General features: G+C 42.0%; 3 protein-coding genes and 1 pseudogene across 3 annotated transcripts in view; 1 reads left to right on the top strand and 3 right to left on the bottom strand.

Moving 5' to 3' along the window:
* Positions 1 to 999, bottom strand: part of LOC127786257 (endo-1,4-beta-xylanase 4-like) — a 3518-nt gene extending 2519 nt beyond the window's left edge. The window contains exons 1-3 of the mRNA XM_052313594.1: positions 911 to 999; positions 683 to 729; positions 1 to 140 (exon numbers count right to left, since the gene is read on the bottom strand). The exon at positions 1 to 140 is cut by the window's left edge and continues 101 nt beyond it. Of these exons, the coding sequence (XP_052169554.1) occupies positions 1 to 140; positions 683 to 729; positions 911 to 959 (236 nt within the window). The 5' untranslated portion in view covers positions 960 to 999. The remainder of the gene's footprint in view (positions 141 to 682; positions 730 to 910) is intronic.
* An 11906-nt stretch (positions 1000 to 12905) lies between these two features.
* On the bottom strand, positions 12906 to 16415 carry LOC127753373 (endo-1,4-beta-xylanase 5-like). Its single transcript, XM_052278851.1, has 4 exons — positions 16347 to 16415; positions 15017 to 15239; positions 13343 to 14403; positions 12906 to 13256 (listed from the first exon to the last, which is right to left on the bottom strand). The coding sequence occupies exons 1-4, from the start codon at positions 16386 to 16388 to the stop codon at positions 12906 to 12908; spliced, it is 1677 nt and encodes a 558-aa protein (XP_052134811.1). The 5' UTR covers positions 16389 to 16415.
* Positions 16416 to 29920: 13505 nt separating this feature from the next.
* LOC127786033 (uncharacterized) lies at positions 29921 to 58575 on the top strand (annotated as a pseudogene).
* Positions 58576 to 63758: 5183 nt separating this feature from the next.
* On the bottom strand, positions 63759 to 66339 carry LOC127752862 (probably inactive receptor-like protein kinase At2g46850). The gene is made up of 3 exons (XM_052278300.1): positions 65330 to 66339; positions 65161 to 65244; positions 63759 to 65068 (listed from the first exon to the last, which is right to left on the bottom strand). The coding sequence occupies exons 1-3, from the start codon at positions 66168 to 66170 to the stop codon at positions 63996 to 63998; spliced, it is 1998 nt and encodes a 665-aa protein (XP_052134260.1). The 5' UTR covers positions 66171 to 66339; the 3' UTR covers positions 63759 to 63995.
* Between the last annotated feature and the right edge of the window lie 5750 nt (positions 66340 to 72089).

The following is a 72089-nucleotide window of genomic DNA, read 5'->3' as shown; positions in this document are numbered from 1 at the left end:
GCGAACTTGTTGCCGGACGGCGAGCTGCTCAGGCCGGCCTTGATGTCGCGGTGCGTGGACCAGCCCATGAGGCCGCTGTTGAACTCGCCGTTCTGGATGATGCCGCCGTTGTACAGCGGCTTCATCGGATCGCGAAGGCACTGCAGATATGTGGCATGCATGCAAGCTCGTTTGAACATTACAGGAATATTTCAATTTTTTTAACGGTACACATAAATGCCGTAAATTTTGCTTTTTGTTGACCTATTCACTGATTAGAGATGTTTCAGTTTACAAAATAGTCGAGTGATTTGGATTTTGATTGAACCAAATTAACTCAGGGTGTTAATTTCCTGGCAATAATAAAATAATTTTGCGTTTTTTAACAGCCCAGCTCTAATCAATTTTTGGCAAACCAAACAATTTTGGCATCCCAGTCAATCTTGGCATAAAACGATCCAGAGCCTTACATTTTAAAACTAGAATACAACTGATTTTAATAAACAAATTATCAAGTTTTATAGATAGCAGAAGACGAGAATACCAACTATCGATTTGCAATTTAAAATCTGTGAGACGAGACGGAGATAAAAACGTTTAACAAAGTCAGAGATTTGCACATTTTGCCAATAATCTCACATATGGCATCTGTTTGAGAAAAGAGCGATATATACAAAGAGAACAATTAAACAAAATCACTTGCCTCAATACTTGCTGTATGATCATATTCTAAAGATTGCACCACCCATCCTACATCAAGAATACATACATTAATCTTCAACGACATTTCAAGATGAAATTATGAGATCAAAACAAATGCAAAAACGAACAAGAAAACCATGCGCATTTTTTTGAGGAAAAGACCATGCACATTTTGAAAACATTCAATCAGGAATCGACTAAAACCAACATAATTTACAAACCAGCTGACCTTGGCAGAGTGAAATACATATCAAGGAGAGCACCAGTACTTTCTCCATGAAAACCTTCTATGTGTCGTCTGTCACTCTCACTGCTAACGAAGACGATTCAGCTAATTATGCAGAGAAGCGAATATATATAGGCTTGCAGGATTGACTTAGCTAGCACTAATTACGATTTACGAAAAATGGTGCGTTGTTTTCGATATTTTTTGAATTGAATCGGTACACAATCAGCGAGAGTAACGGTACACTGAGAAACAGTTGCTGGATGAGTGGACGCATGCAGGTGAGTGATGTTATTTACAGACATGTACTGGGCAATTAGTTCACAGAGAAATAGAATGGTAAGATCCGTAGATTTCTCTGTTGCTGCGTTCAGTGAACAAGGGTTTAGTTGCAAAATAAATATTGAAGATTTAATTTTGAGTTAAATTTGGATGTCTATTATTCATATTTGCAGAAAGTTAGGTGGTCCGAGAATAACATTAGTATAGTGAAGGGATAACATCGTTGGGGTAGCCGTGGCGTTGGGTACACAGTATCTAGTTTAAATCCTAGTGTACACACGCACATGGAGGATTTGCTTTCAGTAAGAATTTTGTGAGGTTTGTCAGTATACCATAAGTCACGGCTCTTAAGAGTGTGTTAAAACGAGATATATTCTTGGCAAGTTTGGTCTTATGTTTAGGGGTGGATCTATATTGACAGGCTAACAATTAACAATTAACATTGGTGTCACTCGATCCCGATGACTTATAGTAAAGACCACTCTAAAAGTGCTGCGATAATTTTTTGGGTGGAAATATATTAAATATAACGTTATAGTGTAAATATAGTGGAATTATATTTTAAACTAAATTTTATAACTTATATGCAACTTGCATGTAATTATTATGAAATCCGGGTAATTTTGCTCCCTTGGTAGGCATGGTCATGAGTTTAATCACCCGCCCCCATGCGTGATTTTATTTACGCTCGGTGTGCATCTGATGACACAGAAATAGATAGAATCCAAACAAAAAAAAACTTTTAGCAATTCCATTTTGTAAAATCACAAAACTACTTAAACATTGAAGGTAATACTGAATTGGGGCTTTCTTTGCGTGATGGAAAGCTAAGAAGATAACCTATCCAATGGTTTTGGTCCCACGTCCAAATTCTTTCCAAGTCAATGTATGTAGTATATACATACATACATATATAATATGTATGTATATATATATATATGTATATATATATATGTACATATATATATATACATATATATATACACATATATATATACATATATATATATAGGATATCCATATGGGACTCCATGGTACCCGGGCTCCAAGGTATAAAATACACAAAATCTCTCAAATTTTTTAAAAAATTTAAATTGTGAGTATATACCTAGGTATATGAATTTGATTCATACCAATACCTAACAACAAAATAACTCAAACTCAACTTTATTCACAATTCATTATTACATACCTAACAAATTATATGTTTGGATGTTATATACCTAGAATCAAAATCTAACAAAAAAAAAAGTTCAAACTCAGTTCAAACTTGTTAGTAAAGAAGTTAATGTTCATACCTAAACATTTAAAAAAAATTCATACTCATTCAAATTGGGTATATACTCAATTTGAATCTTGGAGCCCATACTCCATCTAGCACGAGTTAATTTACCTATATATATATATATATATATATATATATATGAATATATTTTTAATGCATGAAAAATATATACATATACAAAGTTTATATAGGACGTACAATCTTTGTATACGATGAATATAAACTTTATATACATACGTATTAAAAAAATAAAAAACTAGAAAATACACAACGTATACAAAATTTGCATATGCGTATACAAACTTTACATACGTGTATACAAACTTTATATACGTATAAATACAAACTTGGTATACATACGAATACAAACTTTGTATTCCTACACCTTAAAAAGAGAAACCGGAAAAAAAAAGGAAAAACCAACCAAACAGAAACCAAAAAAGGGAAAAAACAAGAAAAGGGAAAACTTGCTCTCTCTCTCTCTCTCTCCTCCTCGCGCGGCGCATCCGCCGTCCCCTCTCCGCGCGCGACATGTGCCCAGTCGCGTGGGGAGGGGCGCGCGCGACTGATCGCTAACTAGCCTTCTCGCAAGTTGACGTCCAGAATCTGTCCCGGCGTTGCGTCACCGTATTTGGGCCTTTGGGCCGTGTATCGTGTTGGAACCAATTAGGGTTGCGTCAATGGTTGGTTGCACAACCCTAAACATGCCCGTCACCCTTAGGGTTTGGGTTTTGCTTAGATTATTCTGTCAAGAACAGTTTCGCCGCTAGATCGGTTTGTAAGAACCCAACTTGTGAGCTTAATCATTCATCTGCAATTTTGGTTGTATTCTACCTTATTCTTGTTTGTGTTCTTCGATTCGCAAACAGAGATTAGCCTTCTCGGCGAGGTCATCCGCGTTTCGACACGGGTGATAACTAGAGGAGATGTGGTGCTGCGATTGCGGGGCTCAAGAGCGTGTTCGTTCAAGAAGTCGAATCGATTTGTGTCATGAATCCGCCCAAATCATTGATTATCATAACCTTTCGAAAGATCGGGAACCCTAGTCCACATCAAACACTATGTTTAAGCATAATCAACATGTTATGACACCAATAAATACATTCTAACACCAATGTGTAATTTTTCTGGATCCACCGCTAACTGTCTGGGGTGTGCTACTTCCATATAAAATGCCAAAGGGAAAAAGATTATCATGGTCATGATCATGGGTAAAGTGGTATTCGACGATATGCCATGATCAACAATTATTCAATTTGACGATAAACGGTGCTTTGATATATTATTATGCCATAGTGTTTTATTTTTCTTTAAGCTATTCTTCTGTGGGTTAATAATCTTCATATATGGCTTTGTTTGGATGGACTACGGCCAGCCGGAATTGAGGCGCAACCCATGTATATCATTCCACCCAAGGTCATTTTCTCTACGAAGACTGTTGGGACATTTGGATGGAGCTAGGTTGGCAAAAGTCCCAGCACAATCCGCCCTAGCTCACATAGGGAAGAAGTCTCTCCACGGTGATATGAAACTCTTTTCTTGTGTCACACTTAGGGCATCCACAATATGGCAACATATCCTATGCACACAGGCCCTCACGTGTACACACGTGCACACCAACTAAAACATGTCACCAAAAAATCTAGAAAAAGTCATACACATACTTTCAATTGTATTACACCTAGGGTTAAAATCTTAACGTCAAATTCATTATATTTTAGCCGTAACAAAAAAAACAAAAAATCTGACAGTTTTAAGCTTGCAATTTTGTCAGAATTTTATCTTTTTTGTTATTCTCTATGTAGAATGAATTTGAAGATGCGACTTTGCACGTAGATGTAATACTATTGAAAGTACATGTATGAATTTTCCTAGAACTTTTTGTGATAATTTTTAGTTGGTGTACACGGTGTGTACACGCGAGGGCCTGTGTGCATAGGATACGCTCCCCCACAATATAGTCGAAAACTAGTCCATAAGCAATAAAATATTTCATTCAGCCACCTAACCACATTGCGGAACAGTCCATAGCAAGAAAATTGCAAAAGCCACCCATAAGCATATGGGCTGCCCATATAGAATAAAATATGTTATTTGTCTCTATTTCCTCTCTCCTTTTAATACTAGTTGCTAGCTATATACATTGTCAAGATAGCAATAGTTATAGTCCATATATGTGAGTCCCATCTATATGGACTACTTTTGCTATATACATTGTTGTTGCCCTTACAGCATTACACTCAACCTTTTTCCCCTTCATAGACAAGGTGAATTCCACCGCGTCATGTGAGAGACGATGTGCCACCTCCTATACGTGCATAGGAAAGAGAGGGAGAAATTTGGGTGTTGTCTCCTGAGTTGGACGTGAGTACTGTTGTATGTTTGGATTTCGATTTGGATTTTGAAAATTTGCTTAATGGCTGATCTGGATTTGTGAGAGGGGAACCGTGGCCTAAGGATTGTGTTTCCTAGATTATTAAGTTTTTCTTTTCCAACATTTCTGATTTCTCACTGTATTTTTTTCAGATGGTTAAGAACTTTATCTTAATCTTCTGGGTGTTTACTGAATTCTATATGTTCTGAATTTGGAATAACAACAATCCCATCATTCCACCCACTATCCAAACAATGAAAGGGAAGGGGATTGGCAGAGATGGATTTGGCGAGAGGATGGGGAAACCCACCCATGTGAGCATAACCTCTACACCAAATATTCTTCATCTCAAATATTCTGTTGTGACGGACTCTAGAATAAAAACTACTCTCTTTCTCTCCGTTTGAGATTATAAGTGTTTTGACTTAAACTGCTCCAAGTTTAGTCATATCTGTAGAAAAAAAGTAGTAATAATATCAACCCAACACGAATATATTATGGAGATGTATTCAATTATAGATTTAATGAAACTAATTTGGTGTTATAAATAATACTATATTTATGTAAAAACTAGGAAGGAAGCCCGCGCAGATGCACGGGCAATTTATTTATTGCTTACAAAAAGAATACTAAAAGAAACCATATCCACCATATTCACTATAAGAAATAGACCATTGATTTTGATATGGAGTAAATGATCAAAATGGTTATCATATCCAACCAAAACTCACTTTATCCCAATTATATATAAATTCAACATTCACCACAACTTATTAACATTGTTTTGAAGTATGAATATTTTCTTAATCGATGGAATTGCAGCTGTATCAAAAAAAACTCAATACATAATTAATACCATAAGAAATTAATCTCCACATCATACCAAGTGCCCATGTCTCACAGATCCAAATCTATATATAAATATTTAAAAATATCGCTTCTACCAATTAATAGGATAAAACAATTATACTTATATATGAATGCTCCTCTCACGATTGGGTGAAGCCGACTATAGCCGCTAAGGATTTTTCTCTAATGCCTTGATTCATGAGTCCCACATTGATATAGTCGTGCTCCTCAACGGTAACATAATTTTATTGGTAAGTAGCAGGCCAGTTAAGCATTATTGTCAACGGTAACATCTTACTTGGACCACCTTAACCGAATAATGCATACTCCTATATAATTACTACAATGTAGCCAGTTGAGATCCATACTTAGCATCCTTTATGGAATGAGCGAAAGAAGATGGAGGTGATAAAAAATAGTTTTTTTTTGTCTTGAGTTGATTTATTATGTAGAGTAGACATAATTTGTTTAAGGTGTTAATCAATAGTACTAAATTTTAGTTGTATAGATATATATTTTTTAAAAAAAATAGCAGGGTTGATCATTCAACTATCTAATAGCTTCAGTGATGAGGACCACGTAAAAAATATTTGCTCACGCAGTGATCCTTTGCTAACTTACAAGTTAATATAAGTTTTGATTTTTTTTTCTTGTATTATACATCTAATTCACCTATGCATGTACGCGGGGGTTAATATGCGTTGGAATTTGAGCTAATTTTTAAAATTGTTTGGATGAGGATGACATAAAAATAGATATAATGTAGTTATATGTACCTTTTTTTTTCTAGCGAATAGTAGTCTCTCGTACATACATTCCTTTTTATGAATGAATATTTTTCTAACATAGGGATATGGTGCACGTATGTGTATTCATTGTGTGCATCTGCACATATCTATATGAGCTCATATGATTGACTTTTACATTCTTAGTAAAAAAATACTTTTAAGAAAATTGACGAGATGAGAGTGAAGCAATGGATGGCGTGAGGCAGCGCTGTGGCATGGCTTTTTTTACCACCTCGCTAGGATTGGTTGCTATGTTTATATATCCTCAATTTGTGAAAATCTTAGAGCTGTAAAGAAAAAGCAAACTACCAGATGGGACGAATCACATACAGACTCTTCCTTTTTTTTCTTTTTATCTCTTGTGTACGTAATTATATAGGAGTTGTGTATATATGTAGAGACAGATTTTCATAGATTATCTCTAATTTATTAGAGTATTACGTAATATCTTAGGAGCATTTGTAGAAGTGTAGTAATGGTATTACTTATAATTGTAATCTACTTGTTTGCATCGTCTACTTACTCTATAGTTTGTTAATGGTTGCGCACTTTGTATCGCTATTTATTTTCAGTGTTGGATGACACACATGCTCATTGAATATCAGCTAATTTTTAAGTGCATTGTGCATGGATACCTCGTAAATAATATTATTTAGCGATCAGTGGATAGTGGCTTATGAATAGAACTTATATACATGGGGATCACTGAGGACATAGGCTTGATATTTTAGGCTATGATTGACCAAGTATACAAATTTATTGTATATTATATATTAATGTTTTAGTACCTAAATAATACATTTAAGGATATGTTCTAAAGTACTTATTGGATTGGCTACTCCGTTATTTATATCGAGCATGTTTCCCAAACTATTAAATGGTATATTACGCGGTGCGTGTATTGCAAGTACTTTTTTATGTATAATTTTTTTAAAAAATAAAATAAATTTATTTTCATTATTTATATTTAATACTCAATTGATCAAATGAAGTCCATAGTGGGAGATAAAGGACAACGGCACGGTGTCAAAATAATATATTTGATATTTAATATCTAATAATATATAAATAAATAAAACACATAATACATCATAGGATAATTGATTCGGTTTTTATCTCATGTGCGTGAAAAAAGAGAAAAAAGAAAAGACGTACGTTCATGCTTGTATGTGGGCCTTTTAAGAATAAATCTAATTGGCTATTTTATTATGGATCCAATGGTTAAAAGTAATAGCTCCACCAGATTAAATGAAAACTGACGATTAGATTTTTTTTAAAATTTCTCTAAATTTATTAGAGCGCCACATGGCGGCATAGGAGTATTCAGAGAGTACCATACGGCGTAGTATATAATACATTGATTTAGAAGATAGAACATTGATTGGATATTTATTATAGATCATAATTTAACTAAATATATTTATATTAGTTAAGTAATATATTTTATGTTTATAATGTACAAAATCATATTTTAAACACCATCGATTTTTATGGTTATATGTTTTATTTATGTCTTTTTATGTAGATGTGTATGGTTTTTTTTTTCTTCTGGCCAACATTATGTAAGCATTATTGTTTTCAATCGTGTATGTACATACGTACGGAAGAACAATAGTAGTAGCGTTTGTATAGTATAAAGTCATACGTATGGGATATATAATATGAGGAAGTTATTACTTTTTAATAATAGTTCTAATCTAATGGTGTAAAATAACGGACCCACCAATTTAAGTTAAAATCAATGGTGAGATTAGATAGTGCCATGTGGCGGCATAGGAGCGGCTTAGGAGCGTTTGTAGGAGTGCCACGTGGCGATTTAAGAGCGTTTGTGGGAAAGTTAATGGACTTTTAATATATAACTAGGAAGGTAGCCCGCGCATTCGCGTGGGCATGCGTCGTACGCTAAGCTAGAGACACTATAAGAGCAAAATATTAACCAAAGAACATCTGCCACGATTTCTCCATAAATTATTTTTGTCGGCATTAATTGCTTTTATAATTCTCTAACCTATGAGCTTTATCTTATATCATATTTTAGTAATATCTACAAGTGATTATTTATAATCTTCTTCATCATTTGAAAAGAAGGTAGAATTTTTTTTCTTTAGAAAACATGTCAACAAAAGATAAAGTAAGGTGTTTTTCTCTTTTTTTAATTGCATATATATTATCATGGTTTAATAGAGGAGAATTGGGTAGGACATGAAGATCCACTAAATGTATGGGTTTATATAACCTAATATAGCTAATGTATTTTCAGAGGTGATCTATCTAAAAACATTTCATTTAGAGTAGGTCAAAGCCTCCACACAGCTTAACATGAATACTATAATGACAAAATATAATTGTGTAGTATTAGTTTTGAAATGTTATAGTATTCATATTACTATAGCATGAATACACGCTTGTAGTAATGATAAGAAATGATGGTTCCACAGGTTTAAAAGGTATAGGAGTATTCCAAAATTGAAGCTTAAAAATTATGTTTGTTTTAATACTCAATATTATTGCAAAGTGAGTGTAGCTCAACTAGTTAGGTTCCTTGTAGTGGAACATGCCACCGGGTTCAAGTCATAGACTTTGACATGGGTGCTCGTATTTACGACTATTATTCTTTCAGTGGTAGGTGACGTATCCATCGACAGCGAGACGTCCATGGTGATTTCTTAAATCTCAAAATATGTTGTCTAATCTTTTGGACATACTCAAATGGGGTAAGCTATGTGTTTGTGAGTTCATAGGCGTGAGTGTGCGTCCGTTAAGTTGTGAGCGCCTACGTTTGTTGTGTGTTTCTAAAAAAAATTCATAGGGGTAGGCTATGTATTTATGCATTCATAGGAGTGAGTATGCATGTTTTGTGAGTGCCTGTGTTTGTAATATGTTCCTAAAAAATATCCAACATTGATTATTTTTCTTTTAGTTTGAGAGCTAAACAATATGAAGGGGACGGGCTGTGTTGTGCAAATGTGAGGGCGAGGAGGAGGTGGAAGAGATTTTATTTTTGTAATTTTTCTAAATGATTTAAGTGATAACCGATGATGGGGTGTTTCATTTTTTTAAAGAACTTCTAACATACTTTCTTTGTTTTAAAGGACGTGGCACATGGCGATTTAAGATTATGTTTAAGAAATAGATTTAATAGTTAAAAATAATGGAATAATGGATACATCAATTCAGTTGAATTTTTTTAGAATCTTAGGATATGATAGCTAGTGACTTATGAGCGCTCGGGAGGGAGTTTAATTGATTTTTGTTATATACAATGATTTACTATAACATACTATATATTTTCAATTAATTTTTGGTTGATAGGATATTATTTTTTTAATATAGATATTATGGGTCCTATTGAGTTATATATTTTTATAAATACATTTAATTTTAGATCTATTAGAAAATACTTTGGGTGTTGTATTTTCTAATTAAACCACTTAGATTGTTTTAAATTGTTCTACTGGAAGTACATGTTATTAATCAGATCAGATGGTTTAAAAATCTACTTGATATTTTCTTCAAAATGTATGAATCGGTGAGAATATATATGACACAAAGTAATGAATTTCTTTAATAATATACTTAACTTGGATCTTCAGTTTTAAATTTTATAGTAAATATTATAATGGTGTGCACAAAAAAAAGTGGATATATGATTTAGATAATATAGTTGTTTAAAATTAGTTTTCATAAAACATTTTTCCATCTAACTAAAAGAGAAAAATATGAGAGAAAGAAAATAGGTGGGGAGGCACGTACGTACTGAATGTGAGGGGTGGATATGCAGTGCTTGTTTTCTTATCCTCTATTTGATAAACAAATCTAATGGTAGAAAATAAAATATTTTTTCCATCTAACAAATTTAGGAAAATAGGAGAAAAATAGGAGAGAAGGAAAATTGCTGGGACTGGGGAGGTACATACTGTCGGGGTAAGTACGGGAGAGGTTTGAGATATGCGGGCCTTTTTTTTGTTTTTATCCTTATCTATTTGGATAAATAAATATAATGATAGAAAACAATGGGTCCACTGTATATTAGTGAAAATCGATGGATGGATGTTTTATTTATTCTCAGATTTTTTGTGAGTTTTAAATTTATTAAAATGCCACGTTGTGGCGTTGGAGTGTTAAAAGGAGCGCCACGTGGCGCTTTGAGAGCATTTATAGCACATGTGTGGGCACCTTACTTATTTAGTGTCGATTAAATTTTTATTATAAATCCTTATGTGGAAATGACTTTTTAAAGGAAAAAGTCTGAATTACACCCTTAAACTACAACGACGGTACAAATTGTCCCGCTTATATATAAACTCATCTATCACCATCATTCCTAAACATATGAGTTAATATATTTTTTGTTTTGTTTTTTCTTTTATTATACATTTGATTCACCTATGCATGTTCATGGTATTATAAGATAGAATAATCTATATTGTCAAAATTATTTGTGCTAATTATTAACATTATATAGATGAGAATGACATAACTAAAAAAAGATATAACATGGTTCCATAAGACACTTTCGATTGAATGTGTATATGTTTTTTCTGGCAAATACTAAGCACGTACTTTTTCCTCTTTTTTGGAGACAAATATTTTTTTCTCTTAGGGTAGGTGTGCGTATGTGTATTTATATGATAGATGTGCATACGTTTATATATGCGCTCGTGAATGCCTTTTATATCATTAGTAAAAAAATACTTTCAAGAACATTGCTGAGATGGAGTGAAGTGGTGCTGCAGCGGCGTGGATTCTTTGACAACCTCGTCAGGAGTGGTCGCTACTCATATGCACAATTTGAGGAAAATCTATCTCATAGCTGCAAAGAAAGAAAGAAAGAGAAAACTACTCGATGCAGCTGATCGTATACATACTCTTCTTGTTTATTTCCCTTTATGACATCTCTTGTGGAGATTACTTGAATAGATATATATAATGGTTGAAATAATATATCCACGGGTTATGTATAAATAAATAGCTTGATTTTACCTTTTTAATTTTTTTTTCTTAGATAAGCACGGGTTATGTAATATATAATACTTAATTAATCGCTAATGATACACTTTGTTTCGCGTGTCCTAGATATGCTCTTCCAATGTAGACCAAATGATTACTAAAAGATAAAAGGACATCCATATGCTGTAAAAAAATATATGATTGTTAATTTTTTTAAAAAATATATATGAATAAAGAAACATATAATATATGAAAAATACATTCATGGTGATTGGATATATCAGTATTACACAGTATGGAGTGAGTAAATTTTTAGAGAGCTACTCACAATTTAAATTGTTTTTATTTTGAAAATATAAGTCCAATTTAACTATGCTCTTCAGTGATATACAATGATATAATCCACAATTTTAATTTATTATTATTATTATTTGTGGATGATTTGATGAGATGCGCTATTTAGAATAAAACTTAAAATAACATATAATTTTACAACTTAAAACATATGGTTAACATGGATTTTTTTGAGTTTTTTCTCTAATATCTACTATTATAAAAGTTGAAGATGTTTTTGCTGGTACTTCGGTATGTCATCCGTGTACAAGTCGGTTTTTTAGGTTTGTTCGCTTTTCGAAATACGTATTTGAGTTGGGTTTTAAGTTTCGTTCGCTTTCGGAAATACAGAAGGAGTCGTATAAGAAATATTTTTTTAAAAAAAACTCGCATGCTAACTTCACTCCTAATTGTAGCTCATGATTTTCACCTTAACTAAACCATATAACAATAATAAAATCAAAATAGCCTTCACCCGTTGTAACACACGAGCATTTTTTCTAGTCTAAGTATACATGCGAGAAGGAAAAAGGAAAAAAAGACATATAGGGGATATGTACGTACACGGACGTACGGACGTACAGGTCCATGGGGACACGTACGGCCGGGTAACGTGGGTTTTTTTAGATAGATTTATTTGGTATTTTCTTTAAATAAAGATCTAATGGTTAAAAATAATGGGTCCACCAGATTAATTGAAAACTGATGGTTAGATGTTTTTCTTTTTAATTAGAATTTCTATGATTTATTAAAACGTCACGTGGCGATCTAGGAGTATTTGTAGGAACGCCACGTAGCGGCTTAGAAGCGTTTGTAGGAAGTTTAATGGACTTTTAGTATATAATAGATAGATTAGAATTTCTATGATTTATTAAAACGCACGTGGCAATCTAGGAGTATTTGTAGGAACGCCACGTAGCGGCTTAGAAGCGTTTGTAGGAAGTTTAATGGACTTTTAGTATATAATAGATAGATTTAATCTTAAAGTAGTTTAATTTTGACGACTTATAATCTGATATGGAAGAGTACAGATACTTAGTCCCTGATGATGTATTCTACTTGTGATTCGAGGAGCACTAATTCGCCTCGTGAACAATCATACGGGCTAGATCCACTTATACTACAACACTCCTGTTCCTACACCCTGATGTCTATGGCGTTCTCCGACGAGGATGACGATGCGTCCACGGTCAGCGTACGCACGGCGGACGACACGAGCGACGGGTGGGTCACCGTGACGTTGTACTCGCCGTGCGCGAGGTCGAGCTCGACGACACCGTCGGCGTCCGTCGTGGCGGCGGCCACGGGGTGCGTCCTCCACTCGGCGATGAGCTTGTCGACGACGTCGCCGACGGCGAGGTTCTTGAACTCGTCGTCCGTCAGGCACATCACGTAGCACCCCGTGGCGTGCCACGCCGCCCACATCACCATGCCATCCACGTTCGGGTGCCCGTACCCTTCTCTCAACACCTCCTCCAAATGCTGCGCCTGCACGTAGAACAATAGATTACGATTTTCTCATTTTCATAATGAAATCTTGATGATGAAAAAGATGAAATTATACAATTTGTTACCTGGTTTGTTCCATTGGCGACGTCGATCTCGGTGAGCCAGATGGGGAGCTTGAGCTGCGCGAGCGTGTCCAGCGTGGCGCGCATGAAGGGGATGTTTGGGGTGGCACCGAAGTGGCTCTCGAGCCCGACGGCGAGCTTCAGGCCGCCGTTGCCGGGGAAGGACCGTATCTGGTTCATCTTGGCGACGTACTTGCTGGCCATCGCCGACATGTCCACCGGCTGCTCCACGGTGTTGAACTCGTTCATGAACAGCGGCGTCTCGCCGTCGATCTTCCCCACCTGGTGGTAGATCGCCGGCGACGCGTCCGGGCCGAGCTTGCCCTCGTAGAAGCTCCAGTGGAGGTTCTCGTTCACCACGTCCCAGCCGATCACCTTGCCGCCGCCGTACCGCGACACGACAGACCTGAGCCGCTTGTCCATGGCGGCCCTCAGCTCGTCCGGCCCCAGCGACCTGACCCACGCCATCTGCGTGCTCTGGTCGTCCCAGAACACGTTGTGGCCGCGCACCCTGACGCCGTGCCGCTCCGCGAGCGCCAGCATAGCGTCCGGGACGCGGTAGTCCTCGTGCCCCTGCCTCCCCTCCGTGGCGTACCACTTCATCTCGTTCTCGAACGTCGCCACCGTGAACCGCGACGTGAACCACTGCTCGTACGCCGGGTTGTCCAGGATCTCCCGGGTCATCGCGTTGCCGAAGGGGAAGCCGGGGCGGAGGAGCTCGGCGGTCACCGTGGCGTTCGGCACCGGCGCGCCGTCGGTGCCGCGGGCGACGACGACACCGAGGGTGCTCCGCCGCGCCCTGCCGGCGGATTGTTGCTGGCGGTGCGCGTCCCACTCGTCGAAGGTGAACGGCTGCAGCGAGACGCTGTCCACCCAGATGGCCACCGCTGCGTCAGCCTCGAAGTAGAGCTGGCCTTGCCCGGAGGAGTAGGACGTCATGCCGCCCTTGATCATGCTCCAGCAGCCGGACTTGGCGACGGTGGCGCCGGCGGCGACGAACTGGCCGTCGGGGGTCCTGACCACCGCCATCACGTTGGCCGTGCCGGCGGACACCTGCAACCACGCTGCACGGCCACACACACAACACACCAACAATAATGGTATCAAAACAGCAAACGCGTCACACACAAAGAAAATTATGTACACATGGAAAAACACGTGGTGTGGTGATGACCAGGATTTAAATTACAATGCCTACGAATATAAATATTATGCATATGTAGATGGATTTTGAGCCGGATTCTAGTAATCGCGCGTATGCCGTGTAATATAAAAAGAATGGAAATAACTATATTTATGGCGCCATATTTTTCACCAAAAAATAGTCGGCACGTATTTACATTATAAGTCCCTAAATTACATATTAACTTTAGTGTATTTACGATGTAAGTTCTAAAATTACATATGTAAGTCATAAAATTACATATGTCATTTTAGTCATTTACAATGTAAGTCTCAAAATTACATATGTAAGTAGATATAATAGAAGAGATGCTAGTGCAAATTCAATGGGAAACTAATGTATAACAGGAGTAACAGGTTCGTAATACAGAGAGATAGAATAAATAGAGACTTAGCAAATCAAACGTTGGTTAAATCAATCTACATGATATCACTAATTTTGTGTCACCATAAATATAGCATGTCTGAAAAGAATTATGTACACATCTTTTTGACCTGAGAGAGAGTAGTGGGTATTGGGCTGCATCTGGACCGTCTGGTACACGGTGCGCGACGGCTGGCCGTCGGTCCGCGCCTCGGCGAACTTGTTGCCGGACGACGAGCGATTCACGGTGGCCTGGACGCCCAAGGGCACGGTCCAGTCCGTCAGGCCTACGTTGAACTCGCTGTTTTTTATGACGCCGCCGCTGTACAGAGGTATCATCGGGTTGCTCAGGCACTGCACAACACAATTAAAATTCCACAATAAAACATTGGCTTGGTTTAGTGGCGGAGCCAGTAAATCTTCTAAGCTAATAATAAAAGCTTAGATATTTCCACAAATTAGAAAGTATTTTTTTAATTAAGATTAATAATGGAGATAAGCTAGGCATGGGGCCAGGCCATAATTGCCCACGCTTGTTTCCATCCCTGGCTTGGTTAATCCGTCTAATTTTGGAATATGCTTGGTTATATCATCTCTGTTTAAAAATTTGATGATTTCTGTACGCTTATCAAGATGCATCTATTCATATGATGTCTAATACATTTTGTAAAACATATAAATATTGTTATATTTTAGAATAGAGAGAGTATTTAGAGCTGAACAGTTTGAATAACTATGGTGTAAAATCGGTAAAGTTTATAATCAAAGTTAATTAGATAGATCTGATTGTGCAGATCAACTATAGTCAAATCTGACATTTGAAATTGCACCTGGAATAATAGCCCCAAATTAAATATTGAACAATTAATGTGATTTTATTTTATTTTTCTGAAATGGCATTCAATGCAGCAATGGAGGGAAAAGAAACAGTTCAAGGATCTCGGAGCCAAAGATATTAAACGAGAATGCATTTTTGTATTAAGCAAACTGCTCCACAAAGTTCGGAAACGTAAATCCATATCTGATTGAGCAGTGTGCCTTTAGACATCGATATCGATATCTCTACCTAGTGCCTAGTATGCTACTCCTGGATCAGTTTTGACCAATTCACCATCGTACCATTATTTCGTGATTTTGGAGAGACTGAAATGAAAGATAAAATTGATCATTTTTATCCATTTGATTTGTTCAAAATACACGAAAAGGAAAAAAAACATGAAGAACTAACTAACTTAGTCGTTTAGTATATGCATGTCTTGCAACAGAGCTCAAATTAGAATTATTTGCGTTACATGGTTCGTACTAAATGTTGAAATAAAATTTCTTATGTTTTTTAGATCCAGAAGCTACTAAGTTTAATCTTTCACTGAAGAATTTATAGAATGGAAAAAAATGTTATACTAGGGTGATCTGCCATCCAATGCTTATTACTATTTGGAGAAATAAACCATAAACACTTGCCTCGATGCTTGCCGTATGGTCATAAGGAACCGATTGGACCATCTGACCTACAAAAATCGAGGAAAATGATACGTATGTGCATAAATATCCATAATCTGTTCGTAGTACCATTACAAAAAAAAAAAACAAACTGAAATATGCCAAATGGTGTAACTGAAAAAATGAACAGACCAAAAGGTAAATCTGAAGATAACCCTACAAGCAGTGTATCTCTCCATATAAAAAAATAATTTCGTCTGCCCTTTTCATATGTGAAAGTTTCCTCCTTCCACATACTGACATCTCCCAGAAAAAAAAAAATCCGAGGATAAAAAAACTAAACCAGGTGGAACGGTTGGCCCGTACTCTCTCTACATCATGTTGCGAAAAAAACTGACCTCTGAAGAAGGAAAAGAGTAGCAAAATGATCCCGAATTTCTTCATGAAAACATTCATCGTGTGTCCTGTTACCACCGTCGATTGATTGAGGTCTGTTTTGCCAAAGGAGAAAAATGAATTTATAGGCAACGAGATAGTAGTAGTAATTAATACTCGTCGAAGATACAGCCGTAGAATAATTAATATACTTATCCGTTTGATTTGAAACGGTAATTTAGCAGTACACCGATTGTCTGGATTAAGTTAAATCTTGCTATTTATGGGCATTTTTATGACATCCTAGCATATAAGTTAGGAAATAGCTAGCATCCAGCTAGTTGTATATACTTACTCCATCTATATCAAAAAGACTTCATTTCTATCCAAATTCATTTCTGTCCAGATTTGTAGCCAGAAACAAATCTTGTTGATAGAGATAGTACATATCTATCTATCTATTATATTATTAAAACGGCTTTGAAAAGAGAAACACGTTCGCTGTGAGGCCCAGAAATTCTCACATTAATCGGAGAAAAAGATAAAACTTTACACCATTAGATCGTAGTTGCTAAATTTTAAGGGCTGAGATTTAATAGCATAGAAGTTTTAATATGGTAATCAGATACAGATACGTGTATTATAGAAACTAGGAAGGAAGCCCGCGCAGATGCGCGGGCAATTTATTTATTGCCTACAAAAAGAATACTAATGAAACCATATCCACCATATTCACTATAAGAAATAGACCATTGATTTCGATATGGAGTAAATGATGGAATTGCAGCTGTATTGAAAAAAACCCAATACATAATTAATACCATAAGAAATTAATCTCCACATCATACCCAAGTGCCCATACCTCACAGATCCAAATCTATATATAAATATTTAAAAATATCGCTTCTACCAATTAATAGGATAAAACAATTATACTTATATATGAATGCTCCTCTGATGATCAGGTGAAGCCGACTATAGCCGCTAAGAATTTTTCTCTAATGCCTTGATTCATGGGTCCCACATTGATATAGTCGTGCTCCTCAACGGTAACATAATTTTATTGGTAAGTAGCAGGCCAGTTAAGCATTATTGTCAACGGTAACATCTTACTTGGACCACCTTAACCGAATAATGCATACTCCTATATAATTACTACAATGTAGCCAGTTGAGATCCATACTTAGCATCCTTTATGGAATGAGTGAAAGAAGATCGAGGTGATAAAAAAAAGTTTTTTTTTGTCTTGAGTTGATTTATTATATAGAGTAGACATAATTTGTTTAAGGTGTTAATCAATAGTACTAAATTTTAGTTGTATAGATATATTTTTTTTAAAAAAAATAGCAGGGTTGATCATTCAACTATGTAATAGCTTCAGTGATGAGGACCACGTAAAAAATATTTCCTCACGTAGTGATCCTTTGCTAACTTACAAGTTAATATAAGTTTTGATTTTTTTTTCTTGTATTATACATCTAATTCACCTATGCATGTAGGCGGGGTTAATATGCGTTGGAATTTGAGCTAATTTTTTAAAATTGTTTGGATGAGGATGACATAAAAATTTTATATAATGTAGTTATATGTATGTTTTTTTTCTAGCGAATAGTAGTCTCTCGTACATACATTCCTTTTTATGAACGAATATTTTTCTAACATAGGGATATGGTGCACGCATGTGTATTCGTTGTGTGCATCTGCACATATCTATATGAGCTCATATGATTGACTTTTACATTCTTAGTAAAAAAAATACTTTCAAGAAAAGTGATGGGATGAGAGTGAAGCAATGGGTGGCGTGAGGCAGCGCTGTGGCATGGATTTTTTTACCACCTCGCTAGGAGTGGTTGCTATGTTTATATATCCTCAATTTGGAAAAATCTTAGAGCTGTAAAGAAAAAGAAAACTACCAGATGGGACGAATCACATATAGACTCTTCCTTTTTATTTCTTTTTATCTCTTGTGTACGTAATTATATAGGAGTTGTGTATGTATGTAGTAATTATATAGGAGTTGTGTATGTATGTAGAGACAGATTTTCATAGATTCTCTCTAATTTATTAGAGTATTACGTGATATCTTAGGATCGTTTGTAGAAGTGTAGTAATGGTATTACTTATAGTTGTAATCTACTTGTAGTCAACTATTGTTTGTATCGTCTACTTACTCTATAGTTTGTTGATAGTTGCGCACTTTGTATCGCTATTTATTTTCAGTGTTGGATGACACACATGCTCATTGGATATTAGCTAATTTTTAAGTGTATTGTGCATGGATACCTTATAAATAATATTATTTAGCGATCAGTGGATAGTGGCTTATGAATAGAACTTATATACATGGGGATCACTGAAGACATAGGTTTGATATTTTTAGGCTATGATTGACCAAGTATACAAATTTATTGTATATTATATATTAATGTTTTAGTACCTAAATAATACATTTAAGGCTATGTTCTAAAGTTCTTATTGAATTGGCTACTCCCTTATTTATATCGAGCATGTTTCCCAAACTATTATTAAATGGTATATTACGCGGTGCACACCGCGTATTGCAAGTACTTTTTTTATATATTTTTCTTAAAAAAATAAAATATACTTATTTTCATTATTTATATTTAATACTCAATTGATCAAATGAAGTCCATAGTGGGAGATAAAGGACAACGGCACGGTGTCAAAATAATATATTTGATATTTAATATATAATAATATATAAATAAATAAAACACATAATACATTATAGAATAATTAATTCGGTTTTTATCTCATGTGCATGAAAAAGAGAAAAAAGAAAAGAGGAATGTGGGGCCCGGTACATGAAGTACGTACGTTCATGCATGTATGTGGGCCTTTTAAGGATAAATCTAATTGGCTATTTTATTATGGATCCAATGATTAAAAGTAATAGCTCCACCAGATTAAATAAAAACTGATGGTTAGATTTTTTTAATTTCTCTAAATTTATTAGAGCGCCACATGGCGATATAGGAGTATTTATAGAGTACCATATGGTGTAGTATATAATACATTGATTTAGATGATGGAATATTGATTGGATATTTATTATAGATCATAATTTAACTAAATATATTTATATTAGTGAAGTAATATATTTTATGTTTATAATGTAGAAAATTATATTTTAAACACCATCGATTTTTATGGGTCTATGTTTTATTTATGTCTTTTTATGTAGATGCGTATGGTTTTTTTTTCTTCTGGCCAACATTATGTAAGCATTATTGTTTTCAATCGTGTCTGTACATACGTACGGAAGAACAGTAGTAGTATCGTTTGTATAGTATAAAGTCATACGTATGGGATATGTAATATGAGGAAGTTATTACTTTTTAATAATAGTTCTAATCTAATGGTGTAAAATAATGGACCCACCAATTTAAGTTAAAATCAACAGTGAAATTAGATAGTGCCATGTGGCGGCTAAGGAGAGTTTGTAGGAGTGCCACGTGGTGATTTAAGAACATTTGTAGGAAATTTAATAGACTTTTAGTATATAATAGTTAGATAGATAGATTGGCAGCAGCAGTTAGACTTTTCTTACCAAACTAGCACTAGGAAACAAAAATTGTAATAGGAATCTAGGGAAAAAACTATGTCCGTGTATGATTTTGTGTCCGATTGCTATGGTGGCTAGCTACCAAAAAAAAAAATACTACAAAGCAATCACAGCACGTACAGTTTCCCATCTGCCGTCTCCAACAAAATAACGAAGAAATAGGAGCCAGAGAAAGAGAAGGTATGACCAGTACACGAGAAAAATAGATGTATTTGATGGCTGGTCCATTTATTCAATTACCTCGGCTAATTCTTTGGACTCTACTCCTGATATGAGGGATAGAAATTCCCACATTAACCCAAAAACTAATTTTTCAAGTAAAAATACAATTTAAAAGTAACTAAAATTCGGAATTAAAAATAAGCAATATTGAAAGGAGAGTCTATATAAGAATCCAATATAAGATTAATTAAAATTGAAAATATAAATAAAATAAAATCCGAACTTTATTTTTAAAAAAGAAGATTTCAAGTACTAAAATAGCTAAAATTCGAAATTAAAAATAAGCAATGTTGACAGAAGAGTCCAAATAAGAACACAACATGAGAGTAATTGAAATTCAAAATAAAAAACATGAAAATACAAAAACAAAAATGAGAGTGGAATACATTATATAAATAACTAAAATTTGCAATAAAAAGAACTATTGAAAGAAGAGACCATATATAGAGAGAGATTAATTAAAATTTGAAATAACAAATAAAATAAATTCTGAAAATAGAAAAATAGTTATAAGAGTTTATATAGGAATATAATTTATCTCCAAATAAGAACCCAACATGAGAGTAATTGAAATTCAAAATAAAAAAACACGAAAATACAAAAATAAAAATGAGAGTGGAATACATTATATAAATAACTAAAATTCATAATAAAAAAGAATTATTGAAAGAAGAGACCATATAGAGAGATTAATTAAAATTCGGTATAACAAATAAAATAAATTCTGAAAATAGAAAAATAATTATAAGAGTTGAACTAGGAATATAATTTATAAATAAAAAATATTGGAATGAAAAATATGGAATTTTCAAAAAAAAAGGTCCTTTTAGAACACTACGATGACAAATACAATAAAGAGGGGAGAAACAATGAGCATGTAAAGGAATAGAGTGGTGGTGGTTGATGGGACGTCTAAAAACTATAAACAAAACCCGAAATAGAATCAAATGACAATTAAGAGGAGGGACGACGGGCATACCATTAAGCAACACGGTTACGACAGTTGGCGAGACTTATAAAAAGTAAAACCACAATGATAATCATGTTCTATTTTAAAAATCTCTATGGGCGGGCCATAGAGGAGTATAGTGGCAAAGCCGCTAATGTTTTGGTGGGACTTCTAGAAAGTAAAAAAGAACACAAACAAAAATAATGTTTAATTTTTTAAATCCCAATGATAAAAAAGAGAGGATGCGGTGGATGGGCCGTAGTGGAGTACATTGATGACGTTTAACGGGAGTTCTAGAAATTATAAAAATAAAACCCAACAAGAAAATCAAATCTGAAAACTACAAGTTCTAATTTTTGAAGTTCTAAAGAGGATGAATAGAAGTAGTGATAGATCGAGCAATCAAATAAAGGTGTGGCAGAGGAGCAAGGGTAGCGACTGACGTGACTTTTAAAAACTTTAAATTAGAAACATGGGAAAGATAAATTTTAAATACAATCATATGTAAAAATAATAATTTTATACGGGTACTAGCCGCGCAATTGCGCGGGCTACCCAATTATAAGAGTTAAAGTAGGAATATATTTTATAAATAAAAAAATATCGAAATGAAAAATATACGAGTTCTAAAGAGGATGAATAGAAATAGTGATAGATCGAGCAATCAAATAAAGGGGTAAAGGGGTGACAGAGGAGTAAGGGTAGCTATTGAAGTGACTTTTAAAAACTTTAAAATTAGAAACACTGGAATGGTAAATTTTAAATAAAATCATATGTAAAAAACAAATAATTTTATACGGGTGCTAGCTATGCAATTGCACAGGCCACCCAATTATAAGAGTTAAAGTAGGAATATATTTTCTAAATAAAAAAAATATCGGAATGAAAAATATGGAATTTTCAAACAAAAAATTCATCTAGAAAACAGATGACAAATGATAATAAAGATGGGAGAAGCAACAGGGCCTGTAAAAGAGTAGAGTGGTAACGGTTGATGGGATATCTCAAAACTATTGATAAAGCCCAAAATAGAATCCCATTGATGATTGAAAGTAGGAACAACGGAAAGGTCGTTAAGCAACACGGTCATGGCATTTGGTGGGACATCCAAAAAATAAAAAATAAAGAGGGAAGGCAGCGGCGAGTCGTAGAAGAGCACAGTGGCAAAGCCAATGATGATTGGCGGGACTTCTAGAAAGTAAAAAAATGAACACAAACGATAATTATGTTCGATTTAAATCTCAATGAAAATAAAGAGATGAGGCAGCGGACGGGTCGTAAAGGAGTATAGTGGCAGTGTTTGATGGGACTTCCAAAAATAATAGAATTGAAACCCAAGGAAGATAATAAACTCTAAAAACTATAAGATCCAATTTTTAAAGGTTCCAAAGAGAATGAATAGAAGCAGTGGTAACGGTTGATGAGACATCTAAAAACTATTAACAAAACCCCAAATAAAATCCAATGACGATTAAAAGCAAGGACGATGGATAGGCTATTAAGCAACACGGTCATGAAAAAATAAAAAATAAACCCTAATGATAATCATGTTTGATTTTGAAATCCCAAGGACAATAAAGAGGGCAGGTAGCGGGCAAACCGTAGAGAAGTACAGTGGCAAAGCCAATGATGGTTTGGCGGGATTTCTAGAAAGTAAAAAATGAATCTAAACGATAATCATGTTTGATTTTTAAAATCCCAGGCAACGGATGGGTCGTAGAGGAGTGCAGTGACAACGTTTGATGGGACTTAAAAAATATATAAAAATGAAACTCAACGATGATAATAAACTAGATCTAAATAATGTCTACTACATCTGTCCCAAAATATAATAACTTTTAGCTATGAATCTAGACACATAGTTGTCTAGATTCAAAGCTAAAAATGCTTATATTTTAGGACGGAGGGAGTAATTTTTAAAGATTTCAAAGAGAGAGAATAGAAGCAGTGGTAGATCGAGCAAGCAAATAAGGAAGGGGTAACGAAAAAGTAAGGAGTAACAACTGGTATGACTTTGAACTATAAAATTAGAATCACGGGGATAGTAAAATCATTTTAGAAAATAGATGACTTTAAATGGGTGCTAACCGCGCAATCGCGCGGGCCACCCAACTAGTTATATAAAAGACAGCATTACCGAGCTAGCTGTGAAAATCCATCCTAATGAATCAATGGCTGTTAGCGACCAAGTTACGTTCGGATGTCGCAACCCTCGTGGGATTGTTGCTGAGGTGCCTCCCTCTCCATTATCAGCATGATCCTCCAATCAAAAACCATGTCTAGGTCTCCTTGGCAAGCTACAATATTTTCAATGTCGTAGCCTTATTGGAGGCATCGTTTTGGATGTGACATATGTTAGTTTTTTAGCTTTTCAGATCATGGGCAATCTGTTAAGCATAGCAGCGTATGGCTTGACGCTAGGCTTTTTCGTCGGTAGTGTGCGGTTTTTTTGTTGGCACATGGCGAGGACTATAACCTTATGATATTTTTCATGCCATATCAATATAAAACTTTTTATTGTTTCGTGTGATGTGTTTAAAAGAATATACTCCCTCCGTTTCAAAATATTTGACACTGTTGACTTTTTAGCACATGTTTGACCGTTCGTCTTTGTTAACAACCAAATTTGGTAATATCGGCATCGGGAAAGAAGATTAGATCGAAGCAAAGTCGGAGGCGGAGATCGAGTTCAGAAACAGAGCAGGAATCGGCTGGAGTCCAGATCGGCTACGATTAGGATCGGCTGGGTCTGAGTCGGACTAGGTAAGATGATGCAGCCGATTCCGACAATGCAACTTGATGTATGATATCAGGTTGAATTGAAGTGCTTCAAGGTGATTGCCGCACATGGATAGAGTCCTGAGAAGGCAATTCTATCTATTAATTAGGATGTTTTATGTAATTTCCTTAGAGATATGCTTGGGCAAAAGTCTGCCGCTTGGAGTTTGTTAGAGATAGTAGTCGTGTCCGTTATGGATATATCTTGTAATTCTCGGATATAAATAGACCCAAGCCCTATGTAACTTTTAACACACACATGTTCTATACAGTTTCGGCGCATCGCCACCTTTTCATTCTAGTTTTATTTCGACGAGTTCTTGCTTCCTGGTTGAGCTGCATCAGTTTCGATCTTCAACAAGAGGTAAAACTTGTTATGACGGCTTGTGTTCTCGGGATTAGTGCTTCCATCTTTATGATACTCTAATCTTGTTTACGTAATTCGTCGAGTTAACATATATCATACGTAATCTCTGGCAATATCACCATCTAACCTACAATCGGCTAACATCTGCTAGTAGAGGGCAGCCGATTAGGTTAGATTTCGACGTTGATTTAGATTATATAAGATATCTACCACTCTATGAAACTTCTAGCGGCTTGATTGTCTAGATATTGTTCTTCTTTTCATACTTAATGCTGCATCAGTTGAGTTTGATCTATTAAGTCATGCTTAGATTATCAATCTCTAGCATGCCTTCTGGTTGCCGATTAGGGTAGTATCGGAGTTTCAGCCGATCTTATCTGATTTAACTATATTTACCCTATATGCTTTGTTGATACGTTAAATCCGCCCTTTATGTCAAGATATTATTGCATCTAAGTATACTAAGCTTCTGTTTAGTATATTCTGCTTGTTTTAACATCTTAACATAGAGTTGTATCGGAGTATTAGCCGATACATGCTAGATCTATCTGATCGGCTATACTATGAACATATATAGTCCTTTTATTAATATATATTTCGATCTAAGTGATTTATACTGTCTCGGCATAGCAACCGATCTATCCCAATCACTTGATTTAAGAATTCATCGATATAAGAACTATATATTGTTGATATCTACAGCCGATCGGGTAGATTTAGTTCTTTATTACTTATTTACAACCGCCGATCGATTTACATATGACATCGGCTCAAAGATAAATGATATGTCATCGGCACCTAGCCGATTGACTATCATTTATAGATTTAACCGCGGTTTCTTTGCTTCTATTTCTTGTTGATTACAGGATCAAATCAACTGGCATGCTCATACATTCGTAGGCGAGCTTTGGACCTGCACTGGAGTTAAGCAGATCTTCTAGGCCTTGTGTTTTCTGTCAACACGCTTTTGGCATGCCCGGTGGGACCTTTAAGAAGTCAGCCAACAATTTTTCCTCATGGCCGAGAAACAAACACCACCACCATCTAGCCCAGGCTCTGTTAAGGAAAAGATGCTGAAGTTAGGATTGACTGACGTCAATGAAGGAAACGTCGTGCCGATCGATCCAGAAAAATTCACTATCTAACTGTTGTCGACATGGCGGTCTGAAGGTCTGACTCGTAGTCGACAATAGGGTAGTCTTCCTCCTCGAGTTCGTGCCCGGCGAGATCAGAGACAACGCAATGTCTCTCCTATCAGTATCCGGAGACACCGTAGGGGACTAGCCGTGCCTATCTCTGAAGTCGATATCCAGTGTCTTGTCTCGGCGTATGTTGGCTTGTATTGGCTTGTGGCTTTGTGGCATTTATGTTGTCCGTAGATTGTGGTGGGTGTGTGTCCTCTCCTCCTAGGGGACCTTGTATTTATACCCATAGGTGTCCCTTGTCGAAGTAGAACTAGGGAAAGCAATATGGATACAATCCGAGTAGTCCTTGTCGTTTCCATGTAGAACTCTGGTTGTCTTTCCTTATCCGGAACTCCCTCCATATCCGAAGTCAGTTTCCGTATAAGACATGGTATGTGGTGGGTCCTGCCGAGATTTAGTTGACTACTATTAGGTATGTGGTATCCATAACCCTGACAGAATCAAATGATATGAAAAGAATAAATAATTACTTAAATTTTTTTGAATAAGATGAATGATCAAACACGTACTAAAAGGTCAACGGTGTCAAACATTTTGAAACAGAGAGAGTATTATGTGAAGCATTAAACACAGGCCAGCATATTTGTATTTCCAGTTAATGTCAGTTACAATATAACCAAGTACGGAATGTGCTGTAGTATATCTCATAACTAAGTAAAACTTGTACCCATAATGTATTTTCTTGATGGGTTCAACTGTGAGCGAGTAATTTTTTCACCGTTTAGTGCTAGCTAGTGAAAAATATACATTCCAAAAAAATGATTTTTGATTCCTAAGCCTCTTTCACTAGGTAGGTGGAATATAAGATATCTTAAGGGTGCTAGATTAGCTGGTCTCTGGGCGATTTAGCCAGCCGTCGTCCAGTATAATCATGCCACATTTGTTGTTACAGTGTATAGGCAGGCAGGCCAGCTTATTCTTCCATGGCCCATCTGGTTTGTTGGCCCAGTGTGCGGCGGCCTTTTAGTGGTCATCGCAGGATCGGCTGTGTGGCCTTCAGGCATCGTCGTTTTCCTGTGCGGTTATCCATCCGGGAGCCGCCTCTATCCTATCGACGCGTGTTGCCCGTGTTCGGCTATCGGCGACGCCGCTAGGCTCTAGCGCTGGCCCCGCACGGTGGCCCCGCCCTCGACCTGTGCGGTAGTGGCCTGCCATGGCGTACGGCGGCGACGTGGTTGGCTCCTGCTCGCTGCTCCACTATGCGGAGAGACCCATGAGGACCGGCGGAGGTAACCTGCATCGCTCCCTTCCTCCTTCCATAGATGCCGCCATTTCTGTTCTTTTCTCCTTCTGCTTAGCTCCTCGGAGTTTTCAGCCGGTAGTTTTCCTCATCGTACCGTGTGGTCTGCTCTGATCTTGCTTGCTGCATTCCGCTCTCGATTTACCCATTGCGATCCTAATGTTGTTTCGGCGATGAGTGTGCTTACTATTTCCTTTTTCGTTTTCCCCTTGCAGGGCTGCGGGCTCGGATTGGTGTTTCTCCCACATCGCATCTTATTTGGGGGGGAAGGGAGAGGAGCATCTTTGCCTCCATTAGGTGCTGCTCACTAAGGTATGTGTTCACATCACCTGGTTGTATCATGGATATGGATGCTGAGTTCATTACACATGTGCGCTTGTGACCGGGTATGGATTGAGTGAGATGATTATGTGACCGGGTATCTGTTCGTTTCCTCCCGCCTGTATGGTGCTTCTCTGTTTTGTGGATGGCCTGACATGGTTGTGCCGCCAGATGCATATTCGCTTGCCCTTGCATATATGGTGCTCCTCTGTTCTTCCCAGTTGGGTTGCTGATTAGCTGCGCTTTTACATGTTTACATTATCCTGTTTTCCCTGCTGCCCTGCTATGTTATATATTCTTTCGTAGGCTGTTTTCTTTTTTGCTTGTGCAAGATGCATATTTAGTTCATATTGTATATGTGATGCTGCCATATGCCTAATCCGGGGTGATCTTGCCGTCGGTATGCTTGTTCACTTGGTTTCATGTGCATGGTGCTCCTCTTTTTTTCAGACCGTTTGCTTAGTTACCGGTTACTTTGTTTCCTCATTGTTTTGCTATGATGCCTATCCTTGCATTGGATGTTTTTTTGCCCGCTTATGTTGTTGCCTGGTGGTTTAGTTCTACTCCCATTTTATATTTCGTGTGCTGGAATCTATACCGCAGTATGTTTGAGTTAGCCTTTCGGTGTCCTTATATCTTTTGTTCTTTCTCAGTGCTGCCAACACTTTCTCGATTGTGTGTGTGTTCCGCCTCAGCGTCCAAAAACTCCTGGCTCTGTTCTTGATAGCTTCGTACTCTGTTTCTCTCAAATATGCCATGTTCTGTCTGATTATTCAGTGCTTGGTTATATGTCATTACCTTTCTTTCATGTTTGTACGGTGGTTCATGGCTCTGTTCTTTATGCTTTGGTTCTCCATTATATGTTCGTTCATATCAAACTCCTGGCTTTGTTCATTTCCTCCTTTCGTTTCTTAGTATATAGCCACCGCATGGAGCCATCCAGATTCGCTCGCATCTGCCCGCGGAAGCGTCCATATGGTACATGGTTCTCTCTTTATAGTTGGGTGAGGTGCCCCTAGGGTCGATGAGGCCGCTGCAACACTTTTCTCCCTCGCTGATTCTCAATTTTGTTGGCCGATAGATGGGTCGTCCCTAACATCTTCTATGGGTGATCGCTCAGTGGTCATGGGTGGTGTGTCGTGCGCCATAGGTATGTGCGTTCGATAGCATTGGAGGTAGGGATCTGATTGGAATCTTTGTGTTTTTGTGCTTGCTGATTCGCGTTTTTGCCTTACAATAGATGAGCCGTCGTCATCCCGTGCTTCCGCTGAGTGCTCACTACTCACGGGTAGCTTGCTGTGTGATATAGGTATGTACGCTTGCTGTGGTGGCTGCTGTCTTAGTGTTTACCGTGGCGTACCATGCCTTGTGCAACCCTTTTGTCATGATTGTGTACAGGAGTCTGCTTGGTGCCATACGATATGCTCAGAGTGTATGTTCATATTGATGAGTTCATCGGTTTGCTCATTTGGTTGCTGCCAGCTTGGCTCCGTTTTCTTTCCGGTTCCTCATCTTGGCTGTTGGCATTGCTTCTGCAGGGAGGTGTGAAGTTGGCCACAGGCTTCCTTCCTGGATTAACAGTTAGCTCTGCCCTACTATTTATTGTGCAGCTCAGCTTGCTATGCCGCTCTTCCTTTGTGCAATTGATTGTCTTGCCCATTTTCAATTTTTTGTAGGAGATCATTTTTGCCCAATTGTGCCGCCGTGCCTTGCTCGGGTGAACCGAGAAAAGAGGTAGAGCGCTAGGAAAGCGCGTCTTGTTTTATGACAAGGTTCTTGACCTATTTGTATGCTTGTCTGTTTGTGCTCGGTTATAGCGATGTCCTTTGTTCGTTTTGTTCCGCTTTATTCCTTATTTGCTTTTTCTCTTCCTTCGTTCTTGTTCTATCTGCGTAGAACATGTGCCGCGTTCACTGTCAATTGGATCCACGTATTCCATACCAAAGAAGTATATGCAGGTTCTTAAAGGTAATATCTGAATACAAGCCTTGCTTTACTTTGTGTTTGTCCCTATTTTTTTCGCCTGTGTCTATTTCTGGCCAGGCATATGCTAGGTTCCCTACTTATATCTTTTGTTTCCGCTCTTATAGCCACATATCCAGATCGTTTCTATTATGGTGGCCCTAACTATGAATGCAATCATTGTGGAGCGTTGTTTTGGTCCCAGGAAAGAGTTGTTAGTCAGAGCTCACATAGAGCTAAGAGGATTGCATACAATTTGTGTTGTCATGGTGGGAGGGTCTCCTTACCTGCACACAGGCCTTTTCCTCCTATTCTACAAGAGTTGATTCGCTTTAATGGCGGTGCCGGTTCCAATGCTTTCATGCGGCTTATCAGGCAATATAATTCACTATTTGCATTCACATCAATTGGAGCTAACATTGACAAGACTATAAACACTGGTCATGGACCTTATGTTTTCCGTATCAATGGTGTTATCCATCATAGGATTGGTTCTCTGATTCCTGCTCCTGGAAAACGTCCAGAGTATGCACAGCTGTACATATATGACACCACCAATTAACTGCAGAATAGGCTTAATATCTTTGATCACACTGAAAATGTTGGGGATGTCCCTGACCCTACTATTGTGCAGCAGCTTATCTCTATGCTTGACCAATGCAATCCTCTTGTGCAACAGTTCAGAATTGCTCGAGACAGACTGCTCTCCCCAAGTGCTCCTGAGATTGCTATCAAGCTAATTGGGTCAGGCCATTCTCAAAGTGACCATTACAGCCTTCCTACCGCCTCTGAGTTGGCAGCGTTGATTATACCTGGTGCATCTTCTGAGCTATCAAAGTTTGATGTCGTTGTGCAGAAGCATTCAGGCCAGTTATGCTAGCTCTCACCTATTCATCCAGCCCTTATGTCGCTGCAGTACCCTCTTCTATTCCCATATGGTGATGTAGGCTTCCGTACTGGTATCAAGCTTAAGGAAGTAGATGATCAGCCACCTGGTAGTCGTGATGAGGCATCTATGCTTGAATATTATCGGTGTGAGTCCCACTACCGGAAGGATGAGCCCAATCCATTCACTTGTTGTGGTAGGCTCTCTGACCAGCTCGCTGTGAATGCTTTCTCATGTATAGAGACATCTCGGCTCACATACCATGCTCTGAACCAGAAAAAGCTTCGCTCCGAGACTCATCAAGGCATATATGATGCTATTGGTAGGGGAGACAGTGATGGAAAAGATGTTGGCACCAAGGTAATTCTGCCATCAAGTTTCACAGGAGGAAGGCGATACATGGTGCAGAATTACCATGATTCAATGGCAATCTGTCGTTCTTACGACCCTCCTCAAATATTCTCAACTTTCACTTGCAATTCCAAATGGCCGGAGATTATTGAGGCTATTCGTTTTGAAGCAGGGCAAAGACCGAGTGATAGAAGTGATATGGTCACACGTGTTTACCATATGAAGCTAGATGAATACATCACATATATAAAGAGTGGAGAGGCCTTTGGTCCTATACAAGTTGGTGAGTTTCCTGTCTCCTTACTAATGACTATCCTTCCTTTATGCACAGCTCCTTTCTAAAGCATGCATAACTTGCTCTAACACATTATGTGTTTTTCCCCTTGCTGCCTTGCTTTTCGGTTGTATACACTGTCGAATTCCAGAAGAGAGGATTGCCGCACTCTCATACATTGACATGGTTGACAGCTCAGTCCGACGAACCTTCACCTGCATTCATTGATGACCTGATATGTGCTGAGATACCAGATATAGCAGCAGATAAGTTTGGGTTTGGTTTTGTCGATGAGTTCATGATACATGGGCCATGTGGTGAGTACAATCCAAGCTGTCTTTGCATGAAGGATGGCCGGTGTTCGAAGGGCTATCCAAAAAAATTCCGTGATGCAACTACCATAGATGATGATGGGTATCCTATCTATCGGCGTCGTGATGATGGTCGCTTTGTGATGAAAAATGGTGTTTCACTAGATAACCAATGGGTTGTCCCTTATAATCCAGGTCTTCTCAAGAAATTCCAGGCTCACATCAATGTGGAATGGTGCAATAAAACATACCTCATCAAGTATCTCTTTAAGTACATAAATAAGGGAAGTGATTGTACTATGTTCACTTTCAGAAACAGCTCTTCAGGCCAGCCAGAGGCTCATGCTCCTAACAGTGCAGGCATAGATGAGATTATGCAATACATCAAATCCAGATATCTGTCAACCTGTGAATCATTCTAGAGGTTATATGGTTTTGAGATCCATGGAAGAACTCCTTCTGTTGAACGCCTCATTGTGCACTTGCCGAACATGCAGTTTGTAACATACCATGAAGAAGCTGATCTTGAAGAGGTTATAGAAGACCCTGATTCCTCTAGAACAATGCTCACTGAATGGTTTGTTGCCAACCAGCGACACATCTTTGCTAGGGATCTCACCTACTGTGAGTTTCCTTCCAAGTTTAACTGGGACCCTGACATGAAGGTTTGGACAAAGCGTAGGAGAGAAACCAAGATAGGCAGATTAAGGCACATCCATCCCAGTGCTGGCGAGCCATTCTACCTAAGAATGTTGCTCATGGTAGTTCGAGGGTGTATGAGTTTTGAAGATATCAGAACAGACGAAGGTGTGTTGTATAACACCTTTCGTGAAGCTTGTCAGGCGTGCGGTCTCATTGGTGATGACGCTGAGTGGGATCACCTGTTTGAGGAGGCAGTTATCTGGGCCACTGCATACCAACTCAAGAACTTATTTATGGCAGTCCTGGCACACTGTGATGTTGGCGATGTTAGGGTCCTATTTGATAAGTATTGGAGGTACATGGCGGATGATTTTGCTTATAAGCTAACCAAGGCCCTTGGAGTGCAGCGCGCAGCTATTCCAGATATTATGCTGCAAAATACTTTGCTCAAAGAGTTGGATGCCATGTTTTCAAGTAATGGCTTATCCATCTCATCATATAATTTGCCAACACCAGTTGACTGTTCAAGTTCCAGTATAGGGAATAGACTTATCCTAAAAGAGCTTAGCTTCAATCAACCTAGCCTCCATCAAGAATCTATGTCCATGTATGCCAGATTGAATAGTGATCAAAAGATGATATATGACAAGGTTTTTGATAGGATCGCTCATCACGAGAAGTGTGTTTTTTTTATATCTGGGCATGGTGGAACAGGGAAGACGTTCTTGTGGAATGCTATAATGGCAAACTTGAGATCAAGGGGTGAAATTGTTCTTGCAGTTGCCTCTTCTGGGGTTGCAGCCCTACTCATGCCTGGTGGAAGGACTGCTCATTCACGGTTTCGGATACCTATAGACATACAGGACCGTTCCATGTGTATTGTTCGTAGAGGGACAATCCTAGGAGATCTTATTAAGAAAGCATCATTGATTATATGGGATGAGGCACCGATGACACACAAGCTGTGCTTTGAGGCATTGGATAGAACTCTTAGAGATATCCAATCTGCTGATGATCCAGCTAATGAGCATAAGCCTTTTGGAGGTAAACCCATTTTGCTTGGTGGCGATTTTAGGCAAGTCTTACCAGTCATTGAGCATGGTACAAGAGCAGATGTGGTGGATGCTTCATTAGTTAGGTCTGCCCTGTGGAAGCATGTTGAGGTCTTGCACCTTACCATTAACATGAGGCTACACAACCCATCACTGTCGCAGCAAGAGAAGGGTGAATTGGTGGAATTTGCTAAATGGGTTCTTGACATTGGTGAGGGTCATATTCCCATGGACAAACGACAGGGTGAAGTTGAGAGAACATGGATAGAGATACAGTCACGCCCTAAAAATCGCCTAAATTAAAAATGCATTGTTTAAATCATTTTTAGAAATTAAATTAAAAGCCTACAAGCTAAACTCTAAAAATTTAGGAAAATTTTCAACATAAAAATGAGCTAGATAAAATTTTATTAAATACTACACTTGCTCCTCTATTTTCTAGATTTTTCTGAGAATTGTTTGAGCAAGGGAAGTATTTTTAATAATTGGAACAACATTTCACAAATTATTTTAATTAAAAAAAGTTCAAAAAAAAAAAAAAAAAACCCTTCCTTAAGTGGTTGGGCCGTTTTGGCCCAACATCCTTCCCCTCTCCCGCGGCCGAGCCGGCCCATCCGGCCCAAACCCCGCCGCCGCCCTCCCTCACGTGGACACCGACAGGTGGGGCCCACCTGTCAGGTGTGTCCCCTACCTCCGGCCGGTTGCAGCCGTGCCCGAGCCGGCCGACCGAGCCGCCTTCCGCCTCCGAATCCGCCCCAATCTCTCCACTTTTAGTCCGGATTTTTGAGGGGTTTTTATCCTCTCGTTCTCCTCTATCTTTACCCTCAAAAATTGGAGCAAATCGTTGGGTATTTTATCCGAATCGAACTCGTTTTCGAGTTTATCTCTAAAACCGAGTTTTTGATTTCCCGAGTCGATTTCTTGCGGGAGGAGTCCGATCTCTTCAATCCAAGGCTATAAATAGGACCCCCTAGTCCTCCTCTTTCGTTTGCCCCAACTCCCGTCCTCTCCCGTGCCTCCTAGCCGCCGCGCCGCCGCTGCTTAGCCTCGTCGCCGCCGCCGGCCATCTCCGGCGCCGCCGCGCAGCCGTCTCCGCCGTCGCCGCCGCTTGCCGCCACCGCCATTAGGTGCGTGGGAGCGACGAGAAGCCCGGCCGCACCTCCGCCTTCGCCGCCGGCCGTCGGAGCCCCGTCGCCGCCGGTCAACCGAACCACCGCCGCCGCCCGTTCGTCGCCGGCCACCGTCGGTCGTCGTTTGGCACGTTGGTGAGTACCAACGGGTTCGTCTCGTCGTTCTCTATGTATAGATGTCTTCCAAAATCCCGGCCGACCACCCTAGCTCCGGCGAGGTCGCCATCCGAGCCGGCCACCATTGATGACGTCATCATGACATCATCATCTTTTCCTTTTCCCTTTTTCTAATAGATTAAATCTTCGGAAAATCATAACTAAATAACCGTAGCTCCGTTTCAGGTGGTTCAAGTTGCTAAATTTTTCTAAATTTGAGATCCACATGTTAAAAATATCCACATGAACTGTTTATGTTTGTTTTTGTACTGTTTTGTTGATTTTTGTATATTTACTTTAGTTTCCGACGTTCCGGAGGAGAGCGTTTCCGTTGAGGAAGGTTCCGAAGCGTTTGCGGAAGCCCAAGGCAAGTCACACAGATCACAAACAACCCTTTGAGCATATTGAACCCGTTTAAAGCTAATGTTTTATTTCAACTTATGCATTATTTTCGAATGTCATCGGGTGGTGAACCTTTTCCCAATTAATTAATGGCCGAAGATGATCTTATTTTCCTATGGGTTATAATGTGATTAGCATGAACCTTATATATTGGATTGGTTCAGCTAAATGCCTTATGTATGTTTGCTTAGCCATGCTTAGAAACATTAGCTAACTAAAGGGGTTAAATATAAATTATATAATTATTATTGTTAATTATGGTTAAATTCAATGGTAGCTCACGATGGTTAATCGTGTGATGGTAAATAATTGCTAATTAAAACCGGTTAAGGTGGGTTGTGAGCATATGGTTTTGATGGTTGTGCTCATGACAATTAAGGACCGGTTCGCGAGCTACTGTTGTGAAACATTTACCGTGCCAACCACAAGCCAGCGTGGGCCACGGCTTTATCTTTTGTATAGCATGATTCATTATAGTGTGCCAGACTGTGAAGCGGCGAGAAGTCCGTGGGGGTCGCTGGGGAGTCCATTGCCTCTGGTTTTGAGGGGGAGATTATGATCCAGGAACGGTGCACTGTGGTGAGTAGTGTTGTGCGAGGGGTATTGTCACAGTTCTTTTCCGAGGTACCGTGGTGGTACTAAGGCGCATGGTAACATGTTGTGGGATTGTGTCTTGTGGGTATAGTGGTACACCTCTGATCAGAGTTTAATCTATTCGAATAGCCGTACCCGCGGTTATGGGTGAGTTGAGCAATGTTTTTCGTGATTAGTCTCATATTACACATTAAATGGTAACGGTGTTAGTTAATGTAACTCCTGGTTTGGAATGGTATATTCCTAGTTTGGAGGTTTAATTTGTTCAACTGGGGTTGGTTGTTCAAATGAGGTTGGGCCTATGCAACACGGGTGTGTTGTATGGTGTTTATTTAATATTGATTAATTATACAACTGTTTTACTATTCTCTTAAATATTTGTTAAATGCTGTTATGCAAATGAGCTATATTATGCCATCCTTTGTTATCCTGTGCACTTGCATATTTGCTGTGTGGCTTGTTGAGTATGTCATATGCTCATTCTTGCAATATTCAATCATCAGAAGAGGAGTATTTCAGCGAAGGTGATGATCTAAAGGATTGAGCTTGTTCTGGTTAAGATGCCTGTGGAGTGGAGTCGCCATAGCTGTTCCATAGTTTGTTATAGTTTTTTTTTTTTTTCCGCTGCGTAGAAGGTTATTCTTTGAGAGGAACTATCTACCTCTGTAATAATTTATTATTTGCGAATATTAAATAGTTATTTATTTGTACTCTATTATCAATTTGTTATTGTGTGCCTCGGTTGATTCCTGGACGAGGGTTTAACACACATGTAAGCGTTTGGAATTTTGGATAGAAATTCCGGGCGTGACAAGTTGGTATCAGAGCCACCTTGACCTTAGGATAAGCCAAATGGTAAACCTTAAGTAGCCTTCAAAATATTTTGAAAAAAAAAAATAGAACTGCTCTTCTCTATTCTTTTATAAATTAAGTAAGTTGGCAGCACCTGCAAGGTTATGCACAAAATTAATTTAATTCATTTTCTTTTCTTTTAAAAGAAAAAAATTTTTCTTCTCAAAATGTTTCTTATTCCGCCATAGTAAACTTCATTGATTAGTCGGCTCTGTACATCTATTATGGCATCGATACAATCATGATAGCACTAGTACTACTCATCCTTCTTATGGTGACACTGTACCGTGCTTATAATAGATCATAAGTATTTTAGTTTTATTTTAGCTATTTGTCAAAAAATTATTTGTCTCTGTCCAAAAAGTTAAATTCTAAAAAAATATATATATAATAGCTTAGTATGTGTCTTTTCTTTTATTTTTCTTCCTCTTGGTCAAATCAGTTAAGTCTAGATGGTGCAGCTAACTTAAAAATATGCATTAATTCCTCCCTTCTATGTTTCTTTAGATGCCGCCCCATTCACCGAGAAATTTGATCAAGGTGTTAGGATTCGTCAGGGAGCTGAGGTTAATGGCTTTTGAAGTAGGCTATGAAGTTGCTCCTGAGTATCGCCGGATTTCCCATGACCCCAACGAGGAGAAGTGTCGTGTTCGTGTGACGTTGGCTAGTGATCGTGAAGACCTTCCGTCCATTAAGTTCGAAGCTGGAGGAAGATCGTACAACCATGCTTGTCAAGAAGCAGCTTTGGTGGCCATTGGAGAGTTACGTCAACGCTTTGAAGAAGAGTTGGATTCATCAGCTTTCCAGTATCATCCTCACAAGCCTCATGGTCAAGACTATGGAACCTATACCTGTCCTGATGGTGAAGAGAGTGTCACTCTGATGCATGCGGTGCATATGCTTAGTGCTATGGATGCAGTAAGTGTGGAGCGAGACAAAGCAGCTCATGACAGGGAAAACTGGAATCGAGGCAAGATTTGCAAGTTGGAGAGCAAAGTGTACCGTCTACAGAAGGAATTAGCTGAACTTAAAGGAGAAACGCCGCCGCCAACACCCAAGCTTCGCCTCACTGCAAGAAAGAGAACCTGTCCGCCACCTCGTCTCCAGTTAGCTTCGAAGATTCGCGTGATGGGTGAAGCTGTGCCCGATCATGCTGAACCTGTCATCGACATCGTAAGTGATGAGGAAGAAGAGGAAGACCCTGAAGAAAGAGAGCCAGCTACTCCAGAGGAAGAAGATCCATCGCTTCGTTCCGACGCAAGGCGGGATTAGTCGCTTAGTTAGATCGTTGCCGTAGTTCGCTGTGTTAGATTGCTTGTTTAAGTTTGCTTGTGAGTGTGTGGGTTTTAGTTGTTGCTTACATCATTGGTGGGATGTAACAGCATGAGTCTAGTTCTTTTGCTTGTCAGAGTGTAAGATAGTTGGTGAGATAGTGTTAATGCAATTTAAATGTAATCATACACAGTTAAGAGCAATATAGAATTTAAATTAATTAAATAACTCCGTTCTAAGGGTGTCTCTCTGTCGTTCTTTCCTGTTGTCTCTGCTTATCGTCAGATGGTGAACACGCGCACCGGAAGTGGAAGTGGAAGTGGAAGTGGAAGTGGAGCTGCTAACAATGGAGGAGATCCCACGCTAGCTCAGATTCTGGCCCAACAAACACAACTGATCAATCTGTTAGTGCAGCAGGCACAGAATCAGCAGGCAAACAATCAGAACCAGAATCCACCCCCACCTCCCCAAAACAAGCTGGCAGATTTCTTACGTGTGAGACCCCCTACCTTTTCAAGCACCACCAATCCAGTAGAAGCAGGAGATTGGCTGCATGCGGTGGAGAAGAAGTTGGATTTGATCCAGTGTACTGAGCAGGAGAAAGTTTCTTTTGCTTCGCATCAATTGCATGGTCCTGCTGCTGAATGGTGGGATCATTTTCGCCAAGGCAGGGCTGAAGGAGAGCCTATTACTTGGCAGGAATTCACGGCCGCTTTCAAGAAGACACACCTACCAACGGGTGTTGTAGCCCTAAAGAAGAGAGAATTTAGAGCACTCAACCAGGGATCTCGTTCGGTCACCGAGTACCTCCATGATTTCAACCGTTTAGCTCGTTATGCTCCGGAAGATGTTCGCACCGATGAAGAGCGTCAGGAGAAGTTCTTGGAGGGACTGAATGATGAGTTGTCTTATGCCTTGATGTCTACGGATTTCCGGGATTTCCAGCAGTTGGTGGACAAGGCGATTCGTCAGGAAGACAAGTATAACCGGATGGAGCAGAAGAAGCGCAGGGCTGCCCAATTCAAGGCACAACAGTGCAGTAACCAGAGGCCGCGTCTCGTTACGGGACCTCAAGCTCCATCGTACCCTCAAGAAGGATCTTCATCAGTTGTCCGCCCCCAACGCCAGTTCTACAACAACAATACTGGTAATCGTGGCAATGACAACCGCAACATGGTTGCTCGTCCTGCAGCAACTCCAGCTCAGAACCAGCCCGGCAGGAAGGAACAGGGAAGCAAGCCAGGAGTGTGCTTCAATTGTGGTGATCCAGGACATTATGCTGATAAGTGTCCTAAGCCTCGGCGCGTGAAGAACGCTCCAGCCTCGAACAACTCCAATGCTCCAGCACCAAAGGCACGTGTTAATCATGTTGCAGCAGCAGAAGCTCAGAATGCACCAGATGTGGTTTTGGGTACGTTTCCTGTTAACTCTATACCCGCATCTGTGCTTTTTGATTCCGGTGCTACACATTCCTTTTTGTCTAAAAGTTTTGCGAGCAATCATGGGATGGAAGTTATTAGTCTTGGGAGACCTTTACTAGTTAATACCCCAGGCAATCAAGTATCTTTGACACAGTATTGTCCTTCCGCTACTATAGAAATAGAAGAAGTTCCTTTCCCATCCTCGCTTATCTTGCTAGAATCCAAAGATCTAGATGTTATCTTAGGGATGGACTGGTTATCTCGTCACAGAGGAGTTATAGATTGTGCCAACCGTAAGGTGACTTTAACCAGTAGCAATGGGGAAACCGTTTCTTTCTTTGTGTCCTCTCCTAAATATCATTGTGTGATCTTAAACCAAGTTGCTCTACAAGAGATCCTCATAGTACAAGACTACCCAGACGTGTTTCCCGAGGATTTGCCAGGTATGCCACCTAAGAGAGACATAGAGTTTCGGATAGACTTGGTACCTGGAACCAACCCTATCCATAAGAGACCATACAGAATGGCAGCTAATGAGTTAGCTGAGGTGAAGAGACAGGTGGATGATTTGCTTCAGAAAGGATACATCAGACCCAGTACTTCGCCATGGGGAGCACCAGTCATCTTTGTGGAGAAGAAAGATCATACTCAGAGAATGTGCGTGGATTATCGAGCGTTGAATGAGGTTACTATCAAGAATAAGTATCCTCTACCCAGAATTGATGACCTGTTTGATCAACTGGAAGGTGCTACAGTTTTCTCCAAGATAGATCTCCGTTCTGGATATCATCAACTTCGAATCCGTGAGGAAGATATACCAAAGACCGCCTTCACAACTCGGTATGGCTTGTTCGAATGTACCGTTATGTCATTTGGACTCACTAATGCCCCAGCCTTTTTCATGAATCTGATGAACAAGGTGTTTATGGAATATCTGGATAAGTTTGTCGTGGTGTTTATTGATGACATTCTTATTTACTCCAAGACGAAGGAAGAACATGAAGAGCATCTTCGTCTAGCTTTAGAGAAACTACGTGAGCATCAGCTTTATGCCAAGTTCAGTAAATGTGAATTTTGGTTGTCCGAAGTGAAGTTTCTTGGTCATGTCATTTCATCTGGAGGAGTGGCAGTAGATCCAAGCAATGTCGAGTCAGTGTTAAGTTGGAAGCAACCCAAGACGGTTTCAGAAATTCGTAGTTTCCTTGGACTTGCGGGGTATTACCGCAGGTTTATTGAGAACTTTTCAAAGATCGCCAGACCAATGACTCGTCTGCTTCAGAAGGAAGTGAAGTACAAGTGGACAGAGGATTGTGAACAAAGTTTCCAAGAACTGAAGAAAAGGCTAGTGACTGCGCCTGTGTTAATTTTGCCTGATTCGAGGAAAGGTTTCCAAGTGTATTGCGATGCATCCCGACTCGGTTTGGGTTGTGTGTTGATGCAAGAAGGAAAGGTGGTTGCCTATGCATCTAGGCAATTACGTCCTCATGAGAATAACTACCCAACGCATGACCTAGAGTTGGCAGCTGTGGTGCATGCATTGAAGATTTGGCGTCATTATCTTTTCGGTAACCGTACAGAGATGTATACGGATCATAAAAGTTTGAAGTACATTTTCACTCAACCTGATTTGAACATGCGTCAGCGAAGATGGTTAGAGTTGATTAAAGATTATGATATGGAAATCCACTATCACCCGGGGAAAGCAAATGTTGTAGCCGATGCTCTTAGCAGGAAAAGCTACTGTAATATGTCAGAAGGTCGACATTTACCTTGGGAGTTATGCCAAGAATTTGAAAAGTTAAACTTGGATATAGTCAGCAAAGGTTTTGTGGCTACTTTAGAAGCTCAACCTACTCTGTTTGATCAAGTTAGAGAAGCTCAAGTGAATGATCCTGATATCCAAGAAATAAAAAAGAACATGAGAAGAGGAAAAGCCATCGGTTATGTAGAAGATGAGCAAGGAACTGTGTGGTTAGGAGAAAGAATTTGCGTCCCAGATAATAAGGAGTTGAAGGATACTATCATGAAAGAAGCTCATGAAACTTTGTATTCCATTCACCCTGGAAGCACTAAGATGTACCAAGACCTAAAGCAACAATTCTGGTGGGCCAGTATGCGACGTGAGATAGCAGAATATGTGGCTCTATGTGATGTATGTCAGCAGGTCAAGGCAGAACATCAGAAGCCAGCCGGTCTGTTACAACCGTTGAAGATTCCAGAGTGGAAGTGGGAAGAAATAGGAATGGATTTTATAACCGGTCTACCCAGAACGTCGGCAGGACATGATTCTATTTGGGTAGTGGTTGATAGGTTGACAAAAGTCGCTCACTTCATACCGGTCAAAACAACCTACACGGGGAATAAGCTTGCAGAGTTATACATGGCCAGAGTGGTATGTTTGCATGGCGTTCCTAAGAAGATAGTGTCAGATAGAGGTAGCCAGTTTACTTCGAAGTTTTGGCATAAATTACAAGTAGAGATGGGTACCCGTTTGAAGTTCAGTACCGCTTATCACCCTCAAACAGATGGTCAGACGGAAAGAGTAAACCAAATTTTAGAAGATATGTTGAGAGCCTGTGTTCTAGATTTTGGTGGAAGTTGGGATAAGAATTTGCCGTACGCGGAATTCTCATATAACAACAGTTATCAAGCTAGTCTGCAAATGGCTCCGTATGAAGCATTATATGGCCGAAAGTGCCGTACGCCGCTCCTTTGGGATCAAACCGGTGAACGTCAAGTTTTTGGGACAGACATATTGCGAGAGGCAGAAGAAAAAGTGAAGATTATCCAAGGAAGGTTGCGCGTTGCTCAGTCACGTCAGAAGAGCTATGCCGACAATCGTCGCAGAGATTTGGTTTTCGAAGAAGGAGATTATGTATACCTTCGGGTTACGCCGTTACGAGGTGTTCATCGTTTCCAAACCAAAGGGAAATTGGCACCGCGTTTCGTGGGACCTTTTAAGATTGTGAGTCGAAGAGGTGAGGTAGCTTATCAGTTAGAGTTGCCTCCGTCAATGGCGGGAATACATGACGTGTTCCACGTGTCTCAGTTGAAGAAATGTTTACGTGTACCTACGGAGGAAGCAGATCCGGATCGTATAGAGCTTCAAGAAGATTTAACTTATGTTGAGAAGCCAGTCAGAATCTTGGAAGTAAGCGAGAGGAATACCAGGAATCGCGTTATACGGTTCTGTAAGGTTCAGTGGAGCAATCATTCAGAAGAAGAAGCCACTTGGGAGCGAGAAGATGAATTGAAGTCAGCTCATCCTCATCTCTTCGCCAGTTCTTCTGAATCTCGAGGACGAGATTCCGTTTAAGGGGGGTAGGTTTGTCACGCCCTAAAAATCGCCTAAATTAAAAATGCATTGTTTAAATCATTTTTAGAAATTAAATTAAAAGCCTACAAGCTAAACTCTAAAAATTTAGGAAAATTTTCAACATAAAAATGAGCTAGATAAAATTTTATTAAATACTACACTTGCTCCTCTATTTTCTAGATTTTTCTGAGAATTGTTTGAGCAAGGGAAGTATTTTTAATAATTGGAACAACATTTCACAAATTATTTTAATTAAAAAAAGTTCAAAAAAAAAAAAAAAACCCTTCCTTAAGTGGTTGGGCCGTTTTGGCCCAACATCCTTCCCCTCTCCCGCGGCCGAGCCGGCCCATCCGGCCCAAACCCCGCCGCCGCCCTCCCTCACGTGGACACCGACAGGTGGGGCCCACCTGTCAGGTGTGTCCCCTACCTCCGGCCGGTTGCAGCCGTGCCCGAGCCGGCCGACCGAGCCGCCTTCCGCCTCCGAATCCGCCCCAATCTCTCCACTTTTAGTCCGGATTTTTGAGGGGTTTTTATCCTCTCGTTCTCCTCTATCTTTACCCTCAAAAATCGGAGCAAATCGTTGGGTATTTTATCCGAATCGAACTCGTTTTCGAGTTTATCTCTAAAACCGAGTTTTTGATTTCCCGAGTCGATTTCTTGCGGGAGGAGTCCGATCTCTTCAATCCAAGGCTATAAATAGGACCCCCTAGTCCTCCTCTTTCGTTTGCCCCAACTCCCGTCCTCTCCCGTGCCTCCTAGCCGCCGCGCCGCCGCTGCTTAGCCTCGCCGCCGCCGCCGGCCATCTCCGGCGCCGCCGCGCAGCCGTCTCCGCCGTCGCCGCCGCTTGCCGCCACCGCCATTAGGTGCGTGGGAGCGACGAGAAGCCCGGCCGCACCTCCGCCTTCGCCGCCGGCCGTCGGAGCCCCGTCGCCGCCGGTCAACCGAACCACCGCCGCCGCCCGTTCGTCGCCGGCCACCGTCGGTCGTCGTTTGGCACGTTGGTGAGTACCAACGGGTTCGTCTCGTCGTTCTCTATGTATAGATGTCTTCCAAAATCCCGGCCGACCACCCTAGCTCCGGCGAGGTCGCCATCCGAGCCGGCCACCATTGATGACGTCATCATGACATCATCATCTTTTCCTTTTCCCTTTTTCTAATAGATTAAATCTTCGGAAAATCATAACTAAATAACCGTAGCTCCGTTTCAGGTGGTTCAAGTTGCTAAATTTTTCTAAATTTGAGATCCACATGTTAAAAATATCCACATGAACTGTTTATGTTTGTTTTTGTACTGTTTTGTTGATTTTTGTATATTTACTTTAGTTTCCGACGTTCCGGAGGAGAGCGTTTCCGTTGAGGAAGGTTCCGAAGCGTTTGCGGAAGCCCAAGGCAAGTCACACAGATCACAAACAACCCTTTGAGCATATTGAACCCGTTTAAAGCTAATGTTTTATTTCAACTTATGCATTATTTTCGAATGTCATCGGGTGGTGAACCTTTTCCCAATTAATTAATGGCCGAAGATGATCTTATTTTCCTATGGGTTATAATGTGATTAGCATGAACCTTATATATTGGATTGGTTCAGCTAAATGCCTTATGTATGTTTGCTTAGCCATGCTTAGAAACATTAGCTAACTAAAGGGGTTAAATATAAATTATATAATTATTATTGTTAATTATGGTTAAATTCAATGGTAGCTCACGATGGTTAATCGTGTGATGGTAAATAATTGCTAATTAAAACCGGTTAAGGTGGGTTGTGAGCATATGGTTTTGATGGTTGTGCTCATGACAATTAAGGACCGGTTCGCGAGCTACTGTTGTGAAACATTTACCGTGCCAACCACAAGCCAGCGTGGGCCACGGCTTTATCTTTTGTATAGCATGATTCATTATAGTGTGCCAGACTGTGAAGCGGCGAGAAGTCCGTGGGGGTCGCTGGGGAGTCCATTGCCTCTGGTTTTGAGGGGGAGATTATGATCCAGGAACGGTGCACTGTGGTGAGTAGTGTTGTGCGAGGGGTATTGTCACAGTTCTTTTCCGAGGTACCGTGGTGGTACTAAGGCGCATGGTAACATGTTGTGGGATTGTGTCTTGTGGGTATAGTGGTACACCTCTGATCAGAGTTTAATCTATTCGAATAGCCGTACCCGCGGTTATGGGTGAGTTGAGCAATGTTTTTCGTGATTAGTCTCATATTACACATTAAATGGTAACGGTGTTAGTTAATGTAACTCCTGGTTTGGAATGGTATATTCCTAGTTTGGAGGTTTAATTTGTTCAACTGGGGTTGGTTGTTCAAATGAGGTTGGGCCTATGCAACACGGGTGTGTTGTATGGTGTTTATTTAATATTGATTAATTATACAACTGTTTTACTATTCTCTTAAATATTTGTTAAATGCTGTTATGCAAATGAGCTATATTATGCCATCCTTTGTTATCCTGTGCACTTGCATATTTGCTGTGTGGCTTGTTGAGTATGTCATATGCTCATTCTTGCAATATTCAATCATCAGAAGAGGAGTATTTCAGCGAAGGTGATGATCTAAAGGATTGAGCTTGTTCTGGTTAAGATGCCTGTGGAGTGGAGTCGCCATAGCTGTTCCGTAGTTTGTTATAGTTTTTTTTTTTTTTTTTCCGCTGCGTAGAAGGTTATTCTTTGAGAGGAACTATCTACCTCTGTAATAATTTATTATTTGCGAATATTAAATAGTTATTTATTTGTACTCTATTATCAATTTGTTATTGTGTGCCTCGGTTGATTCCTGGACGAGGGTTTAACACACATGTAAGCGTTTGGAATTTTGGATAGAAATTCCGGGCGTGACAGATACCTAGCGAGTTGCTGCTTACTCCCTGCGGTGACAAGATTACAGCTATAATTGATGCCGTGTATCCGGGATTTGAATTTAATTACGACTGCATCCCTTACCTTTCTCAGCGTGCAATTGTCTGTCCAGTCAATTCAGTTGTTGATGAGATCAATGATAGGATGCTTGCTATGGTGCCTGGGAAAGCAAAGGACTATCTCAGCAGCGACACTCTTTCAAATACACTTGAGAAGCCTGCAGATTTTGATCTATTGTATCCTATAGAATTTTTGAACTCAATATCCATAAACAATTTCCTGGAACATCGCATATCCCTGAAAGTTGGTTCAGCTGTAGTCCTCCTCCGCAACATTAACCAATCACTCGGCCTTTGCAACGGCACCAGATTGATTGTCACTCGACTTGGTGACTATGTTTTTGAGTCTAGAATTATGATTGGGACAAATATTGGCCAGTTGGTATGTATTCCGCGGATTGTGCTAAGTGGGAATAGCCTGAAGTGGCCTTTCACGCTACAGCGGAGACAGTTCCCTATTAGGCTGTGTTATGCAATGACAATAAACAAATGCCAAGGCCAGACTCTGGGGAATGTTGGTGTATACCACAGGAAACCTGTCTTCGCACATGGCCAGCTGTATGTCGCTGTTTCACGCGCTACATCAAAGCAGGGCCTCAAGTTATTGATAGAGGATGAGGATGGCAAGCCTTGTTCCACTACCAGGAACATTGTCTATACCGAAATACTGTCGTTGTTGTAGATTTGTCTTGCTATCGCTATGTCTATCAATCTCTGTCACACCCTAAAAATCCTAAATATGTAAATTGTTGTTTAATTGGATTTATTAGAATTGATTTTAAAAGCCTAGAAGAGAAGATCTAATTTTAAATAATAAATTCCAATATAAAATGAGGCTAGATAAAATTTCGTTAAATACTTTGCTTAATTCTATAATTCCTAGATTTTTCTAAGATTTATTTGAGCTAAGGAAGTATTTTTAATAAATGGAATTGCATTTCATGAATAATTTAAATTGAAAAAGGTTTTTAAAAGTCTCTTTTGGCTTTGGGCCGAAAGTCGGCCCAAAACCCTCTCTCTCTTCTCCTCGGCCCAAGCCGGCCCAGTCCGCAGCCGAGCCGCCGCTCGCGCGCGCATCCGCCGCTGACAGGTGGGGCCCACCTGTCAGTCTTCGTCTTCCTCGCGCCGCCGCCGCCGCCCGAACCCTAGCGCCGCGCCGCCGCCGTCTCCTTCCAAATCCGGCCGCACCTTTCCTTCTCCGGTGAAATCAAATGAGGGGAAAGGATCTCCCGGATCTCCTCTACCTTTTTCCTTTTGGAATCGATCGCCAAATCGCTTTGAAAATTCGTGGATTCGATCTCGAATCGATTCATCTCTCTCCTCCGAACCTTAGTCTTTCCTTCTCGTCCCCGGTCGCCGTGGGCCTTCGCCGCCGCCTCTTTGCCCCTTTAAAAGGATCCCCGGTGTCTCCGCTACCCGCCGCCACCCTCGCCTTCGCCTCTCGTCGCCGGTAGAGCTCTAGCACCGTGTAGCTTAGCGCCGCCGTCGCCGCCATCGCTCCAGCCGTGCGTCGCCGTCGCTCCAGTCGTCGCCGTCGCTCGGGGAGGTCACCATCGTGGTCGCCGTCGTGTCGCCGTCCTCGTCCGCCTCTCCATCGTCGCCGTAGACCGCTGGAACACCGTCGCCGTCGTCAAGCCGAAGGTCGCCGCCGCTTCTTCCTCGTCGCCGTCGTCGTCCGTTGGTCTTCCGCCGCTTCTTTGGTCACCGGTGAGTTCGCCGTGCCGTCCGCTACCTGTAGGTGCCCTCCGTGCGCGTCGTCACGCCGTCGTTCGCCGGCGAGCTTGCGCGCCCGAGCCACCGCCGGTGGTGACGTCACTGCTGACGTCATCGTCGTCTTTCCCCGTGGCCCGGTCATGGACCGATCGATCTCGGCCGTTCGTTTTGGTTGGATCAATCTCGGCCTACCGTTCCCGTGAACCGTCGCCGTGCACCCGGTCCACCGCAAACCCTAGCCGCTGACGCAATAAATCCTCTTTTCCTTTTCAAAAATAATTCATTATTGCGTCATAATTCAATTAAAATACATATAAGTGTTTTAATCCGATTTAATCTTTAAAAATTCATAACTAATTCATCTTAGCTCGGATTTAGTTGGTTCAAGTCTCTAAATTTTTCTAAAATTGAGATCTACATGTTAAAAATATCCACATGTACTGTTCATGCTTGTTTATGTGCTATTTTGGTGTTTTTGCTCTTCTCTGTTTAGATTCCGACGTTCCTGGAGAGTCTGAGTTTGCGGGAGAAGATTTTGAAGAGTTCCAAGGCCAGCAAGGCAAGTCACACAGATCCCAAACAACCCTTTGAGCATGTTGATCCCGTTTAAAACTATTGTTTCTATTCAACTATTGCATTTATTTTCGAATGTCATTGGGTGGAATTAACCTATTGTTTGTTATAGCCCTTTTGTTCTTGATTACTTTATTCCTTGATACCTTGGGTTATTATAAATTGACTAGTTGAGCTTTATACATTGGTTCAGCTAGATATTAGATGTGATTGCTTAGCCATGCTTAGAAACTTTAGCACACTATTGGGATAACTTATGATTCACTATTATTTAATGATGGCTTAATGATAGCTCATGATGGTTATTTATGATTGGTTAATTAATTAATTTGCCAACTAAAACCTGATAATGATGGGTTGTGAGCACATGGTTTTGATGGTCGTGCTCATGACAATTAAGGACCGGTTCACGAGTTTCGGTTGTGAAACATTAACCGTGCCAACCACAAGCCAGCGTGGGCAACGGCTTTACCTTTTGTATAGCATGTTTCATTGCGGGGCACCAGACTGAGAAGTGGCGGAGATAAGCCCACGGGGGTCGCTGGGGAGGCCATGCCTTGTTTATAAGGGGGTGATTATGATCCAGGAACGGTGCGCTGTGGTGGATTGTGTTGTGCGAGGGGTATTGTCACAGCTCCTTTCCGAGGTACCGTGGTGGTATCAAGGCGCATGGTGACATGTCGTGGGGCTGTGTCTTATGGGTACAGTGGTACACCTCTGGCCAGAGTAAAACTATTCGAATAGCCGTGCCCGCGGTTATGGGCGGGTCTAGCAATGTCTTTCGTGATTAGTTTCACACCTCTCATCATAATGAAAGATGCTATAACTGGTAATAATTTGATTAGCTCCTGGTTTGGAATGGTATATTCCTGGTTTGGAAATAGAACTGTGCAGCCGGGATTGGTTGTTCAGAATGGTTGGGCCTATGCAACAGGGTATGTTGTATAGCGTTGGATTAATATTGTTTAATTCTTACTTAACTGTTTTATTAAATTCTAAAATGTTTATTAAATGCTGTTTATGCAAATGAAACCCTACTATGCCATCCTTTGTTATCCTGTGCACTTGCATATTTGCTGCGTGGCTTGCTGAGTATGTCATATACTCACCTTGCAATCATTCATCAGAGGAGGAGTTCTGCAGTGATGCTGATGGTGTGGAGGATTAGGTGTAGCCCTGGTCAAGCTGCCTGTGGAGTGGAGTCATCTGCGCCGTTTATCTTAGTTTTCCGCTGCTTAGATCTTTATTGATTGAGAGGAACTATCTACCTCTGTAATGACGTTTTATTCGCTTATTAATTAGAGTAATAATTGTACTCTATTATCAATTTGTTATTGTGTGCCTCGGCTGATTCTTGGACGAGGGTTCACACACATGTAAGCGTTTGGAATTTTGGATAGAAATTCCGGGCGTGACAAGTTGGTATCAGAGCCCCCTTGACCCTAGGTTGTGCCAAATGGTTACCCATAGAAGCCCTCTAAAAATATTGGAAAAATAGAACTGTTCTCCTCCCTTTCTCTTTAAATTAAACCAAACTAATAGCACATGCACTTCATAATCTCTTTTAGTGGTTCTCATTCAAAATTTATTCCAGTGTTATTAGTACTGTACATCTATTGCTGTACTAATGGCTCATTTACCAGCAAAAGTTTTACAACATTGTTTTATTTAATCTTGTTGCAATGAAATAAATTTAGCATGTGGATTTTATAACTTTCTATTATTTTATTTCTTTTGAAACTTGTTGTTCAAAAGTGCAACATTTGTGATCTTGTTTCCAACTGTTTCAACTTATCTTGCAAGCTTGGTTTACTTTATTTACTTATCTTTTACTTTGATTTTCTAAATTTATTCAAATTAATCCAAAAACTTGTGCTATTAATTGGACGAATGTCTTAACTCCCTCCTTTCACTTGTCTTTAGATGCCGCGCTACAAGCCTGAGTACTTGTTTGGTGTTGAGGGATTTGTCCAGGAGTTGCGTACGATGTCCTTTGCCATAGAATTTGGGACTACCCCTATGTATGCCCAGATTCCTCATGATCGGGATGAAGAGAAGTGCCGAGTTAAAGTCACCTTGAACAGTAATAGTGAAGATATCCCATCAGTGATGTTCGAAGCTGGAGGAGGAAATTACATTCATGCATGTCAGGAGGTGGCAAGGATCGCCATAGGAGAGCTCCGCGATCGCTACAGTGATCAGTTGGCCGACACTGAGTATCGTTACCATCCTCGCCAACCCTAGGGAAGTGACCGTGGCAGCTACCTAGAGACTGAGGGGATTGAGAATGATGCTACCACAAGGCATTTGGTTGAGATGCTGTGGGCTATGGATGAGACCCGCGCGGAGGTTGTGCTAGCAACTCAAGATCGTGAAGACCGGAATCGTGGAAAGATTTGCAAGCTAGAAGACAAGGTGGATCGTTTGGAGAAGGAACTAGCCGCATTGAAGGGAGAAGCACCGCCGTAGAAGGCCAGGGTTCGTCTTACCGCAAGGAAGAGAGCTCTATTCGTCCCTCGCTACCAATTGGCGCCAAAGGTCCGTGTGGTGGAGAAAGAAGTTACCCCGGCCCTAGCGGATACTCCAATCGTCAACGTAAGTGATGATGAAGGAGAAGAATCGAAGCGCACCCACTCAAAGGTCGAATGGGGAGCTACTCAAGATGATGGAGACGAGCCAAATGAGCCTTCAATCAACTCCGATGCCCGGAAGACCTAGAGTTCCTTGTCAAGCCGTTGTCCTAGATCGTTGTGTTAGTTTGCTTGTTTTAAGTTTGGTTGTTTGTGTGGGTCCTGCATGTGGTTTACATCAGTGGTGGGATGTAAGTACATGCGTTTGTTTGCTTTCGAGTGTTAGGTAGTTGGTGAGTTTAGTGGTGTGGGAGTCTTCAGTTTTGTAATAATGAAACCCAGTTAAGATCAATAAAAGATAAGTTAATCAATTTAGTTCTCTGTCCTAAGTAGTTTTCCCCGGTTTCTCTTCTTGTGCTCTTGCCCATGTCAGATGGTGCTCACTCGTAGTAACGGGAATGGCCCCAACATCAACAATAACAACAACAACAATGGAGAGAATCCCACACTTGCCCAAGTCCTGGCTCAACAGGCACAGCTTATGAACATGATGATGCAGCAACTCCAGAACCAGCAGAACCAGGGAAATAACCATGCACCTCCCTAGAACAAGCTAGCAGAATTTCTTCGTGTGAGGCCGCACACTTTCACTAGCACCACTAATCCTGTTGAAGCTGGTGATTGGCTGCACGCCATAGAGAAGAAGTTGGATTTGCTTCAGTGCACTGATCAGGAGAAGGTTTCATTTGCATCACACCAACTCCATGGCCCTGCCTCTGAGTGGTGGGATCACTTCCGCCTTAACAGGACTACTGCTAAACCTATCACTTGGCTTGAATTCACCGCTACTTTTCGGAAGACGCATATACCATCGGGAGTGGTGTCTCTCAAGAAGAAGGAATTCAGGTCGTTCACCCAGGGATCTCGCACGGTCACCGAGTATCTGCACGAGTTCAATCGTCTGGCTCGTTATGCTCCGGAAGATGTGCGCACTGATGAAGAGCGCCAGGAGAGGTTCTTGGAAGGACTTAATGATGAGCTTTCTTACCCACTCATGACTGGGGATTATCATGATTTCCAGAAATTAGTGGATAAGGCTATTCGTCAGGAGGACAAGTACAACCGCATGGAGCAGAAGAAACGTCGGATTGCTCACTTCAAGGTACAACAGGGGAATAGTCAGAGGCCGCGTCTTACTTTAGGACCCCAGTCCATGCCACAAGGAGGTTCTTCGTCTGTTGTTCGTCCGCAGCGTCAGTTCTTCAACAACAATGCTGGCAACAACATCCGCAATCAAGCTCCACGTCCTGTTGCAGCTCCAACACAACAACAGCCTGCCAAGAGGGAGCAAGGCAGCAAGCCCGGAGTATGCTTCAACTGTGGTGAACCAGGACATTACTCTGACAAGTGTCCGAAGCCCCGACGCGTGAAGGTTGTCCCTGCCCAGAGTGACTCTACCGCACCAGCATCAAAGGCTCGTGTCAATCATGTTGCTGCTGCAGAAGCTCAAGGTGCTCCAGATGTGATTTTGGGTATGTTCCTTGTTAACTCAATTCCTGCAACAGTGCTTTTCGATTCTGGCGCTACACATTCATTTTTATCTATGAGTTTTGCGGGAAATCATGGGATGGAAGTAGAAGATCTTAGACGTCCTTTGATGGTTAGTACCCCGAGTAATCAAGCACTCTCTTTGCAACGTAGCCCCTCTGTCAGAATAGAAATTCAAGGAGTACCATTTCTGGCCAATCTTATCCTGTTAGAATCCAAAGACCTTGATGTCATCCTAGGGATGGACTGGTTAGCCAGATATAAAGGTGTGATAAACTGTGCCAACAGAAAAGTAACTCTCACCAGCAATGATGGTCGAGTTGTAACTATTCATGCACTGTCCTCTGAGTCTTTAAGGTCAAGTTTGAACCGAATAGCTTTGGAAGAGATTCCCATAGTACAGGAATACCCCGATGTGTTCCCAGACGATTTACCTGGTATGCCGCCTAAGAGAGATATTGAATTCAGAATAGATCTGATACCCGGAACAACTCCGATCCATAAGAGACCTTATAGAATGGCAGCCACTGAGTTGGCAGAAGTCAAAAGGCAAGTCAACGATTTGCTTCAAAAGAGATACATCAGACCGAGAAGAAGAATCAACTTGGGAACGAGAAGATGAATTGAAGTCAGCTCATCCACATCTGTTCGCCAGTTCTTCCGAATCTCGAGGACGAGATTCTGTTTAAGGGGGGTAGGTTTGTCACACCCTAAAAATCCTAAATATGTAAATTGTTGTTTAATTGGATTTATTAGAATTGATTTTAAAAGCCTAGAAGAGAAGATCTAATTTTAAATAATAAATTCCAATATAAAATGAGGCTAGATAAAATTTCGTTAAATACTTTGCTTAATTCTATAATTCCTAGATTTTTCTGGGATTTATTTGAGCTAAGGAAGTATTTTTAATAAATGGAATTGCATTTCATGAATAATTTAAATTGAAAAAGGTTTTTAAAAGTCTCTTTTGGCTTTGGGCCGAAAGTCGGCCCAAAACCCTCTCTCTCTTCTCCTCGGCCCAAGCCGGCCCAGTCCGCAGCCGAGCCGCCGCTCGCGCGCGCGTCCGCCCGCTGACAGGAGGGCCCCACCTGTCAGTCTTTGTCTTCCTCGCGCCGCCGCCGCCGCCCGAACCCTAGCGCCGTGCCGCCGCCGTCTCCTTCCAAATCCGGCCGCGCCTTTCCTTCTCCGGTGAAATCAAATGAGGGGAAAGGATCTCCGGGATCTCCTCTACCTTTTTCCTTTTGGAATCGATCGCCAAATCGCTTTGGAAATTCGTGGATTCGATCTCGAATCGGATTCATCTCTCTCCTCCGAACCTTAGACTTTCCGTCTCGTCGCCGGTCGCCGTGGGCCTTCGCCGCCGCCTCCTTGCCCCTTTAAAAGGATCCCCGGTGTCTCCGCTACCCGCCGCCACCCTCGCCTTCGCCTCTCGTCGCCGGTAGAGCTCTAGCACCGTGTAGCTTAGCGCCGCCGTCGCCGCCGTCGCTCCAGCCGTGTGTCGCCGTCGCTCCAGTCGTCGCCGTCGCTCGGGGAGGTCACCATCGTGGTCGCCGTCGTGTCGCCGTCCTCGTCCGCCTCTCCGTCGTCGCCGTAGACCGCTGGAACACCGTCGCCGTCGTCAAGCCGAAGGTCGCCGCCGCTTCTTCCTCGCAGCCGTCATCGTCCGTTGGTCTTCCGCCGCTTTTTTGGTCACCGGTGAGTTCGCCGTGCCGTCCGCTACCCGTAGGTGCCCCCCGTTCGCGTCGTCGCGCCGTCGTTCGCCGGCGAGCTTGCGCGCCCGAGCCGCCGCCGGTGGTGACGTCACCGCTGACGTCATCGTCGTCGTTCCCCGTGGCCCGGTCATGGACCGATCGATCTCGGCCGTTCGTTTTGGTTGGATCAATCTCGGTCTTCCGTTCCCGTGAACCGTCGCCGTGCACCCGGTCCACCGCAAACCCTAGCCGCTGACGCAATAAATCCTCTTTTCCTTTTCAAAAATAATTCATTATTGCGTCATAATTCAATTAAAATACATATAAGTGTTTTAATCCGATTTAATCTTTAAAAATTCATAACTAATTCATCTTAGCTCGGATTTAGTTGGTTCAAGTCTCTAAATTTTTCTAAAATTGAGATCTACATGTTAAAAATATCGACATGTACTGTTCATGCTTGTTTATGTGCTGTTTTGGTGTTTTTGCTCTTCTCTGTTTAGATTCCGACGTTCCCGGAGAGTCTGAGTTTGCGGGAGAAGATTTTGAAGAGTTCCAAGGCCAGCAAGGCAAGTCACACAGATCCCAAACAACCCTTTGAGCATGTTGATCCCGTTTAAAGCTATTGTTTCTATTCAACTATTGCATTTATTTTCGAATGTCATTGGGTGGAATTAACCTATTGTTTGTTATAGCCCTTTTGTTCTTGATTACTTTATTACTTGATACCTTGGGTTATTATAAATTGACTAGTTGAGCTTTATACATTGGTTCAGCTAGATATTAGATGTGATTGCTTAGCCATGCTTAGAAGCTTTAATGATAGCTCATGATGGTTATTTATGATTGGTTAATTAATTAATTTGCCAACTAAAACCTGATAATGGTGGGTTGTGAGCACATGGTTTTGATGGTCGTGCTCATGACAATTAAGGACCGGTTCACGAGTTTCGGTTGTGAAACATTAACCATGCCAACCACAAGCCAGCGTGGGCAACGGCTTTACCTTTTGTATAGCATGGTTCATTGCGGGGCACCAGACTGAGAAGTGGCGGAGATAAGCCCACGGGGGTCGCTGGGGAGGCCATGCCTTGTTTATAAGGGGGTGATTATGATCCAGGAACGGTGCGCTGTGGTGGATTGTGTTGTGCGAGGGGTATTGTCACAGCTCCTTTCCGAGGTACCGTGGTGGTATCAAGGCGCATGGTGACATGTCGTGGGGCTGTGTCTTGTGGGTACAGTGGTACACCTCTGGCTAGAGTAAAACTATTCGAATAGCCATGCCCGCGGTTATGGGCGGGTCTAACAATGTCTTTCGTGATTAGTTTCACACCTCTCATCATAATGAAAGATGCTATAACTGGTAATAATTTGATTAGCTCCTGGTTTGGAATGGTATATTCCTGGTTTGGAAATAGAACTGTGCAGCCGGGATTGGTTGTTCAGAATGGTTGGGCATATGCAACAGGGTATGTTGTATAGCGTTGGATTAATATTGTTTAATTCTTACTTAACTGTTTTATTAAATTCTAAAATGTTTATTAAATGCTGTTTATGCAAATGAAACCCTACTATGCCATCCTTTGTTATCCTGTGCACTTGCATATTTGCTGCATGGCTTGCTGAGTATGTCATATACTCACCTTGCAATCATTCATCAGAGGAGGAGTTCTACAGTGATGCTGATGGTGTGGAGGATTAGGTGTAGCCCTGGTCAAGCTGCCTGTGGAGTGGAGTCGTCTGCGCCGTTTATCTTAGTTTTCCGCTGCTTAGATCTTTATTGATTGAGAGGAACTATCTACCTCTGTAATGACGTTTTATTCGCTTATTAATTAGAGTAATAATTGTACTCTATTATCAATTTGTTATTGTGTGCCTCGGCTGATTCCTGGACGAGGGTTCACACACATGTAAGCGTTTGGAATTTTGGATAGAAATTCCGGGCGTGACAATCTCCCATCCTTCTTTTGCTAAGCTATTTATTCTGTTATCCCATCTCCCTATGTTAATGTTAAGTAACTTAAGGGAAGGCCTGTTATCATATAATGATCTATCGACAAGGATTATCCGTGCTTTTGCCTTTCCATGTTTTGTTACTGCTTCCTTCCTAGGCTTCAAAATGAGCTGGTTTCCATGGTTCTGGCCATTTTGTCTACCCAGTTTGTTGCTGCCATGTTTTCCATTTCTACTTATCGGTTGCTCTTTCTTATTTTTGCACATCCTTCTCTTTCTGATACTTTTAAACATGCTTGCTTGAAACGCTCTCAGTTAGGAAATGGTTCCCATCTCTAAGAATAAAATTGTCTATCCTCCACTACAGTTTGTTCAGCAATTCCACCTTTACATGTTCATATCCTGCGAGATATCGTTGTTATAGTTTCCCTCTGACCTATATAGCACTTTATTTTTCTGTTGCAGATGAATTACACTATGCTAAAGGATGTCACACAGGAGTCGCACCGTTGGCAGGTCCGAGTGCGAGTCACTCGCTTCTCGGAGTTGACTGCACCAAATGAACTTGACAAGATACTCCGTCTTGATTTAGTCCTCCTTGATGAGCAGGTATAACACTAGCCACATGATCATGCATTTCTTTACCTCCATGCTGCTTGCGACTTATATGTTCGAACATCAACAGGGGGATATGATGGATGCACAAATCCTAGGCCGCCATTGCTGGAGGAGGATTCTGTCTATTACATCAAGTATTTTGAAGTTGCCGAGGCACGCCCTCAATACAAACCTGTTGATCGGATGGTGATGGCAAAGTTCACTGCCCACAGAACCATTACAAAAGACACTGAGGCACCGTCCACATTCCCATCTCATGCCTATAAGGTTCTTTCTTTCGATGAGCTCAGGGGTCGTGCTTACAGGAAAGATATTCCTTCAGGTGACCCTCCTTGCTTTAGATTAATCTATCTCATTCCTTATTTACTTTGTCCAATCCCTACTTGCTAGCTTCAGTTACTCATGTACAAATGTCCATGCTCATGCTACTCCTGTAGATGCCATAGGAATCATGACAGCCATTGGACCAGTTCAGGATGTTTCCTGTGGAGGTGTTATGAAACCTGTGCTTAATGTCCACATCACAAATGGAAGATATGTATCTGTCAATCTGATAGCTATTCCAAATACTTTTGTAATATGAGTGAACTGAACCTAGGATGCAGAAAAGCCTTCTTTGTCCACACATACATCGTTGATTGCTTTTAAAACATATAGATTCTTTCTCTTTTACTGAACTTTACTATTGCCTGACATATTGCTTTTAGAAAAAAAAAAGACTGCTAGCCTAGGTCATGTACATTATTTTCTGGCTGTTGATGCTCCTGTATGCCTACAGAGAAACTGCAGTCGTTGCATTATGGGGTCCCCATGCTACGCAGTTCCACTCTGAAAACCTGCAGCAGCAACCGGACCATGGGCTGTTGTTCTTTTATTTGTTGGGTTAACTGTTAAATTCCGAGACCGTAAGAAATCAATTCCTACCCTATTATCGCTTCTTTCCCATTTGCATATTTCCATGTATTCTCTTAGGTGATGTTATCTTCCATGCTTGCCAGATCAGCTGGCCCTACAGGGTAGTACTGTCTGTAGGTGGTATCGCAATGCACCGATCCAGGAAACAATCTCTCTCATAAGCAGGTATCTCTTTGCTGCACTCTTTCCATACAGATAAGCATCCTTCTACTTTATTCAACCTGTATCTCTCTTAGTTTATGTCTCCTATGCATCAGTCATTTTGCCCTAGCCTACATAGCAGCCCACTAATTTGTTTCGCATTTTAAGCCTTCATGCCAACCCACAGGTCATAAGAGCAATAGAGCCTAGCTTTGGTCAGAAAGAGACTATACATGTAAAGGTTTCAGATATATGTGATCTAAATCCCCATGAAGCCTTGGTAATATACTATACCTCAGCACACCTGATGATTGCGCTGTACAATTCCCATCCATATGTTACCAATACCATCTTTTACACGCTCTATTTCTCGGGTGTGAACCAGGGCAACAGCTATACTGTCAACATAGCCATCAAGGACTTGGTCCCTGGTGAGGCCTGGTGGTACATAGCATGCAGCACCTACAAGAGAGGGGCAGGGAGAGAAGGAAGCACATATAAATGTTCGAGGTGTAGCACTAATGCAGTTGAAACAAGGTACTTCTGCCAGCTAAAGGCTTTCAACTCGCTTAGATAGTAAACTGTTTGATATGCTATAGTTTGATCAATGCAATATAAGAGTTGCTTCTTCTACCTTCTATAACAGGTACAGAGTAGCTGTCATAGCTGTCGACCCATCAGATTTAGAAAACCATCAGGCCAAGGCAGCTGAGTTTATGTTCTTTGGAGAGATTGGCTACAAATTGATTGGCATCCCTGTTCTTAACTTAGTTGCATCTGTCCAGGGAGCATGGGATATAGTCTCACCAGAAATCAAAGTAGTTTTTGGGAAACAATATGTTATTAGAACCAGTGTGTCACGTGGCTCATTGCAAAGAAACCGCATATCTTACCAGGTGGTTTCCCTTATGTTGGCCTCACCAGATCTAGCCCACAAAAGTACAGTGGCTAGCCATGATAGTTGTGACATCCTCTGAACATGGTTCTGCATCAGCTAATCCAATTCAACTGCACACAACAGTTTGCTCTTCTCTCCAACCAATGGCACCTTCCACACCATCCGTGCTCCTAGGTGCAAAGGTATTATCTAATAACATTAATCTGTAGGATTGTGCGCTCTATTCCATATAACCGACTTTAGTTTCTTATGTTAACATTGGTTGTGCATAGGACATAACTGACAGCCATGGTGATCAGCACGCATCAACGCCACCAACTTCAGAGGCTAGCACTATACTCTATACTAGCAACAAATATATATACATACATATATATATATATATATATATATATATATATATATATATATATGTTTGTTCTTCTCACACCTAACTGACCAGTGATGATTTATCAGGTCCTAGCTATGGCGCAACGAGACAAAAAACGTAAGTCTACTGTGTTTGAGGAGGGTCTTGCTGAGGGAAGGTAAGCGGCAGTACCCAGTTTCAGATTTAGGTCCCCTGTTTTTTTGGTGAGATTTTCTCATGCTCAGACGGGTTGCACCTGTAGCTCATCTCCTCATCAACATGATCGTCAAAAAGGATCAGCTGTCCGTGCACTGTTCGTACAGGGGCCCCAATCAGAGCCACCAAAATGTAGGTGGATGTTTTCAAGCAACCATATATTGCTTCTCTGCTCATTTACTACAGCAGAAAACTAACTCTGCATTATATTTTTTACCTTAGGACTCAAGGACTCCATACAATATCATCCTACCGAGGCAGACTTTTGAAATCGACATCCTAGTCCGCATTGTCCTGTCCCTGATCAAGCAAGACAAATGCTCACATATTATCACCAATGTATTTTGTAATTCGAACATAAACAGGGGATGTGTTCTTTTGTTAAAGACATCGGCCAATCGGCATTACTTCTACCTATTATATACCTGCGAGCCCTAATGGCTGCTCAAACGATAGACGAACTCCTATGGGTGGTGTGTCTGTACAATATGCTGGTCCTAATGAAGTATTGTACCTGCCTATGATCTTATCGGTGGTGCTATAATCTTATTTTTCGTCCTATATCTATTTAGTACAGGCTGTTTCCCAGGTAGCCTGCCTATAGTTGTGCTGGGAAAAAAACATTTGTATTGCTTCCTATGTATGCAGCGATTATAGCAGGGATCTATCACCAGATGCTGAAGAAACAGGATATCAAGCTTTACAGGGCATTACCACATTCATAGTGTTGGTACGGTCTTGTTCAGCGCCCATCGGATCTTGATCCTTGCAACCATCTCACAGAAAATCATCAACATATTCCTGAATTAGGGGTAGTAGATACGTTTTCACACACAGATATAGCTAAGCGCCATGCATACAAATCATAAGGTTTTACTGCTTACACTACCGTTCCATTATAGATTACATATGTCTGCATATATACTGTACACAAATACATAACTACCATATAGCATGCATACATGCTCTTCTATACATCAACACCTAGCTATACATAGCTATTGCTATTACAATCAGCTGCAACATCCCTAACGAAAACATACTAGAGATAATATATGTCACAAGGTCTATTTTTTTCGGCCAGCTTAGTCCCCAAAAGCAATCCATGAGCAGGTCCTTAGCCTTAGATGCATCTTCTAGCAACACTGCTAAGATTAGCCAAGCCTTCGTCCATGTGAGACTGAGCATATTCACCAAGGCGACGCACATCGTTTAATACTCCAACCCCACGATTATTAAGGCCATCAGCATCAGGGCCTCCTAGAGCAGAGGAGCATATACCATCACATATCTGGTTCACAGAAGCCAACAAATCTAAAGCTTTATCCCAGCCATCGTGCCTTCTTTGCAAGAGTATTGTGTTTCTTCCTAGCTCTCCCAAGAGCTCTCTTCAGTTGCTCAGTCTCACAATGATAGTGTTTCATATCAAACCAGTTTGTATCATCGAACTCCACTCTGCATTCTTTCTTGATGATAGAAATTAATGCATGTGCGGCGCTTTCTTCTGCATCGCGCGGTCTTATAGCTGATATACCCTGTGCACGAACAACAAAGGACTCTTCATCTCCCCTTGCACCATAGACAGTTGCCTCAGCAAACCCAATATACCCATCACAGTTGCCTCAGCAAACCCAATATACCCATCCGCTACAGCACGGCAAGTGTATTGTGCCTCATTTCTGCCTATGGCTCTCAAAACCTCAAAGAGCAAAACTTTGGACCTAATCTGCACCAGGCAACGTTGTTCTGGTAAACCATAACAAAAACAACATCAGTAACCTTCCCAGCATCATAAAGCCGTCCCCTTTCCCTTTCTATTGTTCCCAAAATTTCCTATATCCATCCATTTATATATACATCGAAATCACCAAATGAAATAGCCTGTGCAGCAAGCAGTACCGCTTACATCGATTGTGTTTTACCCAAAAAAAAATATCCATAGGCGAATCTACATCCATGATAAGCAATTGAGTTCCCTATTGAACTAGTAGGCTACCCACCCAACCTGCAGATCACACGGTACTATTGCCCATACTATGGAGTTCCAAACCAACAAACATCAACTCAAAAATAACCACACATCTACAGCAGCAAGACGCTTATGCTCAGATCCATCAAACAAAGCAAAATGCAAGGAGCCGATCAAAGCTAGCACCGAGATTCAGCACATAATATAACTAATTCCTCTAGATTAGCCACAACATATACACTGATACACATACCTTGTGCAGGCTCCCCCATACGAGCTCGCTGGCCCCTTGCTGCACGAACAGGATGTGAGGGAGCAGCACCACCGCCGCCGCACGCGCTGGAGATAGAGCACCAGCCAGTTGTGCAGCACATATAGCAGCCTCAGCAAAGCAAATGCAGCCCCACCATGACACGTTGCCCTACCACAACCGGTGATGACTCAAAAAGGCCGTGCGTGCCTGCGTCCTACAACCAGCCCACAGATTATGCCACTGTATGCCTTCTTAGAAGCCCACGACTACACATAAAAGGAACGCCCATAGCTCCTCTCCCGCATAACACGCTCAGCCCATGTCCAGCACCACTGAGAACTGGTCGTTCTCTTAGAAGCTGAGCGGCGTAGCGCGCGAAACCGCACTAGCGTATTTTCAGCTCCGAAGGCCCACCTGCGTAGTGCTCTTCCTCTGCTCGGCCGCGCCCGTTACACTGGTGCTGCCGCCACGAGGCCACACCCCGCCACATGGGTGCGCCGCTACTGCTCGTCGTGCCCCTCCGGCCGACCACTGTTTTGTCGTCACCAATCTAATACAGAACTTTTTTTTGTATGTGGTGACGCGCGGGGCAATCTAGGCATTTCGAAAAAATTCTCACCACTTTCAGCCAGGAAATTATAAAATTTCACAGTTTTTTACTGTCCTAGGGCAGTGTCACATTTTCGCAGTATCCCTCAGCTAATAACACAATTTTTGCATGTCCTGTAGCAAATTTTACCATTTTTTATTTTTAAATTTTAAAAATAAACTCTTTTAAAACTTATTTTCAAGATAAGAGCGTTTTGGCCACTAGTCGTAGCAAAACAATACTGTCACACAGGTCTCGCTGATATAATAATGTTATTCGGCCACGTCGGTCTCGCTAGCGTGGTAGAGTTATTTGGTAACGCCGCTCTGACCGACGTGACAAAACAAAACTGCCACTCCCGCTGCAGGTGATGTGTCAATGTTATTTTGTCTGCAGGTGATGTGTCAATGTTATTTTGTCGTGTTAGGAGGGTTGCATGGTCAAAAGGTTCAGATTTTAGAAATATGTTTTTGTAAGGGTTTATTTTGAAAATTAAAAATTAAAAACGTTCAAAAAATAAAAAAAATCTGGTTGAACGTGGTTAGCAGCTGAATTAGGCAAGGTACATATTGGTTTGTGCAGAGCTATGACTGGAAGAAAGCAAGTAATGACACTGACTGGCTGGCGATTTGAGCGAGGAAGCTCCACTACCACGTACGGTGGCAAGCCGGCAATGGAGCCGGCCAATCCGGCGAGCGCCGTACCATGCGAGATATATGCTCCAATGGATTGAGGCGCCGTTGCGTCTGAGCCGAGAGCACAGGACCGTCGCACCGAGTCAATGGGCCGAGCAGACCGAGCAACGTGAAGGAGAACAGAGAGCAGGTGAAAGGAAGGGCCGGCACAGTTAGGAAAGCCCAATTAGAATGTTAGGAAGAAAAGGCCTTCAAACCAATGAACTGGCTTTGCTGTGTGTGTGTGAACAGGCTTCCATGTTAGAAACCCGAGTGGTAGAAGTTGTAGCGGTGGAGCAAAAGAACCTGGAGTATGGCAAAATTGGTCACACGACGACGGCATCGTCGGGGCAGCACGGCTAGGACGTGGACCGAGCAGAGGCAGTCTGCGTGTTCAGGTGTTGTCTGGATGCCACTGACCGGTTTGTGGATGAATAATCGAAACACGTCAGATAGGGGAAGCGATGAAATATTTGCCGGAGTACTCCTAGCAGTATAGTCGGCGCGGCTCGACGTGCAGGTACGGGGGAACGAGTACCACCGGGCAAACGCCGGCGGCGGGTTGTTGCTGTCACCGGGGGAGAAGGAGAGGATGAGGGCGGGTGCAGGGTTGGAGCTCGTGATTGTGCCGGTCATGGAAGAGCTTGCAGCGAGCGTGAAGTGAAGGGGCAGAAGCGCTGCGCGCCGACGTTGGGCGGCGGCGGTGAGCGAGGCTCGCCGTCATCTGATGCAGCTCTGGTGCCAGCGTCGTTGTCATCTTATGCATCTCCGGTCACGGCGTAGGAGCCAGCCCCGTCGCTGACAGTGGCTCATTTTTATTCTTATCACTGACATGTAGGTCTCACAAGCTTACTCTGCCGGTCAACAGGGTCAAAGAATCCACGTGGGACAAAACCGCCTCTGAAATCACTGAGGAAGTTGATTTGATACGGTTTTGGGAGGTAGGGGATAAGTTATACCCGGTTTTGTGGTTGAGGAATGTGATTTAACAGGGATATTAGTTGAGGGAGACAAAATAGACTTATTCCTAGATATAAGTTTGTCATGTCAAACTAGAAAGCATTATACTTGGCATGTCAGAAACTAGATGTATCACATACGTCCTTATATGACATTAATTGTCTAAAAAACTAGTAAGAGTTGGATGAAGATTAAGATTTTTGTGGCACGCTTTTCAAACTGCTAAACGATGTGTTTCGTTTGAAAATTTTCTATACGAAAGTTGCTCTAAAATATCATATTAATCTATTTTTTAAGTTTGTAATAATTAAAACTCAATCAATTATACGTTAATACCACTTCGTTTTGCGTAAAAAAACGTAATCTTCATCTTCAGGAGAAAAGAACACCAGATACGTGATTTTGTGATGTTTACATTCTTGCCTCTTGATGTTACAGATTGTTGGAAACAAATGCTTTCTAAAGTGTGTCACTAAACCAGGAACAAGCCTGAGAGGGAGTGAGAGTAGCTGCATATCACGGTGTGTTGATCGGTACATATTGAGGCAACTGGTATTGCGCAGCCGAGATTTGTTCAGTTCGCAGCGCTAGGAAGCATTCAGGAATTTGATGGCTCTCAATGTTTTCTTAGGAGATGATGAACGCGAGCCATCCATCTTCTATTTTCTTGACATTCGTCTTCTAAGAGAGTGTTGTGGTTTTCTGCATACTAATTTGGAAAAGGCGCATGGTGATAAACCTTAAATGTGCAATATTTTTTTTATTTAAGTTCATGCAATTGTTCATGGTTTCTTTTCATCCTTTGATAGAGAAATGCACCAATGGATTTGTGTGCAGACTATCATGTGCCACTGCCACTGCGGTCTGCAGCACAATTTCCCTGCAGACCTTGCTTGAAATTTGGGTTAACAATGGCACAGCTTCCCTGAAGCTGGTCTAGAGAAATAACCTGTGTACTGATAATTGTGCATGGCTGTCCTATGCCCTTAACCTTTCTGATGAATACTTGAAGTGACTGTCCTTCTTGTTAGTAAAGTTTGCACCAGCTGCCTTCTCCAAGAAATATTTGCAACACAGACCCAATTAACCAATTCAGAGGGAAGATATTGGGAACCATAAAGATGGAAGAGTATCACGGTAAGTACATCGGAGCTTGTTGCGCTCCACAGAGCAAGTCGCAATTCCCTGCACTCAAGATTATACTGTACGCTTCTGTATTGAGGAAGCTTGCAGCAAATACATGGCACTCATACAAGCCAACAAAACGTTGGCACAAGAACATACACAGCAGTATTTGTACAGTAGACAGGCTAATTTTGACAATTTTGAATGTTTTACAGGCTTTCACTGAGACGGTGAAACTTGCTCGATCCGAACCTTAAACACGGGCATCATCCTCTTCCATTCAAGGTGAATGAAGATGGAGATGGTGGTGTGAAGTTCAGGCAGCAGCTAGCTTTCCCTTCAAGGAAGATGGTGATGCAGCGTCTCCGGCGACATGGAGATCATCTGCAGCAGGCTGGAGCTCGAGAACGTCTCCTCGAGGGATATCTCGATCTTGCTGCTGCTCCCAATGTTGTTCCTGACGATCTGCATCAGCTCCTTGGCGACGCCGAGCATGCAGAGCCCGTTCTCGGCGCTCAGCAAGCACGCGACGGCGAGCTCGAACACCTTCCTCACCTCCTCGTTCGGCGCCGGCAGCTGCTTCCCCGACAGGAGCGTCACGTCGATGACCTCGTGGAGCCTCCCTTCCCTCACCTTGGGCGCCACCGAGTCGAACGGGTGCTGGTGCCTCATCCCCGTCAATAGCTCGATCAGGAGGTGGCCGAAGTTGCGCACGACGTCGTGGTCGTACGACGGCGCGTAGTAGTAGTAGGCGACCGGCCTCGCGAGCTTGTAGCCGGCGATCTTGGCGGTGAGGTTGTCGTCGAGGAAGACGTCGCTGGACTTGAGGTCGTGGAGGAAGGTCGGGGCCGTGTCGTGCGCCTGCAGGTACGTGAGCGCGCTGGCGAGCTCGATGGCGATGTTGACGCGGTGGTACCAGCTGAGGACCCGGCCCTTCACCTGCCGCAGGTGGTCCTCCAGCGTGCCGCCGGCGAAGTGCTCGTGCACCAGGAGCAGCGCGTTGCCGGTGCCGGAGTCGGCGGCGGCGGTGCAGCAGAAGCCGACGACGCGGGCGATGTTCCGGTGCGAGACCTCGGAGAGGAGCTCCACCCTGTCCAGGACCAGCCTGAGCTTCTCTGCCGTGTCGTACCCGATCCTCTGCACCGCGACCACGGTGCCGTCGTCGAGGACGCCGGCGTGGACCGTGCCGCCGCCGTCCACCTGCACGTTGACGGCGGCCTTCTCGCTGTCGTCGAACCTCTTGGTCGCCTCGTCCAGCTGCTCGTACGTGAACTGCCTCGCGTTGCACACGCCACCGAGGATCTTGGGGATGCACGCCGGGTCGATGTCCCACAGGGTGTCCTTGGAAGGCTGCCTTAGGAACAACCAAAACGAGACGGCCGCCGCGAGGAAGAAGAGCGAAACGAAGAAACCTGTTTCGTGCAATGTGGATCATCAGCTAGTGGAGATTGATGTGCAAATGTGATGCAACCAATCGATGAACACACGGGAGTGTATGATTTACCGGCAAGAGCAACTGACTTCTTGGAGCAAAACCTTCCCTGGCAACACTCCCTGCCGTCACTTGCCTGCCCAGAATTGCTGCACGCTAAAACATGCATACATACATACAAGCAAGAGCATCATGTATTTGGGCTGGAAATTTGTCGAGCTCGCAGTCATGGAGTACTTACATGTGCCTTTTGAGCAGCCGGTGCCATGTGCGAAGCCGTCGCCGACGAGCCCCGCGGCGCACGCGCACCGCACGCCGCCTCGCACCGCCGTGGCATTGACAGCGACCGCACCGTCGGCGCACGCCGCCATCTCGCTGCCCTTGGGCACCGCCCACTCCACCTCGATCCCCCTCACGACACCCGGTGCGGCGGCTGACCGGTTCTTGACCCAGCTCGAGAACCCCCGGCATCCGAACTCCGCGAAGGCGCCAAGCCCATCGCCGGGCTTCCACACGCTGCCGTCGGACAGCGGATAGCAGCACCCCGACTTAGCGCCCGCGGCGGCGCGGCCGCAGGTGGCAACGTCTTCGCAGCCAGAGCGGCAGAGGGAGGAGTCCTCGCAGGCGTAGAGGCGGAGAACGTTGGCCGGCGTGACGGCGAGGAATGCCGCGGCGGCATCGAGAGCGGCCGCCGGGGAGGACGGGCGGGAGAACGCGGCGTACGCCGGGTCGCACGGGGACGACGGCGACGGCGACGCGGCGGGGGCGTAGTCGAGGAGGAGCGATCCCGACGGGAGGAAGCCGAGGACGCGGAACGTCGCCGAGCCGAGCGGCAGGGTGAGCGTGGCATTGGTGGTGTCGCAGGAGAGGCGAAAGCGTGAGGAAGAGTTGGTGGTGCTGGAGACGCAGGAGGAGTTGAGGTGGAACGGGAATGGGAGGAGGAGATCACCGCAGCGTTCGCCACCGCCACAGCTGCTGCTGCTGCTGCTGCTGCTGCTCCGATCGGCGGCAGCCTGGGCGGCGGACGTCGCAAAGAGGACGAGAAGTACAGTGAGGTGTGGCAGCGGCATAGGGGGGGACATGGGTGGCGGCGAGCCGGCGACGCCGACGCGGATGCCGCGAGCAACTCGCGCTGTCACGGATTGAGTCTCAGTGTCAGCCACATCTGCGTGCTTCTGATGGTTGAGCAACGATCTTAATTAGCAGGCACCTAGCTAGCAGGACGCGCGTGCAACTAGGCAGTAGCACATGATGAGCACGTCACACGCATGGTTCATGGTGCAGTACGTAGTAGCTAGCTTAATTGGGTGCTTTGCAACTTAATTAGGCAGGCAGAAGCAAATGGTGTACTAGGAGCAGGAGCCGAGTACTAAGACAAGCAGGATGTAAGAGATGAATCTTAATGGAGTGATTTGCATTGGAGATTTGCAGTTGGATCCTCCCAGCTTATTTGCCCCGTTCTTTTCTGATTAACATACATATTTTATCTCGATTTTCGTTTGCACATTTTCAACCTTCTACACAAAAGTTGATTTATGATATGGATAAATCTTTTTTTTTAAAATTTATAATAATTAAAACTTAATTAGTAATGCGCTAACGGCTTTTTAATTTTCTGTGCTCTAACTTCAGCTGTATTTTTGGAAGAACCGAACAACACTATCTAGCTAGCTCTTGCTAAAATTTCAAGGTCCATGCATCAATAGACTTACCCAGGCTTTGAATATTTTATGGCTCTGACAGTGGATGCCGCTACAGCTTGCTGTGTGTCACCACCAAGATCTCCCTGGCGGCAAAGTGTGTCACTAAACCAGTAACAAGCCTGAGTGGAAGTGAGTCAACTGTGGTATTATCAGCCGTGCTTTGTTCAGTTCGCAGAGCGAGGAGATGATGAAAGCTTGAACCTATATATCAGAATATGGCATCCATCCTTTTGTTTTCTCTGCCATTTTATCTTCTGAGAAAGTGCTGTGATTTTCTTCCTACTAATTTAGAAAGGCAAAAGGTGGTAAACCTTATATGCAGGATTTAAAATTTCGGTAATTTCAGCACCCACCGGAAAGGTCAAAATCTCCCTGAATTTTCGGTTTTTGCCAAACATTTGTAAATTTGGTCAAAATTTGTTCAAATTCAGTTAAAATATGTTATGAATTCAAAAAAAATTTGGACAAAAGATTCTAAAATTACTGAAATTTCGGTGATTTCGGTTGTTTCGGTCCCCAGCGGCAAAAACACAATTTCCAAAACAAACCCTGCTTACATGTGCAATATTTTTGTACTTAAGTTCATGCAATTGTTAATGGTCTCTTTCCATCCTTTCTTTTTCAATATTTGATGGAAAAATGCACCAATGGATTTGTGTGCAGACTATCACGTGACACTTCGGTTTGCAGTACAAGTTCCCTGCAGACCTTGCTTGAAATTTGGGTTAACAATGGCACAGCTTTCCTGAAGCTGGTCTAGAAAAATAGACTGTGTTATGATAATTGTGCATGGCTGTCCAATGCCCTTAACATTTCTGATGAATACTGCAAGTGTCTGTACTTCTTGTTTGTAAAGTTTGCAGCAGCTTCCTTCTCCGAGAAATAAGTTGCGATGGCCTATTCACCAATTCAGAGGGAAGATCTTGGGAAGCATAAAGATGGAAGAGTTACCACGGTATAAGTACATCGGAGCTTGTTGCGCTCCACAGAGAGCAAGTCGCAATTCCACGCACTGAAAGATTACACTGTACGCCTCTTTATTATATTGCAACAAATAATACGGAGTATATGGCAATTATACTAGCCAACAAAACGTTGGCACCAGAACATACACAGTAGTATTGTACAGTAGACTGGCTTTTGACAGTTTGAATGTTTCGCAGGAGGGACTTGACTGGGAAACTGAAACTTGCTCCGTACCTTAACACGGGCGTCATCCTCTCCTTTCAAGGAAGATGGTGGTGTAGCTCGATCAGCAGCTCTCCCTTCAAGGAAGATGGTGGTGCAGCATCTCCAGCGACATGGAGATCATCTCGTAGGATTGAAAATCACGAGAAGTAAGCCTACTAAACAGGAGGTGAATTCTAGAAATACCAAAAAAACCAAAAACTTTTAGTGGAGCTAAGAGTTACCGTCAAACCTAATGGTGATTCGATCTGACCGACATGTGAGCACAAGTTTGACCGTGTGCCGATGCCGTTGGTCTGGCCAGTGTGGATGCTTCGGTCTAACCACCCTCCGAGCCGATATCGCCTGTCGTAGCTGCCGGTCTAACCACCAAACCATCGGTTTGACTGCCATGCACTCGATGGTGTGACTGCCAAACCCGAGGTAAAACACAAATTGAAAAACTCTTGAAAATATATCAACTTTATTGCTTCTAATTGTATTTATAAAGTGCAACAACATCACTCTTCTTTCAACTTTTGACTAAAGTAAAAATCTATACTAAGCCCTAATTTTTCTCTCAACTATACTCTCACAAAAATCGATACCGAGAGACCTAAACCCCTCTTCTACACGCAATATAACTTAACTATCGACAATTTTCTCCAATAAAATGTATACACATGTGTTTCTTTCTTTTTATAACGTGCGTTGCACATGCACGATTACCAGATAATATAAAAAAGTAGCGGTTCACTTTTTTACAAGATGCACCTAGCAAAACATATATAAAACATCACTATCCCTTTTATCAGCCATCGATATATTCATCAGATGGCTCAGAACTGATGTAGGCGCGGCATCTGTTTCTTTGGATGCTACATTGAACTTACCGATTTCACCAACGAGTGGAATGCATGACGCACTCCTCCTGCTGACACCGCCGCGACGCTACTCCATCGTGTTCTCCTCACCGCCGAGCTCGCCCCCACCCCCGTCGCTCCCAATGCGTCATTTGCAAGGAAGAATTGAATAAGATATGGAAGGAAGGAGGAGGAGCTCGATATGCAGTGGACCTAGAGGAGCGCCTCACGCAGGCGTGGTGCGGCCTTGCCAGGAACAACGAGGCCGTCGTGGGTAGGAGCATAGCAATAAGGAAATTGGGGTTGGTGTTTGCAACATAGCTCGGCCACCAATGACGTCGATGCCCCGGTAGTCAAGCTCCCTCCCTCCGCGGTGGTGGCAGCAACCTCTAGCCTTAACTAGCAAGCATGGCCTAGGGGACGACATTCGTCGTGTTCGGAGTTGGGAAGCAAACCAACAGAGAGAGTAGATCAGGTGGTGAGACTGGAGACTAGAGGTGAAGGCGTTCTAGAGGAGGGCCAAAAGGAGGGAGCAGATCGCGCGGCGGGATCAATGGTCAACGGTGGGATGGTACGAGACAGGGCTTGCTTGCTACTTTGTTGATGACGATGACAAGATGCCATGACCGCTGCAGCATCGTCAGCATCTTTACCTCTCACATCATCTCTCTCACTAGTTGTGGTTGGCTACATGGGTTCGTGGAGGGTACTGCCCACTCGCCCCCATGGTTACCCATCCCCAATTTCTGCTTCGACCAGGACAACGGATTCGGTGGTGGCGCTTCGGTGTGGAAGAACAAGCGCCGTGCATCTCCCAACTAGCGAGCATCTTATGGGTGATGGAGGAGCACTGCTCACATGGTATTGCTTCGATTGTGAAATAATTCTCTTTCTCAAACCCTAGAAGCAATCACTAGATAGAACATAGAATATTTTTTTATTGGTGTTCCTTTTTCTTATTGTGAGAAGCATTGGTGGAGATGGATCAAGAACCATGACTTTTTTTTAATGAAAATCAAGAACCATGCATTGTTTGTCACTGAGATGCATGGATATGTGCTTGTTGATGTATGTAGGTGGATTCAGACGTTTGCAAAAATCAGTTTGTGCCGGAGTGCGTGTGTGTAGGTAGGTTCCTTTGTGCTAGACATGTGTGGAGCAAGAAGGGCGGCGCTAGCACCAGTAGTGGTACCATGCCGTTAATTCCACCGATGGGTAGCATTCGTGAATGGCACGACCACGGTGCTGATGCTGATTTTTGTGATGGATTAGGAGACATGACCAGCAAAAGTTGCTATGCACGCGTGCATGAAGAGGCAATCTACACGTAGGAGACATGACCAGCAAAAGTTGCTATGCACGCGTGCATGAAGAGGCAATCTACACGTAAGATACGATGGATGTTATGGTGACTATGTGTCAGGGTTACAGATAAGGCATACTCTCTATCCTCCGTCTTATGAAATATACTGATAAGGTATATCCTCATGTATACGGATGGTTTCCGTATACACCGTTAGGAACTTGTCTCAAATTATGGAAAATATCTCTATGAGTTAAGAAATTGCCAAAGTCCTACTCAGAAGGGGTAAAATCTCTGGTATATCATGTCGGTTTACATATATCTAAGTCTTACTTAAGTTTATGAAGCCGGAGTACTTGGAGCCAACACGTCGGGAGATCTCGTCGAATTCCTCGATTAGGATCTCGTCGGTATCGCCTGTTTTAGTTACTCTCTTTGTAATATGTTTTCATCATCATCAATCTCATATAAACTGGACTAGGGCTATTACCTTATAAGGGGCTTGAACCGGTATAATCCTTGTCTTTTGTCTACTTGATGTCGTACTACCTAGACCCTTGTTCCAACGTACCCCAATACTCAACTCATCCGGTCCGTGAGTATCTCTTGTCGACACTATGCATGATTTAACCAAAGCACAAGGAGTAAAACGGATAAAATGCTGATGTTACACAATTAAACTTCCAACACGATCCCATAGTTTTTAGAGAAGTTAATATTAAGAAGTTACAACACAACTCCGTCTCATGGATATCATGTATTAGGAGGTTTCGGTTTGCAATCATCCAAGTATCCCCGTCCCACGCCGGCAAGCGCCCAAAACTCCTCTCTCTCTTTCTCTCTCTCTCTCTCTCTCTCTCTCTCTCCGGCAATATCTTCTGGGCACCATCTTCGCCGACGAACTCGCATATGCAGCTTCAAATTGCCTCATCGAGTGCGGTCCCGAAGGTAACAACCCCTGCAGCTTTTATTTCCCACAGTTTTCTGCTGCATTATGTAGATTGATTGAATCTAGCTTTCACCCTTTCCTCTTTTTTTCACTGTTTCCAGACTTAAACCGTTCGGCCTTTTATTATATGGGTCCGATGGGTGACGAAGATCCTATAGATTTGATTAATGCCGAAACCAATAGAATCATTCAAACAATCTAGAATGGCCACTATAGACTGGTATAATAGCTTTAGATCTGGCCATCAAAGTTGGCAGGCTAGAGAACTTGGTATCGACGGATGCTTGCCACCAAACATGATCTATCAACCGATCTAGGCATCGCTCAATGCATCAGCCTCTCCTGAGCTAAGATGGATAAAGATGATCTTCATTGTACCGGCTTGCTACTTCTGGCCCGATACATTGAATGCCTTCCTCTTCAGTCATGGACCTAGGACGCCAAACCTGATATAGGTCACTATGATCACCGGCATTGATACTAAAAATGCCGATGGTTGGGCCAACTCTATTACTAAGCATGCAAAGACTTCTGGATGCCTTCCTTAACTTATGGCTGGAACGATTTGTCTTCTGCGGATCAATCTTAGGTCTGATAAAAAATATGTAGCACCTAGCATAAGCCCTCGCTAATGGAAGGACTATCCCCTTGGGCAAATATTTCCTAGGGGCTACTTACTGTCACGCCTAGAAATTTAGCCCAAATTTCCATACTATTTTGTGTATTAAATCCCTGTCCAGGACCAGCCAGGGTACACAAAACGACAAGTAATATACAGTTCCAAACGTAAATAAAGCGTAAAATACTTACAGAAGAGGCACTTAGTCCTCGCACCGAAACGAAAGCAGCAGCAGCGGAAAAAGGCGATCCTAGCGGGACTTCAGCTCCACTCCACAGGCAAAACTCAACTAGGGTCTGAGCCTTGGTCTTCTAACTTCGTTTTCAGCTCAGAAGCACTACACTTCTGAAAAGGGGGAATAAAAGCAAGGCTGAGTACAACCACCGTACTCAGCAAG

This window comes from Oryza glaberrima, chromosome 10 (genome assembly GCF_000147395.1).
Source record: "Oryza glaberrima chromosome 10, OglaRS2, whole genome shotgun sequence".
Lineage (NCBI taxonomy): Eukaryota > Viridiplantae > Streptophyta > Magnoliopsida > Poales > Poaceae > Oryza > Oryza glaberrima.
The sequence above is the reverse complement of the archived record's forward strand: the minus strand, read 5'-3'. Positions and strand labels throughout refer to the sequence as shown.

Bases quoted from the DNA above. Each gene is read 5' to 3' on its own strand.
- LOC127753373 (XM_052278851.1), bottom strand. From the start codon at position 16,388: ATGGTCCAATCGGTTCCTTATGACCATACGGCAAGCATCGAG. The intron at 14,404-15,016 runs GTCAAAAAGATG...GTGGCCGTGCAG, and splicing joins TACCCACTACTCTCTCTCAG to CGTGGTTGCAGGTGTCCGCC. The intron at 13,257-13,342 runs GTAACAAATTGT...TTCTACGTGCAG, and splicing joins TCGCCAATGGAACAAACCAG to GCGCAGCATTTGGAGGAGGT.
- LOC127752862 (XM_052278300.1), bottom strand. From the start codon at position 66,170: ATGTCCCCCCCTATGCCGCTGCCACACCTCACTGTACTTCTCGTCCTC. The intron at 65,245-65,329 runs GTAAGTACTCCA...TGCATGTTTTAG, and splicing joins CGGCTGCTCAAAAGGCACAT to CGTGCAGCAATTCTGGGCAG. The intron at 65,069-65,160 runs GTAAATCATACA...TGCACGAAACAG, and splicing joins GAAGTCAGTTGCTCTTGCCG to GTTTCTTCGTTTCGCTCTTC.